The 72,089-nt window shown below is 37.9% G+C and overlaps 1 protein-coding gene across 1 annotated transcript; it reads left to right on the top strand.

Moving 5' to 3' along the window:
• Positions 1-18,721: 18,721 nt before the first annotated feature.
• On the top strand, positions 18,722-44,734 carry hs3st2 (heparan sulfate (glucosamine) 3-O-sulfotransferase 2). Its single transcript, XM_041976140.1, has 2 exons — positions 18,722-19,643; positions 44,064-44,734. The coding sequence occupies exons 1-2, from the start codon at positions 19,132-19,134 to the stop codon at positions 44,680-44,682; spliced, it is 1,131 nt and encodes a 376-aa protein (XP_041832074.1). The 5' UTR covers positions 18,722-19,131; the 3' UTR covers positions 44,683-44,734.
• The last annotated feature ends 27,355 nt before the right edge of the window (positions 44,735-72,089 follow it).

Below are 72,089 nucleotides of genomic sequence, written 5' to 3'. Positions count from 1 at the left end.
CCTGAGAAGATGATCGGCTGCAACCTCTCTCCAAGAACTATCCAGCTCCAGGACCTGGAGACATGCAGCCAGGATCGCAACCAATCCCTTTTTTTTCCTGGACACAGACTTTTTCAGTCCCTCCTGTCTGGCAAAAGGTAGGACCAGGACCACCAGAACAGTTTTTTTCCCCTACAGCTCTCAGCCTGCTGAACAGTTCGCCCAAAGTTTCCCGCCACTCCCCAGACCAACTCATAACTGACTTATTTATCTTGTTTTCCATCTTCTTTTATTGCGTACATATTTAAAACATTTGTATGTTTATACATTTTGTTTGTTTGTTTGTCTATTTGCACTTTTTGCTCTATTTTTGCACCTGACACCACAACAAGTTCCTCCCAGTGTAAATGCCCTTTACTGTACCTGGCAACAAAGCCTTTTCTGATTCTGATTCTGCTGTAGCTAAAAATGTAATCAATAAATCCCAATTCAAAATGAAGGGACCATATGGTGAGTTTTGATTGAGAGCAACAAACAATCGTGTGTGTAGTAACTTTCCAGACAGCAGATTTTTTCACCATATTCAAACCTACAGCACATTTAAACACTAATGTGTAACCCTAAAGTAAGACTATTATTATTGTTTTTTTTGTTTGTTTTTCAAACATGTGACAGGTTATAACTATTGATCTATTATTTCATTTCATCAAATACTTGCTGCAGACCTTCACATAAGCTTCTCGTGACAACAAAGTTCACATGCACCAGTTTACCGGCTTCAATGCAAGGATTTGAATCCATAGTTCTGATGCAAATCTACTGCAAGTTATCATGACTGCAGTCACTTTCATTCGGTCCACTGCAGAGAAAGCTTGCAAACACATGGCTGTCCTCAGTCTGTCATTTATAATATGTCTAATGGCTCAGAGCATAGTTAATAGATCTAGTCTAGTGTAATTTTTCATTAAGATCCAAGTCTTTTGGTCAGTAGAGACATGTTATCTCCTGTGTTCAAGCTGCAGCATCAGCAAGCATCAGGCACACTATGAAAACCCTGAATGCAAACCAACTTTTGATTCTAGCCTGCCTTTCCCTGGATAGACATAGGCTAATGGAAAAGAAAAAATGACTTGTTATTGTAATCTGATTGCCCTGTTTTTATTGTCATGGCTAAGCAATTAAGAGTTTACCCTGAAAACAGCCTCACATGCTGTTCTGCAAAGGAATTATAGGCAGAAATATATTTTGCTGAGGGTCAAATGGCAAGGTGATAGCATCTTTAATCTTAGTTTGTCTGAAAATGAACAATTTTCACAGTGCCATGAGCATGTTCTAACATCTAATCACATATTCAACATGTTTAATCTTTTATGGGCTGTATCTTAAGGCTGTATGGCTCTAAATTTGCTTAACTGTATGATAAATTCTCCAGATCAATATGTGAGCAGCAGTCTAAAACACATGATGTGTGGAGAGTTTTCTGTGGGTGTTGCTTTTCATCGACATCTGTATGAAGGAATGTATGGGTCTAGGATGTTGTTGCATCGGTTATTTTGAGCTCAACATGCTGTGATCGGTAAATCGATTAGGTGTGAATGAACCCCTGCAGAGGTCATTGAACACAACACAAAGACAACACGGACAGCTGGGCTTTTACTTTTAAGCCATCAATGTCACCCTTAGTTCTTACAGTAGACCTTTGCAGCACAAAAATTAGACTATAAGTGGATTTAAGGAGGTAAAATGCCATGGTTTACTATGTTTGTGTTGTGTTTTTCATGATTAGTCTGTTAAGGCAGCAAATCTATAACTAAATGTATGAAAAATCCCACAGTTCATGTTCAAAACTTTTTTGTTTTATCTTGTTTTTTGTTAATTTATCTGAGTTTTCTTCATTTGCATTAAACTGTTGAGCACACATTTCTTGCTTGTGTATTTGTGAATGTTTATGAAGGTAAGAAATGAACACAGGCACCCTAAATGTAATGACATAAGAAGAATAACAGTAATATGCAGTGATACTGGTGTTGATTTGGGATGTCAAATCCCCCCCAAAGAACACGTTATGTGTGTATTTTAGTGAATCCGAGAAAACTTTTTCACTCAAAAACAGTTCTAAAATGAACTAGCCTGGCCCATCTTCGGCTGTGAGTCGGTGGTTTGTTCGAATAAGGTTTTTTTTTTTTTTTTTTTAACCTTAAAGGCTATTAGCAGCTACTTCACACAACAGATGAAAAAGCTGAATTGTGCATGTGTGTGTGTGTGTGTGTGTTTAATTATTGTGTCAGAAGTATTTTAACCCTCATTAAAATGTACTTTTTTTTAATATATATAATTTTGGACATGCAAGTGATGTAAAAGAATCCTACTGTCCAACATAAAACAACAGTTTAATTTCTTTGTGCAAATAAGATTTTTTAAAAAAAACTGTAAATATTTCAATTAACACATCAAATGTTTGATGCACAGCTGGTAAAATCATATTTAGCTGAATAATTGGAGAAAATCTGTTGAAATATCACAAAATATAAAACTGCGCAACTGGTTGAGTGGTTTTAAGAGGAGCATTTTTCACCTTACTGTTTGCATGTTGAAGTGTTTCATATTTCAGCTGAAAGGGTTAATCCCCTGAGATGTGATCAAACATTTAAGTTTTCTTCTGGAAAACAAACCACTCCTTTGATTCAAAGCCCTGGCAAAAAAAAATATTTTTCATTCATGAATTTGCAGACATGACTTTGTGTACCTCATCAAAAATATTTGATGGTTATTGCTTTACACAGCTCAATAAAGTTATGCTATAAATAGCATCACAAAATTCGTTTGTGTGTTCCTGGGATTGTGTCTAAACTTCTGCAAAAACACTTTACTGCAGATGGCTCCTTCCCACAGAGACCAGTAGATTCACAAGTCTTATTAAAATGATGCTCTGTGTTTGGCAGTGGACAGTTTTCCACCCACAGGAAAGATGAATAAAATCCATTGGTCTCTGCTCCACTCACTGAGAGCCCCACTCACTAACAACATTTACTCTCAAAAGAGAAGTGATCAGCCAGGCACAAATGTTCACAGATGAAAGTTTCTCAGTAGTGGTGAAATATTCATTAACACTGCACTTACAGTACAGACTGCCAGCTTCCTGATAACATTAAACTGAAGGCAAAGCAAGTTTGCTCTTGGAGAAATTCAGACTTTTGCCACCAGGGGGTGCTCTCATCACGTGCTGAAATGACCATGTGGCAAAGGTTGAATCATTCTGAGTTGGTTTTAAGCCACAGTGTGCTATTTATACATTTTTGGTGTAAAGTTTGGGTCAGTAAAATGAACTCAATGACTGAAAGTCACATGAAGACTTGAGCCATCCATCCCTTTTCTGCAGCTTATCCGGAGTCAGGTCGCGGGGTCAGCTGCTTAAGCAAGGAAACCCAGGCTTCCCTCTCCCTGGCCACATTCCCGGCCAAGACTCGAGCTGTTCCATAAAATCAGCAAAAATTTGAAAAGTATCTAAGTGGTATAATTAATGTGGCGTGATTAAAAAATGCTATAAACAAGCTTCTAGAAATATATAAGATATATTTGCATTTGAAAAAAAATAATAACTCATATAGTTCTTAAAAGTGGTTGTTGTTTGGTCACTTAGTGAGAGCAACAATGACAGAGAAACAAAGACTATTACAACCATTTATACTAGACTATAATCAAAGAAAGAATCTAACCTTCTGTATTTACATTCCAGCCCCCTATTTTCACACATTTCAATTTCACACATTTCTCACACATTAAATTGTATGATTGCTTCAGTGATTAAAATCCAACTGTACAAACAGCAAAAACATTTTTTTTTAAAGACGCTTTTGTATGGGGTCCACGTCCTCTATTGACCTTTCTTGATTGAGTGTAATAGCATACAGAGCAAATGCAAAAAGGTCAGTGGTAGAGACAGCTTTAATATTATAATTGCCACTTTTTCCAGGAAGGCAGAATAGTTTCAAGGAGCTACATACACTTCATAAACCTATTACATATTCAGGACATGGTGTTTGCAGGCTTGTCATAGCAATCTTAGACAGACTACCTGGTTAATCACACAGACATGATACTGTGATGTGAACAGAATGAACCACTGCAGCACAAATGTGGTGAAATCTTTCTTTTTTTTGACTTTGCATTCTGAAAACTGCCGTTGTGTATTTGCCAAGGCCGCCCTTTGTCCTGCATCATCATCAAGGATAGCGTGTTTTCAATTTAGCTGGATAAGCAACAGGGGAAATGGTGCTAAAACACAAAATTATGATGCTTACCTCGACATTTTTAGGTCAGCACAGTTCTGTCGCATTTTAAACTACTGCATGTGTCGTCTTCAGGAAAATGTAACCCAGCTTTTCTGCACTGTGTAAGCTAATCAGCAGAGAAAAATATGTGCTCTCTGACTTTTAAGCACCTTCAAGTACTCTCTGACTGCCCTTTCCTTGAGCCATAATGATGAGCAAGCCGTTTGCCCAGTTTAATCACTGTTGTTCAGGCAGGTTGCTGGTATATGTGGGGTACCTTGTTAAAGGGCAAATTTGAAAATATAGAGTGAAGCACACAGTGGATGTTTTGTTGGCTTTGTTTATTGACTGGATCAAAGAATTTGTCGCTCTAGAATACAAGTTTCTGTTCAAGAACAGACTTTCATGAAGATTTTCATGTTCATCTGCTAATGGAAAAAAAAAAAAAACTGTCAAAGGGCAATATAATAATTATATTGTATTTTCTATATTTCAAGCCAGGTTTCTCTAAACAAACAATCATGAAAAGGTTTGCAGGTGAAAAAGGCAGGTTTGTTAATAAAACAGATCAAACTCCTTCTTTTGTATTAGTACACTTCCTGCAAAGAAAGACACTTCAATCTATGAATATAATTTGTTCATTTAACTTCTAATTTTTCCACAGTTAGTTTGGACTGAGTTTGTATTTTTAACAATAAAACTACTGTATTTCCTTCTTTGTTGACAACGCTGTCATAGTCTACCCCTGAAAGTTGCCACGAAGTGAGAACAATGGCAACAGTTTGCGTGTTAATTACTTCCACATGAGCTTAAAAGGTTTAGCTCAATGGCTTATTTGTGCCAGGTTATGTAAATACTATGCATTCTAATTAATAGAACTGGGTAAACAGGAAGAGATAACTGGGAAAAATCACACAGAGCATGTGTGTGCTTTGTTTAATAAAGGAATTGTGTAATGCAATTTTTAATACAGCAATCAGAAGGCAAATTACCTGACATTAGATTTTATAACACAAATGACACATCTGTGGAGATAATATGGAAATGAAAAGCATTTCATTGTGCCATATATGTTATTCTAAGGACTTTGATGCAGTGCACCTTGGACAAATGGCACCATGACAGTATCAGATAGGATTTAGTCTTGGGATGATTTCTTAATGATTAATGGACTAGTCAAAAGACAATGCAGTGGCTTCATATCATCACTCCCACCATTACTCTGCTGAGACGAAGACGTCTTCACATCAAAGCTGAAATTTGTCTCTTATCCATTATTTTTGACTATTATTTAGTCTTTTGTTCCTTGTTTTGTCAGAACACAAAAACTAGCACATTTCAGTGTATTTCCAATTCATATAATTTTATTTCAAGTGGGCTTTTTTTATGATAGCGGTGAAGCATTGAGGCTGTGGACAACCGACACAGTAATTTTTTTTTTTCAAAAATTTTTTTTTTATATTTCAAGAAAGTTTATAACATACCCAGACTGTGAGAGAAATGTCTCAACTACTGCCTTGCAAAAAAATCATACACCCAAATTGTGTAATCAGAACATGGACTTAGGATGTGTTTGCATGTTTGTAGGAGGAAAAAAAAAAAAAAAAAAAAAACATGTTCAGGATTCAGTAAAGAAAAATAACTCGGATATTTTTTATTTATTTATTTTTTATCATAATTTAATCCCGAAGCTGTGAGTACATCTTTCTTATTAATCTGAGAAAGTGATAAATATGTACATACAGAGGATGATTTATGTATACAAATCAGTCAGAACTAGGTCATTATGTGACAAATGTGGCTCTATACTGTATAGACACACGAACCTGCACCCAGCCCACCCACATGCACGCACACACATACTTTCAAAGTTATAGCATTTAATGGATCCCAGTAAGTAACACGTTGACATTGTCTATCAGAAATCCTCTCAAAGATGGCCTGATTTACCAAACCTCTCAAAAGGGAAAAAAACTCATTGAAGAGACGAATTGCTAAGAGGGCTCCCTAGCAGGCCTATAAATCATTCTTTAATCAGTGCACACTGAGAGTAAGGTTGCACACTCAGGCCCCACATTAGCACCACTGACTTTCAGCTGTCTATGGTTCTGCTCCTGCACTCTGCCACTAAACTCTTTCTGTGCCCCTTTGCCCTCCATCTTCTCCTGTCTTCTACACCCAGAAACACAAAGCAGTGTTATTTACCTGATATGTTTTGTGGGGAAATGAAACACCTGCAACCTTTCACAGCAAACAACTAAGAATTACAAGTTAGATAGGACAGTAACTAATCTAATTTTGAAGTTATTTTGTTTTTTTGTTTTGTTTTGTTTTGTTTTTTTTTGGTGCAAACCTGCAGTCAAGGAGGAACTGTGCACATTTTGTCTTTCAAATCTTTGATGTAAGTCTGCCAGTTGCAGTCAGAAAAATGGCTGTAGATGCAAATTCTTAATACACAAACATCAAAAGCACCTTTCACTTTCCTGCATATGAAACAAAAACTGTTTGGCCTTCATGGAGTCATGGACAGCCTAGTTCACATTTGTAGGATTAAACAGCTCTAAACAGAAGAGGTCACAGAAAGAGGTGCAAGGATTTGAGATAAAAGTTAATGAAACCTCTAAAAAGAGAACGAGGCAGGAGGATCTTCATGAGCATTTTTATTAGCTACAACCTGAATTTTAAGGTAAACAAAAAGGAAGTGCTTAAGTGGAAAAGCTTATGTTCGACAATATGGCGAGACAGCACCAAAAATGGCTAAACAGTTTAATTTGATTAACACCAGCCTACCTTTTACTTCCTCATTAGATGCCTTATAAGTATGTGATAAGCCTGCTTTTGCTTCCTCAGGCCAGAGGAATGTTATTGCTCTTATGCCCTCTTTGACAGACTTGTCTTGTTTTATGTGTGCTCACTGATGAGCCAACAGGTTAAATCATTATCTCAAATTGTAAAATCATGAATGTCTTCACCATGTTTCTGTTGCTTTCAAGACGAATGTGCCTAAATATTTTACCCTATGCAAGAAATTGGAGTTGTAGGTAGATTGGTTGTTGTTGAATCAGTTTACAAAAAAACATTTGGTCCTTCGCTGAGATTCAGATTCTACAAGAATAAAGAAAACATTACAAAAATATGTCTGCTGGTTGTTTTGAGAAAATATGACATACTAGCACCCTCATTATGTCGGCTTTATCGACATCATTGGATTTAAGTTCTTTCAACTCATTTCAAAAGCAGCCTTACACTGATAGTGTCGCAAAAATTCAATTCAAGCTTCAGTGGAATCACATCCCAGCCTGCACTCTCTGGATGTGTCAGCTCCATCATCTAGATCCTCCTAGTTACCATCTTCCTCAAACAAGATGTGCTCAGTCTGACTGAGATAAGGACTGTTTTCAGGCTCTGCATTAGGACATCAGGTGTGCTCAGTCGGATGATCATGTGTACAACTTTAGTCACACGTATTTCACTTGTGTCTGTTTTGGAGAGGAAAGTGCTGCATGCAGACGTGGTGGGTATTAATGCCAGAGTGGGAGGTCAAACATGTTCCACTTGGCAACACTATCATACCGGATTAATCACATTAAGTTATCATGAAGTTTTAGTGTTGCTGTTAGAAAACTCTATGCTGACAGAAAAAGTTATTATAAGCTTCTTTGTGGTTTTCAGAGTGTGTTCTAGTATAGGTATAGAAAACAAACAAAACCCTGTTCACAATACTATAGTACAGGGCTGTTTTCCACTGGGGAAACTTTTTTTTTTTTTTTTTTTTACTCCTGTACCTGTGATGATTTTAGTAAACCAACAAAGTGTGTTTGAAGTGTGACTAAAGAAAAAGAAACTCTAATTTGAGGCATTTTCATCAAGTAATTACAGATCTTTCTAGTTTATGCTGTAAACTTGTCGTGAAACAAAAATGTTTTTTAACATCGTAGGGTAAAAAAATGATCTTTTTTTTGTGAGTTTTGTTTCAGGTCATGTGAATGTATGAAATACACTTCTACAACAATATAATGGAATTTATTGTATACACATTCATGCTAGTAATTTTCCTCGCTGATGTCCTCAAATCAGTTAAGAGTTGTAAATGAAAGTTAAGTGTTTGTACTTTCCTGTCATTAATACAACAAACTCTTTTTTTTTAAACCTAAGCGTAAGGTTGTTTCCTAACAATTATGTTTTCACCTTAAGTTTAAGTGTAAGTTTATTTTCAACATGAATATAAAAATAAAATAATAATAATAAAAAAAGCAAGCATACAAAAGTAAGACATACAAAACATAGAATACATACAAATAAATATTCTAAAGGGAGTGAGAAAAAGTATAACTTATAAACTCCCACCCCTTCTCCTTAAAGAATAAATAACAATAATAAGCTTCCTGGTTTCAACCTGTCTAGAAGCTAAGATCTGATGTTAGTAGTTAAGAATTTATATGTGTAAATATTATGCATGTGTATGTTAAGTAACATACACATACATACACACCCCTACATACACGTAGTCATATAACCACATATCTCACATAGCTTCAGTATTTATATTGGGGTAATCCATTAAAAAGATGTTAAAAGAGTATCATATAATAGTAACACAAGAGGGTTATTCATCTATGTGCTAGCTCTGTAGTTTCCCATGGTAAATAATGGATAATCTGATTTTAGTAATTGATAAGTTTATTAAAGAATTTGCCATACATTTGAAATTCATTGCTTCTGTTTAGCAGTTTCTACATTGCTCTCAGTCTCCTATTCACTGAAAACCAGTGTGTGAGAGCAAAACCAGCACACAAGTGCAAATAAATCTGACAGCTTACATCTGAGACCTTTTTTTTTCCACATCCAAATTTGACAATCATTATAAACATCCCTTTTTGTCTTTTAGCTCTTTTTATTCTAAAACGCCACCCATGCGACAGAAGTAGATGAATGACTGAGTCTTTTTTTTTTCTGTTCTTCTGTATATTATGACTTCACTATCTCTTCCAACAGACACAAGCTGTGTGTGAAGATTTTTCTGAAGAGCTCAGAGTGGTATGTGGATACAGATTCAGCTCTTTGTGACAAGACAAACTAAGCAGAAAATTGAACATCTTGTTCAGTATTTGCAACTACCAATCTCCTAAAGTGAAAGATATATCGATCCACTGGTTTCTTCATCATATGTGGCTGTTCTCAAGCTCTAGGAAATGTGTGCTGTTTAAGTAGGAAATTGGTGAAGACAATGTGATGTCAGTGAGAGTAAAAGTAAGCAGTAAAAACAATGCATTCCAATCAAATCATCCCACTGTATGTTAAAGAACACACAGATGGTCTCTACTACCTGTTTTTAGGATCCCTGCCAATCACTTTTCCTTTCAAATCCTCCCACAAATCCCGATAAGAACTTTAATTGAGACTAGACTCCTGGAGGATAAAGGCGGTGAGTCTGCATGGATGACAGCAAATGAGATCTGAATATGAAGTGCCGACCAAGAAGGATTTAGATATAAATTATGAATACAGCAGAAATTCCGAGTGCTCTAAAAATTCTCCCTCTCACTTCAATAATGGATATGGCTGAGCGCTCTGCCAATCCATATGGATTCCCAATTTACACACTGGTGTTTGCAGGAGTCATGCCAAATAATCTTTGTTCTTTTGTGCATGAGATGAGCACAGTTCTGACTTGAATTAAAGGTCTAAAATTAAACTGGGACTTCATTTGATTTTGAAGCTCAGGCCTTTACATAAAAGTTGATACCTAAAAAATCATAGTGTTCACTTCAAGCTTCCCATCTACTTCATTTTCTTAGAAGGTGAGACATCTTGAAAAGCATAGCTCCTGGAATTTCATATAGAAAATATACCTGCTGAGTGCTAATTATTCCCATTGCATCACATTAAAATTGTTCTGTTTGTATGTTTTTAGTTGTCTTTCTACTGCTGTTCTTTCCCTGCTTCTTCTTGTACTGCTGAGATGTCTGATGACCTGCAAGCCTCTCTGGGATACTTTACAATTACTGTTGAAGGCAGAGTGTGCTGCTGGAAAGTCAGTAACAGAAATCTTTAAAAATTAATGCATGGATACAGGTGGATAGGAACTCTGCTCATCTCATTCCCCTCAGTCAGATAGTACTCTCAGCGTTTTGGATGCTGGGTTGGTAGCTATGCAGGAAAGTTCACAGTTATTCAGCTCCACCTTTCTACACCATATGCTGCTTCCTTATAATTTTGTCACTAGGGCAAAAACATCCTTATCTTAGACTATCTGTTAAATTGAGATAAGCATCAAGATATAAACATAATGTTTTTGTTTTTTTTTTGTTTTTTTGTGTTTGTTTTTTTTGTCTGTTTAAGACAACAGAAAGACAATGAAAGAGCTGAGGGGCCCCCAGTCTGCATTTGTTCCAAAGGTGCATGAAGGAAACAAATACCAGAGAAAAAAACAATAACACACACAGAATAATCTGATAATCTGATAAATAGAAAGATAAGATTGAGAACAAAAACTATGATTAAAGAAGAACACGGCGAGGAACTGCTTATTTTTTCTTCTCTAGATGGAAGGGTGTCTAAATTGGATCTGATCAACAACCAATTTGAGAGATGTCCCGTTGCCACTCTTCAATTACCAGCAGTTCCTTTGCATGGCAGAAAAAGTTGAATTTGTGCATAAGATGAGTTGTTTTTTTTAATTGTCCCAAAGAGTAGTAATTTGTTTTTTCTTTCATTTCAGGAAATTGAAGGTTTGATAAAAGACTTCCAGAAAACACTAAGGGTGTTAAGATGCTTATTGTTCTATCAGCTGAAGCCTAAACATGACAGAAGGAAAACAGTTTAGAAATAAAACATGAATCTGCATCTGTGGCTGTGGCAAGAGAAATAAAATACAACTCACCCAAAGGATATTTGCACTTAAATGCCAAAGAGTATTGGGTCTGTGGTTTTCCACTTGTATATAAAGTGGCAACAGAGATCAGGAGCTGTTCCACTTTTAATGAGGAAGAATACTGAAAACATCTAAGCAAAAGGTTGTCTCCTCCAGTCTGACCGTATAATCATGAAGGCTCGACTAGTTCGGTGCGGCATGGATGGTCGTCCTTTTGTTCCATCTCCACAAAGAAATAAGTTTCATTCACAGATTTAGCTGTTTTACTGGTTACTTGGTTAGCTTTCTAACCATGAATGTTATCATCCTTTTGGACAATAAAAACTACAGAAGCATTTTCTAATTCTTCCCACATCTATGCCTTAAATTAATGCTGTCTCAAAAGTAATAAGACCACTCTCTTGACATATGACTCAGTTTTTACTCTGACATACAAGAAGAACCATTTAACAGTGAGATAAACAGGTCTGTGCTTTTTCTCATTACATCCAATAATGCAGATAAGTTGACTTCAGTCACCCTGAGCCATTGATAGAAGTTAGACACAGCACCATTCAATATGACTGCTTTCTACAACGACAGCACAAACCTTTTAAATGATCACAATAAAAATAAAAGGAAGAGCGGCAAATTATCACATTTAAAATGCAAGTATTTTATATATATATATATATATATATATATATATATATATATATATATATATATATATAGTCCTTTTTAGGTGTTTTTGGCCATACGGCAGCCTAAATACTGTTAAATAAAACAATCCTTGCAGACACAGAAGCTCCCTTCCAACAATGTGCATTTGCTGGTTCATCTTAACCCAAGTTTGCAGATGAAATAAAAGATATTTTTTAAGCCAAAATCTGATATTTCAAAAACGTGTAATTCCTTCTTATTTTCTCTGCTTGATGTGTTCATTTGCAAGATAACTTGATTGAGAAGAGTGAAGAATTTATTCACGTAATATTCTATCCGTGCAGTCACATCGGCCTTTGGGAAAATGAAACAATCAAGAGTTTTGCTTGAAGCAAAATATCACCAAATTAAATATTCTCATCTCTGCCGCACATATGATGCCTGAAGACATGCCAATTAGGATTCATGGCTGTTAATTCACTCCTCGGGTCATAAATGAGACAGTGAGAATGAGACGAGGGGCACTAGCAACAAGTGACATCTAAAGTACCAACCTTATCTATGCTAAACCAAATTTCATGTTTTTAACTTTTAGGTTTTTACTTTACAGATGTAAAGTCCATGTCAATTCAGAATTTAGATTTGGAAAATAATTTTCCTTAAGCAACCACCTATTACACATCTGTTTGCACAAAGAGGCTTATTTTGCTCACTGTCATGATCTTTTTGGGTTTTTTTTTTTTTTTTTCTTTTATCTTTTTTTGTCTCTTCCCAGTTTCCCAGTTCAAGTCTACTCTGTTATAGTCTGGCCCACTGAGAGACAGTTCTCATTTTGTCTGCATTCAGAATAAGTGAGAGTCAAAATAACAGCAAGTATAGCTTCTCTTTCTTTCTGTGCTTTTCACAAGGTGCTGGTCATCCACCATAAAGAACCTGCAATACAATCAAAGAATATAAATCTGAGAGCCACTGAGGGAACATCGAAATCCACTTCATAGCCATCAATAAACGTGTCACATTCAGGCAACAGAAACAGGGATGTAGAACTTTATGCACAGTGATCAATCACTCACAGAAGCAACTCTTTGTCTGTGTCACTGAGGTCCAAATACAACTCAAAATCCATCAGCCATGTGGTTTGTGTAAATCAATGAGCAGTTATGTTCTGAAGCATTGAGAGCCAATAGGTGGCTTAATTTTTAAAAACACTGATGTCTTCTTCTGCAGAGTGCTGAAACTTCAAGATGAAGTAGATTTAAAGCAGCTTCTTTTGTGTATTTAAACCACTGACAGTCAAACATTTACAAAGATAGCAACAAGATTTAAGCAACCCTTCAGGCACCAGAGTTTTTTACTCTGGTGCATATGTGTAAATATATATAAAAATATATATAAAAAAAAATATATATATACCATGGTCTGGGTGCAAACTCGATTCTGATTGGCTGGAAGGTGTCCATTAAAAAGGGATAATGGACACCTATAAAAGAAGTTCCGGTCAAATAGACTTATTGTTGTAAATTATTGCGCTGACTAAACTGTAGCTGGTAACCATGGCAACATATATATACATACATATATATATATATATATATATATATATATATATATATATATATATATATGTAGATATATATGTAAGGGATAATTGAAAAATGATTTTGATATATTAGCTTTTTCTGAAGTTCAGCATTATTTAAAACAAAAATACAGAAGGTGCAACTTGGCAGTCAGAATGGATGCCATTCCAGTGTCATCTCTCAGGATATTTAGCAGCATCAGATGGGATACACATATATATATATATATATATATATATATATATATATATATATATATATATATATATATATAGTTGATGGCGGCGATTGTCTACAATGATTATTCACTTGTTTGCAGTCTAGAGGTGGCAGGTGGAAACAGGTTGGCCTTGTCTCAGTTTAGAAATTTTGGCACCTAGAAGTTTATTAATCTATTTTTGAACTCACAAAATCCAGAAATAACTTATTTAAGTGACAAAAGCTCCAGTCATTGCTGTTTCTTCGTGTTTTGAATAAATGTGCAGTAATTTTCACGTTTGTTGTTGTTTTTTTTTATTTGTTTTTTTTTTAAAGTGTGACAACAGAAATCTGGAGTAGAGGAATCAGAGCAACAATGCTCCTTTTGTCTTATTTTCTCTTCAAAGTTTAACTATTTTGGATTTGACGATTCCTCCCAGAGGTGCAGTCTTTTATTTACCTGCTGGCTGCTGGATCTATGGATGTTGACTTTTCCACAAGGGGAATCTGAAATATTTGCTGCATTCAGGAAACTGCTGAGCACTGTCAAAGCAAACTGTGTGGTAATTAGGAGATTTTGTCAAATATTGAGATTCTCAGCAGACAGCAAAGACGATGGCATTTCTAAACAATGTCCCCTGTTTGTGAAGATACAAAAGAAGGCAAAGCATCAGAGTAGTTTGGATAAAAACAACACAGGCAAAATGTCATGAGCAATTATCTGATGAGGAGACCGGTAACCTGCTGTTCAACGGCCTTTAGCCGCTGTTTGAATGTTTTTTTTTTTTTGTTTGTTTGTTTGTTTTTTTGTGCTCAGTGACACACAAAAAGAGGGAAGAGAGACTAAAATGTGAAAAAATAAAAAACAAACATTGTGGTTGAAGAGGAAGTTAGGAAACAATAAAACATTATAAAGACAAAGTTGAACTTAGATTATTTTTTTAACTGGCATTCTGCTTTCATGTTCAAATATCACAGCACCCGATTAAGAAAGAATTGACATCTTTCTAATTTGTACACAAAATGCCGAGCTTCTGCAGCATCATGCATTTTATTACAATCTTCTTGTTAGTTCAGTGTTTAGTGTTGCATATATTAACTCAAACACTAGGCAGTGTGATAAAAGTGACACAGTTTAATTATATAACTGCATACATAATGTTTGCACAAGTCAGCAGTTTTCATGCCTGTATCCCCCTTGTACTAAGACCACAAAGTCCCTCGCAATGTCACTCAGTTTACCTATCATTCTGATACTAAATTCAGAGCACAAAATTATGGCAATAAAAGAGATTAATTAGTGTAGTTAAATGCTCCTTTAGTATTTATTTATCAGATGAATGGCAAATTAGAAATGAGATCATTTTTAATTAAGATAGGAAGTACAGAGAGTCACATATGTACTGAAAGAAGAAGCAGATTGTCTCACTCTACTGACTTAAAGCAAATTATACTTACATCACTTTTGGGATTTGATGATTACCTAATCATGTGAAACTACAACAAATTCCCAGCATCCTCTGTGTGTGCCCTTCTTTTCTTCACTTCTGACAGAACCATGACATGTCATGACTGGTGAAGTTAAGGATTCCCAATAAAGTGATTAACAAGGACTATTTCTTCAAAATAAAGAGTAAATCCCATTATGATCAACATTGCGGGGTGATGGTAAAGACAGGGTTTAATACAACAACAGGCTCGACTGTGCTGCTTTGCAGAACATTGTCAAGGTTACTTATTCTCCGTGGTTTATAACAACTTAAAAGGCAAAAATTATTTGGAAACCTTGGGACAGATTTCTCTGCTGGAAACATGCGTTTTTCCCAGAGCACAGCTGGAAGTTTAACAGCAGCAGTATGAAAGGTTATCTTTTCTAAGGTCAGACTTTGACTACTTGTCTTATGTAATATCTGTTAAACATAAATAAACTTGGATTTTAATAAAATTGAAAAATGATTTGGATATATTAGCTTTTTCTGAAGTTCAGCATTATTTAAAACAAAAATACAGAAGGTGCAGCTTGGCAGTCAGAATGGATGCTATTCCAGTGTCATGTCTCAGGATATTTTGCAGCATCAGGTGGGATATATAGCAGAAAATTTGTGTTAATGTCCATTATTGTGCAAAAGTTCTTCAGGCTTTTAGTTTTTCTTTGGTTACTTTTTCCCCCACTTTTGGTCCAACCTTTGTACCTAACTATCTTTCATTAAATGTGTTTTGTTTGTTCAGCCTCTTCAACACTGAAACATAAATCATTCAATCTTAAAAGATTTACTTAACTCAAGATGACCGAATATTCTGTCTACACATTACAGACAACTTAGCCAAGAACCAATTTTAGGCAATTTATTACCAACAACATGACTATTCTCGGGTTCTGCTCCTCAGTCAATCCATTCACTGTTTGACCAAGCAGAAATCCTCTCCTGGAAGGGAGACTTTTGAGAAGCCATTCTTAAGGGAAAGAGGGAGAAAAGGTTGAAACTTGCCAAACGACACAGGAACTGGACTGAAAATCAGTGGCAACAGCTCTTACAGAGTGTATCCTCTCCAGAGCCTGGACCTTAACATAATTGAAGCAGTGTGGGATCAATAAGAAACAAAAGGTAGCAACATCCAAAGAATAGCTTTGAAATGTCCTTCAAGAAGCGTGGAGAGCTATTCCTGAAGACTACTTTAAGAAATTACAGGAACACTTGTCTAAGAGGGCTCACGCTGTTGATGAATAACGGTGGTTATTCTAAATATTGACTTTTAAACTTGTGAAAATTGAATCCTCTCTGTTTTTGCCTTAGATAATATATTCCATAGATGGTTGCACATTTGTGTTTTTTTTCTTTTTTATTAATAATTGGCTGCGTTGTTCCCATTTTCTGGCAACATATTGAGAAATGAGGGATGGCTCAATAATGAAGTTTAGTAGTTTTGCACCACTGTCTTGCAATTCTCTTTCAATTTCCAGCCACTTTTTATGAAAAATGAAAACAAAGCAATAAATTTATCTGAAACGCAGTCAATGACATATTAGCTATGATGGATGCCAGTGAGATATTTTTCTATGTTGTCCATCAGTGTCCAAACTCAGACTGATGAAACAGACATTTAACCCCTACCAAACGTTATTTTAAGGACAATCAAATTATGGCTGGATGGATTAAATGCTGGCTGTAAACCACCATGCTCTACAGGTTGCAGACAAAGATATGTGTGCAAGGATCCCATACACACAAGTCCCTCCAGTGGAGTTGGGTGCAACCTCCAGATTTTCTTACACATCACCAGGAAACACCAGCATTTGCAGGCTGTATTGGTTGTTGTCTAATATTTTTTTTTTTTTTTTTTTTTTTTTTTTTGTCTTTTTCTTTCTTTATTTTAAACTTAAAGAAGAAAAACAATACTTCTTTAAGTTGTCCACTCCTGCCAGCTAAAGGAGTGTGCAAGAATGTTCCATTTCTAAACATCATCACAGGGACTTGACAGATGATTTGGATAGAAATGAATAACTTATGATTTAAAAAGAAAAATAAAACAACTTTATTTTCAGGGAGAGCATCATCTTCCAAAGGAGGATGTTCGAGGAGCTGACTCTGTCTAATCAGTTCTAAAACTCAGACATTGCCTTTATATGTGAAAACTTACAAAGTACCTTTTAATAATCGAATGATGAAAGGAGTTACTCGTTTAAATGCAAACATCTGATGTTCCTCTTAATATTTAGCACACGCAGTACCGCCGTCAATCATTCAATCAGTTTTATGTTTTTTTTTTATTGATGTAGAAAAATTGCTTCTGTTTTAAGGTCACTATTAGAAGTAATTACACACCTAAACTCCCCCTCACCTCTAAACCTATGTACCTCTATCAGTATAATCCTTTATAAGAAAAAGCACTTTTTTTTATTTTCTTTGTGCTTTGCTCGTTTGTCTAAATTCTTTGCTTTGAAGCAAACAGAGTTTACTGAATTTACAGAGTTTACATAGAAATCTGCTCTAAATTCCTCACTTTTAATTGCTTCGCTTCATTCTTGTACCTTCAGATTAAATTCATACAAAACACAAATGCTTCAGAAGGATACTAAACTAGATTTAAAAAAGAAAAAAAAAAAAGAAAAAAGCATTTGAGACAGAGAAGAAAGCTGACTACATCATCCAGTACAGCATAGAAATATATTACACTGATGTTTTTACATTTAAAAGTGTGGAAATATAAATGCTGGCAGCTGCTGTTTAAAATAAAATATTACTGCTGCCTCCCCAATTAAAATTTTAAACATGATGCTTTGTAGTCCAATCTGTACCTATACTTACACAGTAACACATAGGATCACATGTTAACGTGACTATCTGAGACTGCTAATGTCCATGTGTGTGAAGAAAATACTCAGCATGCGGAGAACACCACCGAGCCTTGATGAATCATTCTGTTTCAAGTGGAAGGCAAACACGCAACAAGCTACACATCAGAAAATTGATGACAAGACTGTTCATAGATGCTCTTAGAAATGAGGTGTTTTGGTTTCTTCTTGGCTGTCTGAACTAATTATGGGGACCATGGTTACTCGACACATTTAATGTAAGAAAACAGATGGAAAAAAGACTCATATAGCAGCAGGAAATTCATCCTACAATGGAAATAATAAAAAACTGAAAAATAACATCTCAATGGCACTATGAAATAGATTAGAATAACACAATTTAGCATATTGTCCAACTTACTTGTTTCAGTAACTCTCTGAGTGACCATGACAGCAACAAGTGTTATAGGGTTCATCTAGCCTGACTGCTTATGACCCACCTTTATATAATCTGTTTTCTGTGGGGTTATTTTTTCTCACTTTTTACCTTCAGAGTCCTGCGCTTCTTAAAAATCATGTCTCTAAGTTAATGAGCTCTCTGGGTCGCATTGGTCAAGAAACACACCATAAAAGGTCCAACATGTTTTGCAAAAGTTACCTTTGATATATGACGAGTATTGTCATCAAAGCTGAAATGATCACACTGCAGGGGAGGCAAGCGATTGTGTTTTAAAATCACCAAATGAAATGGTCGAGATGTCCCTTTAAATAATAATCGCACATAGAATTATGATCATGATCCTGACGTCAGACGGTTGATTAAATATTTATACCTGCTCGTCTAAGTGCATATATCTTTATAACTTCATTATGAGGGGAAGAGGTGGGCTGAGCGCTGAAATCCCACCCTGAGGAGAGCAGAACGATAGCGCTGGTGAGTTGTAAGGACACCGTGGACGCGCTGGACTTCTCTCTGTTTTTTCCTGCATTACCAACTGAACAAAGAAGAGGAAGATGAGGATGAGCGTAAAACACCTCTTGTATGCGTCTCAAGACAGAATCAAGTAACCCAGATGAGTTGCCTCAAACTATTTAGAAATAGCTCATATTCATAGGGCGCCTGTTCCAAAATTTCTCCCCTGTAATCATTTCCACCTCTAAGTTTTCTCGCAGTTCAGCAGCTGACCTGTCTCACTTTGGAATCTGTACAATTCTTACCAGGCACCGAGCGCAGACCAACAGGGGAGGAAGACTCCGATGGAAAACCATGCAGCACTTTGAACCCATGGAGACATGGCACATAGGCTCCTCTCCTCTGCGAACAGAGTCAGCGCCAGATTCGCCTTCATATTCACCTTGTCATTGTCTTGCATGTACTTAGTTTATAATATCATTTTCTATCGCGGCACAATCATGACAAGCCATGGTTACGAGGGAAAACGATGTCCGCCGAGCAAGAACGCAGGAGGGAAGAAACTTCTTGGAAAATTGGGCCATTGCGCTTCGCTGGAAGTCAAGTCCGCTGTGGATGCGTCTGCTGCCCAGCGAGATCCAGGTGATTTCCGAGACCAAAGTAAACCTCCGGCCTCGTCTGGTGGTCACTGGTCTGATATGAATTTGAGGAACATGAGCGTGGCACAAAAATATGGGAACAAGAAGCTGCCTAATGCGTTAATAGTCGGTGTAAAGAAAGGGGGAACCAGGGCGGTGCTGGAGTTCATCCGGATACATCCAGATGTGCGCGCACTCGGGACAGAGCCACACTTTTTCGACAGAAACTATGACAGAGGGCTGGACTGGTACAGGTGAGGAAAAAGAAACAAACACTGAAATGTGAATTTGTTCTGTGAATATATCAGAATTATTTTATCTGTCTGCTCAGGCTGCATCTGACTGGTTTGGCTTCAGGCTTTTTAAAGTCCAAATGTTGATTGAAGTTGATCTGAGCAGCTGCAATGCATGTTTAAAGTACTTCTAAGACAAATAAATAGTTTCCCATTTTCTAAAACTCTTTCTGAAGGTGTAAGCGCATTGCATAATGTACAAACACATGCACACACAGACTTCATATTTGTTAAATTCCAACTCAAATACATGCCTAAAATTATCATGTCACTAGTGAGTTCACAGTTTTGATCTAATTTTCAGAATGTTTTCTCTCAGAGCTTTACATGTCAGCAGAGCTCCATGGTGCTATGCAGACAGCTCCATGGGGTTGATGCAGGCTGCTGCAGTTAGCATAAAAAAATCACAGCCAACAGAGATGACACAAGAAGCGCCCAGCCTACCAGGTGCCTAAAAACAAGCTATACGCAGACACAAATATGACTGCACTGATTTGTGCAGGAAAAAGGACCTCACAAGACACAACCAGCCCCTGGTCTCACGTGCATGCTTCTCATTGTTTGCTTTCTGTGCAGATGGATCTGCTGAATCTGCAGACAAGTTTAAAATTATTTGCTTGCTTCTAAAACTTCTTCACTGTTCAGATAGCCATGTAAGCATGAAGTACAAGGGAAAATTATCAATGATAAACTGAGTGTACAGCCACTAACATGTTCACTCAAGTCTGCTAATGTTCTCCTAACAGCCTTAATGTTGGAGCCTTACACACAATACTCATAATGGCACTGGTGTATAGTAAGTGGTGCTGCCTAAAAAGGAGAAATACGTTCTTACGTTGCTTTGTGTGAATAAACAGCAGAGGCTGCAGCAAATTGATATGTATACAAGTAATTGTCCATCACGGCTCAGCTGATGGTTTGCTAAGATTTCATCAGACATAAAAGGTTTTATTTACCTTGGATTTTAGCAACTTGGGTTAGCAGTTCTTTCCACATCAGTAAGAGTAATGCCATGATTTTCATGCTGATATTTTGGACATGCAAAATATGTGTTTGCTTTTGATGTGCATTCTAGTAATCAACCAGAATGCACGGACTATTTGGGAAATGTTTGAACCCAGTGATGAACAATTCTTGGAATAAACATGCTTTATTTGAACACTTCACATACGATTTTTTGATACATTTCATAATTATAACCTCCTTTTCAGAAAGCATATTTGAAATACACTCACTTATAAGCTCAGTTTTTTTTTTTTTTTTTTTTTTTGCCTTCTGTTTGAGGTCATGTTAAGTAACTAAACCTTAAAGTGACAGTTTTGCATAGAGCTAATAACAATATACAGTCCAAAAGCAGTGTGTCTCTTTTTTTTTTTACTTTAATTTTTCTTAGCCATCGAAATGAATAGTGTCCAAATGAATGTGAAAATTCAAATAAATACAGGTAGTTGCTATAGCCATAGTATTGATACATAAAAAAGATTACATCACATATACTGGTTAAATGAAAAGTTTTCAGAAAAGCCTATTCTAATTTCTGTAAAAAGAATTCTTCTTTTTCATCATAAAACTAATGAACCACAGTTTATAAACCGTGACTGGTGAAAATACATTTACTTGCTCAGTGACAGTTTGTTTTGTTTGGGTGTTCTTCATGCACTTTGTCATTGTATACATTTTTCAGTCATTATGCTTGGTTATTAAAAATATACTGATTTCTTTTTGTTTGTTTGTTGATTTTTATATTAACATGCAACAACATTTTGGTTTTTGTTTTTTTGTGAATCCCCAATGTATCCTCTTTTTGGGTATTTAGTATTTATTTTAGCTTAATTGCAATATTTATTAATTTTTTCTCAAATCCCTCAGTGCATGTTTGGTATGTGATGAAAGGTTTGGTTGAAACACATGGACACAAGGGATGATTGTAAACACAGTGTAAGTGGGTCAGTTTTACACAGTGTTCTTCCAGGCCTACTTAATGAAAGGCTGTCAACACAACAGCACTGAAAAAATCCATAAAACACACAAATGGAACATTTAATAATAACCAATTACCACAAACTTGGGCACAAATACTGATATTCAAATCAAAAGTGATGCCCATCTTGACTGGTGTTTCAACACAAATATGTGAATAATTTGTGTTTATTCTAACAAGCCAGGCTACATTTGACATGGTCATTTATGTGCATTGGCTAAGAGAATGCAAATATAAACACTGAGTGAAGAGTTAGTTGATCATTTATGGGTAAAAACAAAATTGTAAGAAGATTAAAAGTTGAAAAGTGGACTAATGATGGGATGAAAGTGTACAAAGGAATCACTACGAAGCAGCATTTTAGTTTAGCAGTAAAGAAAACATTCTCTAATAAACTGCAAGGGGATTTACATTACAAAAGGCAAGTATTGGTTTGGTAGTATTTGGGTCTTAGCCCATCTTTTTTTTTTTTTTTGTAAGCTATAGGTATCTCACATTGCTATAAATGCCTTTTTTAACTGAAACTTGGCTAGCAACTTTTCCAAATAGCTCCTCTAAAATGCTGGAGTGCTGTGGTCACCAACCAATGTAGAACTGGTAGTAGGAATGTGTCCAAAGTATGCGGAAGGAAACATTAGGGTTGCCTCTGTACCAGACCAGATTAACAGCCATTCTATACTTTACAGGATTTCCATAACCTAAAATTACTGATTTAATACAGCTTATTTGACAAATAAGCTTTGATTTAACCATTTTTCTGTCACGCACTGAAGCCCCACGTTCACAAGATACTACATCATAAAAATGTTAAAACCAGAAATTTGTGGAATAATTTAACAGTTAATATTTTCAATCTGTCATCATTTCTTCCTTAAAGTATTGTTATAGACAGAGCTCAGTTTTAGTGTGCTAAGAGCCTCTGCTGAGTGATAATATCAATACTACAGGCATGGGTGTGTCTCTACAACCCTCCTGCTCATGTGGGCATGCTCAGTGCTGCCTGTAACATTTATCAAGCTCATAACACTGCTCCATGGAGTATATAGGTTGAAATATACAGCAGAGTTTTTATAGTATATACTGAATTCAAGACAAAACTTAAAGAAAGATAAGCTAGTTGTTCTCCCTTTTCAGCACCATGGACAGTGCCATTAATTTATCAGTACACAGCAGTCAGGCTACTAATACTGTATTTCACAGCCACGGTCACGGACATAGACTGTCACAAATCTCAGTGGGATGAAAGAACTTTGAGTCAGGCACAATAAAACATATTCAACAAAACAAACTCTTTTGCCCTTGCGATCATTTTGCTAAAAGATGGACATATAAAGAAATGTACAATTTCTTGTCATGATAGCATGTTCCCTTAAATCAACTACTGTCATGTGAAAATTACATATTGATTTTTTTTTATATAACTATGATGATAGAATGAAGTGATAGAATGATGACAAAAGCTTTGATAATCCATTAATAATTTAACAAATGTTAGCTAAGATTCCATAAACTATGAAATAGATATTCATGTTAGTGAGAGCACACTTAGAAAAACTTTTGACTTTATGACATTTTCAGTAAAAGTATAAAAGTGAAACAATAATTCTGATAATATACTTTAAGTTCAAAAAGGAAAATGGCCATTGATTAAGTTTGGGTTAATTGACTATAATACATGAGCAGATAAAATGATTGTTGTCAAGCTGAAAAGCAAGAAAAAATGTTTTCTTTTAGTAGTCAACCACATCTCCGTCTCACACAACAAATGCAAGTATTCTCTGTTATCACATTACATATGTAAACAATATAATTAATTAACATAAAGTCATAATTGTATTTTTAGCATACTCAGCAACTGTTAGCATATTGTTAGCATGTATTTGTGCTAAACTCAACACCTGAAGACAATAAAAGATTACTTTGTGATAAATTAAAAAAAAATATACTTGCTTATAATTTTTTTAAACAATTCTTAGTAGTTTCTATCTGTTGAACATTTAGAAACACACAATATGTGACATCAAATTAACTCAAGTTTTAGTGCGCTGACCAGTTGTTCCACAGTCTGTCGTGTTACATTAAGCGTGTGACAGACCATTTAGGCTCAGAAGAAAAATGGTGCAGTGTTCATTACTGTGCCTCCTGAAGAGAACGCACGCATGGCCTCATTTATTTTGTATGCGGGTATTCACATAACCATGCAACACCTGATGAAACAGACTTTCTTTTGCCACCAATTTCCTTCCCCCTTTCTCTACACTTTTTCCATTCTCTGCAGAATAATAAAGATCAAACAAAAACACATTGCTATACACCATCAAGACTTAAAAGAGCATTTCAGTTCAATTGATTGCACAGCAGTCAAAAGCACTTACAGTTGATCTCTGAAAAGTGTTGTAATTGTACGGAGGCTGCAGCTACAAATATTCTCCAAGTCCACATTAATTGGCTTGTGGGGCCAGGGAGCTCTGCAACAGCAGCATGGGAAAGGGTGATGAGGACTAAAAGTCATTTAACACAGAAAACTTCACATTATAGAATGAGGAATGGTGAGTCACAACTTTGCATTATTAATAAGCTGTCTTCGTTCCAGTGCGGCTCTAAGACATGTAGTGGTTAACATTAATTACAAAACAACTTTTTTTCTTCTTTTTTCCAAATGATACCAGTCTGAAAAGGAGAGATTGTGCTGTTATTGAATAGTTCAGGAAATGCTTGTACTGTTTAGGCAATTAAACAGTCTGCACTGCCAATTTAATCTTGAAACTTGGAGGGTAATTCAGGATGTGGCTTAACCCTTTAAAGCCCAACCCAAGAAAAAATGATGAGGAAAAATACATATATTTTTTAATCTAAAGTCTTTATTTGGCCCTTTAACATATTTATATATATATATATATATGTATATATATTTTTTTTTTTTTTTGTATATTTACCATTTATAACCATGTGATGTGTCAAAATCGTTGCAGTATAGTCTTCTGATTCCTGGTATCCACCAGATGGCAGAGGACAAGTATCAGATTGTGTACAACAGGGTTTTGAACACTGTTTACCATAAAGTGATGCAAAGGGTCTAAGAAACTCTATGTATGAAATATGATGCATGCGGCATTATAAAGGTTAATGAGCATCCAGATTCTGAACCCACTGCCTGTATGCCAATAAGTAAGTCTCCAAAAACAAGCAATTGTTAACAGTGTGTTTTTGCAAAAATATATTTTTATGCCACTGAGAAAACTTTTTTTCATGATTGCAATGTGAGGGAAACAAAAAAATGTTTTGAACATAAAAGATGGCATTGCCATTAACTCAAGACTCTTCAGGATTTACAATAAACTCCACACAAGAAAGGCGTAAATGACCTTTTCACTATTCAACCATGAGTAACCTGAACAACACACATAACTCATGAGGTGAAGGCTTGTCTTCTGTGATCTGCATTCTTCATTCAACTTAAACACTTTTATCCCACGTGACTGTATAAAATGTTGTCAGTGAAACTCATGGAGGCATATTTTATTTTATTTGTGTCCACTTAACAAAATGATACAGGTTCAAGGAAATTAACTAGAGTGTGCTGGCTCACAAATTTGTCTACAATTGGCATATAACTGTTAACACCTATGTGACTTATTTTATGTAAATCAATGTCATTGTAGGCATTGTCATTGTGTGAGCATGCAGTCGATAGCTGTCCTCAGCTCACTTTTAAATATCACCAGCTTATTAACTTTGTCCTGTTGGTGAAGCTAGTGTGTCTGTTCTGACCAGGGATCAAATCCGATCTGAGCATCCACACCGCTGTCTCTCCTTTTTGTCTCCATTTGTGCTTCCCTGCCATCAAAAAGTAGAAACTTCTAAAGTTGTGCCCTTCATCTTCTCTTCATTTATAAATATCCTTCACTGTCACATTGCCGCAGGCTATACCTTAAACCCAAAAAGAACTGCTAAGGACTCCAGTACTGATGGAAATCTCAACATTCATGTCAGTCCAGATTTTCCTTCTACGTTGAAAAAGCAAAATTTAAAAATGAGAACGAATAATCCCTCCATCATTATTGTTGACTTCGACAGTATTACACTGATATACTTTTAATAAGAATCAAAGATTTTTATTCTATTTTCCATATGTATGATGTTTTTCGCTTAAAAGCCTCATTGTATATCTATTAGTTGTAATGTCAGTTTCCCTTCAATGAGCATGAATTAATTAAATTTGTTTTTATTTACAAAAACATACAAATAATGTGCACTAATTCACATTTGGGAATGTTAAGTTAACATTTTAGCAGCTTTCTTGTCTGTCTAAGTGACTTTATTTTAATTTTTGTGTGTCCTTTGCCTTGCCACATGTTAATGTGACAGCTCGGAGCTCAGTTCAATTGAGCATCTTATTGCTCAAGGAGAGCAAGTGTCAGTCATTTCCCTCTGCAGGCCAAACCATGAATAATTGTTATTTCAAGGAAAACAAGAGCCTCTAGTTGAAATGACAGCAGTTAAATAGGATTTTGCTTAAAGCTGAATATTTAATGCAACTTTTTGTCATAGTGCAGGACTGCATTGTCTGTCTGCATAAATGTTTTGTCTCCTCTGGCTATGGAGATGCCTGAAGTCAAAATACCCCCTCTTGCAACATGCCAGGCTCCCTGAGTCTTCTATTTTCAGCCAATTTGTCTCCAATTAAATTAGAGAAATAGATGCTTGACTCTCAGGATGCTGAATTGTTATTCACCGCTGTTCCATGCTAAGCTGATATGGCCATAGGATTGCTGTAATCACCTGGACTACTGGACTGTTAACTCTTAATAGACTGCAGAGGTGGCAGGCTTCTGTTGCTGGTGATTAATGATCAGATGTCATCACAGCTGTAATCTAAGTGAGTGATAGTTTAATAATGGAGCAGCCTTACCAGTGAAGATCTATGCTGTCATATTAGGAAAGTGGAAGATGCCATTTTTAGGAAGTGCAGTGGCACAGACATTATGAGAACCAGGCCGCACAAGAATATTTTCTCTGCTCTGTCTACTTGTGTAATACAAACTGTTAATGGGCTGTGTGACAGGTTGCAGGTCTGTGCAAGATGTTAGGTTTTCAGGACATTTCAGGAAGATGTGAAGATTTTTCTCAAGGAATGAAAAGCATAAAAGTCGACCGACAGAAATAATTAAGTGAAATGTAAAACCCTGAATCGGAAAATATTTGTGTGGTTACAATTACTGTCCCCTTCATTTTATTACAGAAATTTTGTTTATATTCTGTTTAATCAACTTCATTAATTTTCATGTGCAGTATTTTGGGGGATCACTGCCTGGATCCAGAATTTGTTTTATAGGATTAGTTACTATGGGTAGATAGGGATAGCTTTGGCATTGGAGTTTCTAACTAAAAAATAATAGCAAAAAATAAAATATAAATAAAAATTTACAATGGCTTGGTAGCCGTCTGAGTGTTTCTAGTTTTAGTTTATTCATTGTTTCAGCTGTTTTGAAATTCTACATATATTCTCTAGTTTGTCTGGTCATGCTAAAATCTTTAAATTTCTATGTTCATAAACATGCACACATCACATAGGTGTAATCAGTGTGCTTTTGGACAAAAGCATTGATAAAACCTCATCACAAAATGTATCTTTTAGATTTGACCTAAAAAACAGTCTAGTTGATCCTTTTTTCTCTGCTCCAAATGACATAGTGTTCATTTCTCCTAATTGGTCCAACCATATTCCATGTTCCACTGCCTGATGGCCCAAATGCCTCCAAGCCCAGAGAAGTCAGTCTCCTCTGGATGAAGTTAACATAAGGTTTTTCACAGTAAAGCTTTAAATAGAATTTCTGACTGCGACTTCAGATTTTAGTGCTTGAAAAGGTTTGTCTCAGTAATCTTTTCCCTAAATGGTCCAAATGTCATTATGTACTATAGAAATATAAAAATGTAAATCTTATGGACAGATCAGATTCTCTTAAGGAACATTGTTCTTCAACATGTTAACCCCTTTACACCCGACCTAAGAGATAATGACATGTATATATGTATATATATATAGCTGCACCTGGGGTCCTGCCTGGTGTGGTAGATCTGGGCCTTGATTGCCCTGGTACTCAAGTCTTGCTCCTGTGCTGCCTTGATCAGCGCCTCTGTGATGTCCTTCAGTGCAGACCCCTCTATCCATCAGTAAGAGTTTTCATATCTGCCACTTCAGCTATTTGTTGGTGGTTTAATACTCCTCCAAGTTCCACTGTAATACAGTAAACTCAAGCTCTAGTAATATCTGGAAAAAGGCATTTAATTGCATTTCAATTGAAAACAGTACAAAAAGAAATAGAAAATATCTTCTTCATTCCCACCTAATTTTGTATTTATTTCCATCTATTGACATTACAAAGTTTTACAGCTTATGACACAAGAATTACAGGGTCAAATTTATTCACTGACACCTCATTTGGGAATAAGGTCTAGTTTCATAAAATAATCTCTTTTAAACACAGTTTCACGTCATACTCCAAAAGTCTCCAATAACACCAGAAAAAGTCTCTAGATTTGTCACTAGTCACTTCTTTTTCCTTTCTATACTGTTTCTGCACTTTTTCTGATTAAGGGGTTGTACTAGCTACAAACTGCATTCCTCATGGAAAGTCTTGTTTTTACAGCTGAGCTTTTTGTGTGGTACCAAGGATTGTGGCCATCATTACTCTGCTTGCTGCGAACACATTGGCAATGAGGGCTCATGAGACCTTTTCTTAGAATTTACTGTGCGACTGTTTTGGTGCTAAATTACATCAGACACCAGACAAACACAGAACTGAATGGATATTTTGATTCAACCTCTCTGTATTCAGCCTGTGAGAGTGTGTATTGTTTCATGGCCTAGGTTCATTATCAGCCCTTTAAATGACAAACATTTTTTGTCCAGTGGGAGGTTAACTAAAGCTCTCTGCCCTTCCCATGGAAAAACTGTTCAGGTGGTTCTTAATGCTTTCTATGTTTTACCCTGAACAGATCAGTGTTTGCCTGGCATTCTCCTCCTAATTAGAAAGGTTTATTAGTGTATTGCCACAATACTTTGATGGATTTAAGTTACAGGTGCAACGGCATGCATAAAACAGTGGTAGATCCAGTCAAAAATCACTGAATCAAATATGCTTTAATGCATATAAGGAATAATGTTGGCTACAAAGACTCATTATCAAAAGATAATTTAAATTGTTCAATCAGAATCATAGATGTACACATTAACTTTACAACCTTAGTATGATGCAAACCGCATTATGTGTGGGTATAACCCTTAAAAGTTAAAGAAAAAAAGAAAAGTTAAATATTTTTTCATATCACAATAATGCTGCAGCGAAGCAAACATATATTCCACTCACCCTTTGTTTTATTTATAAGGAAACAAAACATACATTCAGATTTTAGTCTATAAAACCTGGTAGATATTTGAAAAATTAGATAAACAAATGAATAAAAATGTACAGCTCCAGGGTGGACTTGCTATAAGATGCAACAAAGCCGAATCTGCTCAAAGAGAAGTGGTCGTCCTTCCATTCCCCAAAATAGAATTAAGAATGAGACTAAAAATGTTGTTTATCTTTGTGTGTACATTGTAGTCGTGATTGAAGCACAAAATGATGCCTTGGAGACATCTATAAAAATCACACCTGAGGTCCTGTGATATTTTAATTGTGTCAGAACTTTGAAAAGGATCATTTCCATGATAAATTCAGACTTAGATTAAGGTGAAAATGGCATTGTTGTACAGAATACGCTTTTTATACTGCTAAAATGCACTAATGTCTTTCTTTATCATGTCTATTTACACGCGACAGGTTAACGTCCATTTTATGTATTTATTTGGGAAACAACAGATCAAGTTTTTCACTGAAACATTCCCTAGCTCTTGTTTGTGCTTTCTGTGTGCACCATGAAGATCTTGCAATTTGTGCTGAAAAAATGTAAAGAACTTGTCTTGAACTGACAACATCCACCAGCCTTAAGTTCAAACCAAAGTGTCAGGACAGTAATAAATGCTGAGTTCATTGATTGTGTGCAAGGAGATGATTCAAAGCTGACCTTTACTTCATCTGATGGTGTGCATTCCTGATCAACCTACGCTGCTCTTTAGAAGTTGAAGTCCAACAAGCCAAACCTATCTGGAGCAGACTTCGCACCCTAATTTCTCAGTTTCTAGACAAAATGCAGCACCTCGTATGTTCACAACCATGACATGACATTATTATTGCATTGCCTGTCTATCATCGAAATGCTGATTAACAGCAGCAGTACTGCAGACAAGTTTTTAATCAACAAAAAATATAAGTCCTAAAGATGAAATACCATGTTTTGTTCATTTTTTTTTATTTATCTTTTTCAGTAGATCTCTTCTAGATTTGTGTATAGTTAGTCCCACTGGCTTAAAACTGTTAGGGAATTTACAGATAGTAGTTGTTTTGTTTTTGTTTTTTTTTTGCAAAGGTCAGAAAATGCAACATAGATTTTAAGACAAATACATTTGCTTTAGCTGTTCAGGCACCTAAAATGTCACATTAATTTTCCATTTCCATTGTTAATTTTCAGGTAAATATCTGTGTTCTGAGGTTATATGATTAACATCCGTGTTGCTAATCTGCATCAACAACTTTGTGGTTTATTCTGTAATGATACAGCAGCATCCAGATGGACCTAAGAGCACCCAGTCCTCCTGATGCAACAGTGCCAAAAGATGATAATTATTCTGGCACCCAGCAGGTTTTTACAATTTACAAGCAAAATCACTTTGATTTATATACTTAATGGAAAAGACGCTTGTTTTTGTGGTTTTGCTTGTTCTGTTATGATGTGTGCGTGAGATCAGAATAAAACATTTCATTACAATAGATGCTGTATTTTAAAAGCCCAAAAAGTTGTGTCAAATTTAGTAACAGAATCTAAATCAACCACTTTATTTCAGTTTTTCATCAAGGATTACTTAAAGTCCAACATACATGGCAGTTCCTGTCTTCATAGATCAAAAAAAGACATACAAAGAAAAAACAAAGTTTATCCAATAATGGCCATAGATTATTTACAGTGACTGGTTAGGATGTTCCCTGAGGTAAAACTGACTGAAACTTTCTATTAGATGTTTTTGCTTCCAAAAAAAAATAAATAAATAAATTAGCTATTACAGCTTCAAATGCAACAAGCATTCTCAACAAATTAGCTTTCAATCAGATCAGGTTCCCCATGAGAAGGTTTCATTTACAGTATCAAGCAGCTCTTCCACACCTGAGTTGATTTTCCCAGAGTGATTAAAATGTCACAGCTCAGCATCTAATGCATTCTGACTCAAAGTTTGACCAAGAATTGTCAAGAAGATTGTAAATTACCACGAAGAATTTGCTGTTGAATTTGAGTGAAAATGGGGTAATCAATCATGGTACCTTCACTCACATGTCAGTTAAGCAAGGTTTGTCTCTGGTCGCGCGCGTGTGTGTGTGTGTGTGTGTTTGTGTGAGTGAACAGCATAAGATATTTACATTAGGATGCATTTTGAGGTTTGCTTCCAAGTTAAAGAAAAAAAAAATGGTGGTAACCCTCAGGGCAGTGCTACTGGAATAACTAACATGTTAAATTTTTTAATGCTAATAAATTATTATCTATTAAGAGGTTAACAACTTAAAGTGAAAACACACCGGAACTCAGAGCCTCAATTTTATCTTTTCATTTCATATGCTGTGTCGAGTGGTAGTTTCTCAGGGGCATGGTGAGATTTCTAATGGTTGGTTCAGACACCTGCTGCAGGTATTACATGCTGTCCCACTGGCTTGACTCTGACTATCTCAATAACGAACAGGCACATGAATGCGGTTGCTGCTTCTGCCATGTGTTAGAGAGATTTATTTTAATAATATTCTCGTTCAGCTGTTTTTCTTTTTGTGTATGTGTGTGTGTGTGTGTGTTTTTTTTTTTTTTTTTTTTTTTTTTATCATTTAAAGGGGGGTCATATTAATGGTTCATAGTACACAGAAAGCCTTCTCACATCTGGACACTAATTTTGTGATAACAAGACAGGCACCTCTTAGTCTCCCTCATTCTCCAAAACAGAGAACATGGAGCTTATTGGTCCACTCTGCTCCCACTGACATTAAAAGCATTTCAATTTGAAAAAAAATAATAATAATAAATAAATAAATCAAATACAGACTGATGTTCTTTGATAATTGGGTTGCACCTTGTTTTTCTTGCCTGCAGATGCAGAGCGTCTTTTTCTAACTAATGACAGGTGAAACATTAGAACCTAGATGTTCCTTTACCTTAGCTATTGCTTTAAAAAGCCAGCAGTAGACTCAAAGCACAACTGCCTTCTGTTCATGTTTCCATTTCTACCTAATCTTTTATGAACAGACAAAAAGAAATACCTGATTTAAACTCGTAGGTGGTAACAACTTGCTCTCTGCTTAGTTCTTTACTTTGAAAAAGCTTTAAAAATGATTTATCAATCAATGGATGAAAAATATTCTAAAAGATGTACTCCTGTTTGGATCAACATTTTCCTCAATCCATAACATAAGAACATAAGAATGCAATAAGATCTGGTAATCCACAATATCCTATGGCGGTACACTTGTTATGAGTGTCACTTATTACGAACAGCTGGGGCTTGTTCTACATGCAAATCCCTGGCCCTGACGTCCATTCAGAGTGGCTGGAGCAAATGCACCCCAGGTCTCCTCTCCGGTGATTAGCTCCAGGCTCGGCCAATCAAACTGCAGCTTGGTGGAAAGCTGAAATAAAGGGTTGCTACAGTGTTTAGTTGAGAAGGAGAAGCAGACAGCACAGGCTGCTTCCCCACACCTTAGATGAGAGAGGCTGATTAGAGCAGGTGGCCTCTTCTCTTAGTTTGGCAGAAGTATGGTGGCATGGCTTTTCTGGGTGTTTGTTTACTGTGCTATATGGTGGTCCTTTTGGTGCAAGGCTATTTTGTATTTACAGCTGGGCTGCACCTGGCTGTTCGTGTCCCTTCAGGGGACTTAGTTATAGTCTTGTTTAGTTTGGACTCACCTTCATTATACACACAGTTTCGGTTTAAGCTTTGCTGCACTTTAGTTTGTGTTCTGCCATTTTGTTATCTTTCGTATTATAGGTTTGTGTTGGGCTAGGTTAAGCTTTTGTGACGGAGGTCACTTAGTTTATGGGAACTGCTGTTCTTTTTGTTTTAGTTTGGACACTCCGTTTTACTCGGTGGTTTTTGTATTTGGTTTTGGGTTAAACCTTCTGTATTTCTTTTCAGCAGTTTCACTAACCCCAACACTTGTTTACCTTTGTTCCAGGTTTTATTCAGTGTTTGTGTTTATGTCAATAAAATGTGTTGTGTTTAACTTTTACATCTGTGTAACTTTTGTGTTTAACTTTTACATCTCTCCCGACGTACTTTTGTGTTTTTTATATCGCCTAGAAAGATCCCTGGGTTATTGTTACGTTGTGGCTGTGTCTGTTATTTTGAAGGGCTTCCTTTCAGCTGCTTCCTGTTGAAACCGTCAGGCAGGTCTCATGCTGAGTGGGGAGTTCACTCTCCGTGTTTTGGAGGTTGGCACCCGGATGCTGAGTTGGCTCCGTTGGAGGCCCCTGTAACATAATGGGGGCTCGTCCAGGAGGCTAATCATGGTAATTGTGAATCATTAAAGATATCAGGAACAGAGCATATAGAAAATTCAATTAGAGGCAGAGACAGACTTAAAAGATTTCTACAATGAGAATAATTCTGGATTTATATACTAAAAGCTACACAGTACCCAGGCTTGAATGGGGAACTAGATTTCTCTCTTTTTTTTAAAAGTTCTCCTTTTATATAAAGGTCTTGTTTTTTATAATGGCCTTGTGTTTTAATGACTACCCTGTGGTTTTTTTAAGCATTAAGGAACAATACCTATCTACATGTATGTATGATTAGATATATTAGGCTATATGTATATTTGTTTTAAATATGGTTATATTATGCAGTGTTAGTCTATTTGTATAGAAGGCTTAACTCTGTTTGTCATTGGCAGGTCAATCATACCATTTGACCCTCGACCTGCCCACACAGATCAGCTGCAGCTGATTTTCTATATATATGAATCAAACTGTTTGATAAACATTTTGTCATTTGCCCTGATGAAGGCCCTGTTGGCCAAAACGCATAGGCATATATATGTTTTTTTTAATTAGATTAGGCTTTTTATTCCCTATCTTCTTGAGTGCCTCAGTTATCTCTTTAGAGTATAATGGTTCTAACTATTTGAATATTATTAAAAGTGACTTGTTCCACTAAGAAACACAAAATACAGAATACCAGACAGAAAATAATACAGAGTCATCAGGCTCTGAATCCAGCTTCTGTAGAAGGCTTCCAACAGCTTCCAGTCCAGGTTGTTCTTCCTGAGAACTCACAGGGAGGGCACAGTCTCTGCAGGGGCTTCTTGATAACTGCCAAGGTCATTGCAGGGCAGGAGATGTCCGCAGGGATGATGGTCCAAGGTACTTGAAGTATAGCATTCTCACACTTAAGAACAGTTTTGTTCTGTAATATTTAGTAGACTTGTTGGACTAAAGCCTTGCGTTGGACTGGCAACCTGTCCAGTGTGTACTCTCGTTCATATGATAGCATCTGGGATATTTTCCAGCCCCTCTGCAACCCTGCATTAGAATAAACAGGAATAAAAATAGATGGATGTTCAACAAATAACATGGCTACATATCCTGGAAAGAGTAAACCAGTAAACCAGTACTAGCATGAAAGCTTTCTAGTCTTTCTATCCAAGCTTTGTCTCCTCTATAATTTAATTGATGCTTAACAGTTTTCTCGAGCTTTTGGACTAGAGAGTTAACTCCTTTTAGAGCCTTTCTAGCTGCTAAGAAGCTGCTTGCTTACTGACTTCACGTCATCCCCCTGCACACATTAATGGGACAAAACTATCTCATTTAGAAATGTCTATGAGTTTTGAGATGTTACTGGGTATTAAGTATTTTTTCTGGTGATATGGATGCTACCTATGTTTGTGTTCTTCCTCTAAAGAACTTGCAGGGACTGAGCTTCACACCTCCCTGTAACATTGAAACAGACCACCTTCAGATGCATTCCAGATGCATTTTCAGTCTTAATGTGTTTTGCACGCATTAACACCTTTCAAAAATGTGTTTTACCAGATCACATAGCCAACACAAGTGGGATTTTATGTGGGAACAACTAATGTGCTTTCTAAAAGTTACTTAGTTTAAAATCTAATTTAAACAATAAGGTTTAAACTAATGAAAACTGAGCATTAACAAGTTTAGTCAACAACATGTTTGTTGATGGGAAGGCATACTATGATGTTTCATTAACACACTCCTGGCTTTTTAGGTGTGGTATTGTAAGAAAGCCAAGCAGAAGGCGCTGCCACACTATTCTATGCTGAATCCTGCAAGCCCACGAAGACAAACAGGACCGGACAACCTAAAGACAAGTCCACACCGGTTCTGCTGACACTCAGTGGTAAGCCACCACCAACCACTCCACCTAGGGCTAATGCTAAGCCCAAGCCCTACTGCCCACACTGTAACAACACAGACCATTATCTCAACTCCTGCAATGAGTTCAAGAAACTCAGCACAAACCAGATAATAGCCTGGATACAGAGTGGGAAAAGATGTTGGAGATGCGGACGTGATCATGCAGCAGCCACCTGCAACTTGAAGCGCACATGTAAGGTCTGCAAGGAGACACACCTCACTGTTCTTCACGACTCAGTCCAGGCCACATCCGGAGCTGTTCTCATGGTCAACATCCCCTCAACACAGGTCTATTTCGATCGCCCAAACAGATCCCAGAGAATTATGTTGAAAGTGGTCCGTGTCCTAATACACAACGGTGACCAGTCAATGGAAGCGTACGCTGTTCTCGACGATGGTTCCCTCCCCCCAGTGGTACAACACCTGGAGATTAAAGGTAGCTCAGAGAATTTAGCCCTACGCACAGTGCACCAAAGCGTGAAGCACCTCGCCGGCTCATCTGTTTCCTTTGACATCTCAACCACAGAGAAGCCATCAGAGAGGTACCGCATTAGTAACGCTTTCACTGCTAAGGAGCTCAGCCTCTCCGAAGTTACATACCCCGTCCAAGCTCTGCAGCAGCGTTATCAGCACCTTAAAGGGCTCCCTCTACACCCGCTGAGTCATGTGCAGCCGTTGCTTCTGATCGGATCAGATGCACCTCACTTATTAACCCCTATTCAGCCAATACGTCAAGGACCAAACGGTGGACCAATCGCTGTATGCACATTGCTCGGATGGACCCTGCAGGGCCCAATGAGTCCTTTTCAAGGCCCTCAGCGTGAACAACAGTGTTTGCACCTCGCCACTGTGGAGGATCGCCATGAGCTCGTTCGTCATGTAGAGCGCTTATGGCAACTAGACAGCCTGCCCCAGAGCGAGAAAGTGTACACCAGGTCCAAGCAAGACCAACAAGCCTACGACCTGTTGCAGTCCGCTACTACAAGAGTCAAGGTACAGGGGGTACAACGCTACGCTACACCATTACTACGTCGCACTCCCGTAGTTAAGCTTCATGCCCAAAAGGAGGCAGTGCTGCCTAACCTGCGTAACACAGAGCGCAGACTCATTAGAGACCCCAAGAGAGCCGAGTCCTACTGTAACGAGATCCGCAAGCTTGAGAAGGCAGGCTATGTGGCTCGAATCACTGCAGAACAAGCTGACATGTCTGAAGAATCGTGGTTTATTCCACACCATATGGTACACCATAACGGTAAAGACAGGATAGTCTTTAACTGTTCATTTCAGCACCAAGGACAGTCCCTAAATGATCAGTTGCTGCCAGGGCCTACACTCGGGCCATCCCTCCTAGGTGTCCTGCTAAGATTTCGCCAGCACACTGTAGCAGTGAGTGGGGACATTAAAGGAATGTTTCACCAAGTGCGCCTCTTGCCATCTGACCAACCACTGCTACGTTTCTTGTGGAGAGATATGCACAAAGAGGAAGAACCATCCATCTTTCAGTGGCAGGTCCTGCCCTTCGGAACTACATGCAGTCCGTGCTGTGCTGTCTACGCGCTTCAGCGCCAAATCAAAGAGAGCATTAGCAAAGGTCACCCAGTGTCCGAGACTATAGAACAGTCCTTCTACGTGGACAACTGTCTCCACAGCACCTCTACTCCAGACGAGGCAAAAACCTTAGTGGACAGCCTTTGCCGAATGCTTGCAGAAGGAGGATTTGAGTTAAGGCAGTGGGCATGCAATCTCCCAGCTGTTATTGAGCATCTTCCTCCTGAAGCCAGGTCAACAGCCAGCGAGCTCTGGTTGTCAAAGAGCAGTTCTGACCTTCAAGAGCTGACACTCGGCATGCAGTGGAACTGTCTCACAGATACTTTGGGATTCAAACACCGCTCCACTGAACCTATGCCCCCCACGCTTCGCACTCTGTACAGGAAGTTAGCCAGCCAATACGACCCGCTGGGCTTCATGATCCCATTTACAACCCGTGCTAAGGTCCTCATTCAAGATCTTTGGAAACAGGACATTGGCTGGGATGATCCAATCGAACCTGAACATCTGCGTGAGGAATGGCTGTCGTGGGAAGAGGAACTGTCTAATCTCCCAAACCTGTACTTTCCACGACCCTACTCCCCTGCCTGCGCCGATACGCCATCTTCCACTAGGGAACTACACATCTTCAGTGATGCATCGGAGAGGGCGTACGGGGCAGTGGCCTACATTCGCACCATTGATGAGACAGGAAAGATCTACGTTGCCTTTGTTTGGGCCAGGTCCCGGGTGGCACCACGCAAGAAGCTGTCAGTACCCCGCTTAGAATTAAGCGCAGCCCTCACTGGCGCTCAGATGGCCAAAGCGATCCAAACAGAGTTAACCATACTCTTCAGTAAGGTCTTCCTGTGGTCAGACTCCACAACTGTACTGCACTGGCTACTATCTGAATCTTGCCGTTACAAGGTTTTTTGTCGGAACTAGAGTAGCAGAGATTCAGAGCCTGCCGAATGTGACCGACTGGAGGTACGTGGACACTAATCAAAACCCAGCTGACGACCTTACTCGGGGTCTGAACCTAGCAGCCCTGACACAACCACATCGATGGAGCTCTGGTCCGACCTTTCTATATCAGCAACCTGATGAATGGCCAGTACCTGTGGTCCCATTAGGAGAGCCTGATACCTGTGAGCTGAAGAAATCAGCATTCATTGGAGTTACTACAGTCAATGCCAACGCTCAGCTCCCAGACGCCTCTCAATTCCAGTCCTGGCAAGACCTCGTCACCGCCACTATCAGGGGCCTTAATGGGGCGGCCGACGCAAGTACCGACAGTCCCTATGATGCAGCAGATGTTATAGCTGCAGAGAAGTCAGTTCTAGCCCAGTCACAGCTAGAATCGTTTCCAGCCGAGACCAAAGCACTCAAAGCAGGCAAGCGCATTCCTGCTGACAGTCGCTTAGCATCCCTTGCCCCAGAGTTTGATGAGGTCACAGGTCTGGTAAGAGTTGGTGGCAGACTACGACGAGCAGAAAATCTTGAGCCTGAGGCCATTTACCCCATTGTTCTGGACCCGGGTCATCCAGCTACACGTCTACTCATTCAGAAATTTGACCAACAGCTTCTCCACCCAGGTCCTGAACGTGTTCTGGCCGAGATGCGACGCCAGTACTGGGTGCTTCGCGGACGAGAGGCTATCAAGAAGCTCCAGCACAACTGCCGAGACTGCCAACTTTGGCGGGCCAAGCCCAATATTCCCAAGATGGCCGACCTACCGCCCAGCCGATTACGCCTTTACAAGCCTCCATTCTATTCTACTGGCGTAGACTGTTTCGGCCCATTCCTGGTCAAGGTTGGACGCAGACAGGAGAAAAGATGGGGGATATTGTACAAGTGTATGACCACCAGGTGCGTGCATTTAGATCTTCTGGAAAGCCTAGATTCGGATGCCTTCTTATTATCTGTCCGACGCTTCATCTCAAGACGAGGCAAACCATACGAGCTGCTTTGTGACAACGGCACTAATTTTGTCGGAGCCGATCGGGAGTTGCAAGAAGCCTTTTCCGACATGGGCCCGCAGTTACAGGAGCAGTTGGCTAGCCAAAGGATCCACTTCCGATTCAATCCACCTAGCGCCCCTCACTTCGGAGGAACGTGGGAGCGAGAGGTGAAATCCGTGAAGACAGCCCTAAAAGTAATTCTGAAAGAGCGGTCTGTGCCAGAACCTGTCCTTCACACCCTCCTTGTGGAAACTGAAGGGATACTGAATGCTAAGCCACTTGGTTATGTTTCTTCGGACATCGCCGACCCTGACCCCATAACACCGAATCTCCTTCTTATGGGACGTAGGGACTCTTCACTACCCCAGGTGTATTACGACTCGCATAACCTGCTGGGAAGGAGGAGATGGAGACATAGTCAGATCTTAGCCGACAACTTTTGGACCACCTTTATCCGACAGTACCTGCCCAGTCTCCAGGAGTGCCAAAAGTGGCGGACTGATGGCAAGGAACTCGACACAGAGCAAGTCGTGCTCATTGTGGACCCTCAGCTGCCACGGGCCCTCTGGCCTGTGGGCACTGTTATGGAGACCTTTAAAGGACCAGACGGACGTGTTCGCACTGCGGCCATAAAGGTCAAAGGTAAGACCTACATCCGTCCTGTTGCCCGGCTGATCCCGCTCCCCAAGTGCACTGAAGAGGATCAGGACTCTTCTGCTGGCCTTTCTAACTGATTACAAATGTCACATCTGACATTCGGGGGCGGCTGTGTAAGAAAGCCAAGCAGAAGGCGCCCGCCAGCGACCGGCTTTCTGTTGCTCCATACCGCCAGCTCCTTTTTCCTTTCTCCCCCACGTGAACACGCGGTGCGTGCATGACAGCTCGGTGCTTCAGCGGAGCGGAGCATTAAAGCCGAATGAACATGTTTTCCGTGCGTAAAGGACGATAAAGTGAGTGATATGTTCCCGAGTGTGCTCTACTTATATTATGCTGTTGTATTTGCTAATTATAATGTGTTTATTGCTACGTTTTTGCACGTGTTTCGGTCGCCGCATAGTAGACCTCATATACTTGCCGAGCCAATTTATATTTGTGCTCTTTATTGTTTTGTGCTCTTGATACGCTTTATGTAGCCGAACAGCAGTATTGTTGCATATACCATATGTCTGTGTGTTTACATATGACTGCTAAATACTTACCTGTTTATTGTAATTGTTTACAACAACTATGTACACATATTCATTATTGTTTACTCTGTCATTACAGCCACGGAAACATCACACGAACACACACGACCACATGAACCCACACAACACATATTCAGCTATAAACCCCAGCATGTTCAATAAAGAATCTTAAAGGCCTCCTTCTCCAGTCCTAATTCTCTAACCGGAATTAAGCCATACTGTACCGCCTCAAACCAGTGAAATACAGTAGCGGGCACTACAAATAAAGTGCCACCGCTTCAGGTATTCTTTTCTTTTATACATTTTTGCACATAGCAAGACTCAGTGGAAGTTAATATAATGATGTACAAATCAGTAACTCAAGACAATTTTACAGATGCTGTGACTTTATCTAATAGGTAGACATGATTTGATAGTCTGTGTGCAATCAAAAGCTCTAACGAAGAATTCCAGGGTAAATTATCCTCTTAATTCAACATTTTCTTCCAAAATGTCCCAGCATCCTGTCACGGTTTCTGGGTTTTGGTGGGTGTTTTGATTGTTTAGGATTTTGGTTTTTGTCATGATTAGTTTGGTCATGTTCTTGGTTTGTAGTTCTTATGTTCATGCTTTAGTTTTCAGTTTTGTCATGCTTGGTTTTCCCTCTTGTGTTCCTGTGGTTTTCTGTTCCTGCCTCGTTAGTTCACCTGGTCTGATTAGTCATCCACTTCACCTGTGTCTTGTTACTCCCTCTGTGTATAAGTACTCCCGGTTTTCAGTCATTCATTGTCAGATCCTCATTTTGTCATGTTTGGTTTTTGTTCTCTGGAGTTTATCCCCGTCGTCTGTGGTTCCCTGTCGTGAGTTCCTGGGTAATAAACCTTTTTACCTGCACCAGTTCTGCCTCCTGCCTGCATTTGGGTCCTCACCTTCACCTCCATTCGTGACAGTAGGATCTGACCACAACTGGACCCAGCAGGTTTGATGGCTTGGTATCAGTTTTACGGTTCTGAGGTTGCTGACTGGTTCCCAACGGTGGAGGAGCCAGACCTGTGGTTTCCTGATCCTCCTCCCACAAGGTCCAGGAGGAGGAGGACGTCCAGGCACCAGGGGCGGCAGCCCATCGAGTACATGACGTCAAATGAACTGGTGGGAATGCTCCTTGGACTGGACACGGAGCCTGAGCCGCTGGAATATCCAGAGTGGTCGCCGTTCTGGGGAACCAGATTGGCGATTAGCCCAAAACCACTGGGGCAGGCCAGGTCTCGGAGGTCGACGCCGGCTCATCGCTTCACGTCTCGAGTGACGCCATCAGCTCCACGGTCACGGGTGTCGTCACGGGCTCCCAGGCCCACGCCTCCAGTTTCGCCTCCAGTTCCAGTGCCCCAGGTCTCCACGCCTGCTCCTAGGTCTGCTCCAGCGCCCCAGCTCTCCACACCTGGTCCGAGGTCCTGCCCTGCTCTGCAGCGTCCGACGCCAGCTCCGAGGTCCTGCCCTGCTCTGCAGCGTCCGACGCCAGCTCCGAGGTCCTGCCCTGCTCTGCAGCGTCCCATGCCGGTGCCCAGGTCCTGCCCGTCTCTTCTGGTTCCTGTCCCTGAGGGGGTCTCTGGTTGTGACGCTCCTCTTCTGGTTCCTGTCCCTGAGGGGGTCTCTGGTTGTGACGCCTCTCTTCTGGTCCCAGTTCCTGAGGAGGTCAACGATTGTGACGCTCCTCTTCTGGTCCCTGTCCCTGAGGGGGTCTCCAGTGGTGCCGCCTCTCTTCTGATTCCTGTTTCCGAGGGGGTCTCGGGTCGAGACGCCCCTTACCCGCAACTGGTGCCCGACACAGAGCTCCTGTCTGCCCGTCCGCCGCCAGAGCTCCTGTCTGCCCGTCCGCCGCCAGAGATCCTGTCTGCCCGTCCGCCGCCAGAGATCCTGTCTGCCCGTCTTCCAGAGCGACGGTCCAAGCCTGCTCGGCCTCTGGTGATCCAGCCTGCTTGTCCTCCAGAGCGCTGGCCCAAGCCTGCCCGTCCGCCTGAGATTCGGCTGTCTTCACAGCCTCCGGGTCGTCCGCCGGAGGTTCTGCCCCGGTCTGTCCGGCCCCCTGGCCGGCCTCCTGACCTAATCCTGCCGTCTGTTCAGCCTCCAGGTGGCCCCCCCTGAACTTTGTCCTGGGGCCTGTCTTGTTTTGGTCGGTCCCTCCACCGGGCCCCCTCCGCCCACCCTGGGTGGCCTGCTTGGGGTTTTTCTCTTTTGTGGACTTTGTTGGGCCGTCTGGTATCCGGCCCTTGAGGGGGGGGTTCTGTCACGGTTTCTGGGTTTTGGTGGGTGTTTTGATTGTTTAGGATTTTGGTTTTTGTCATGATTAGTTTGGTCATGTTCTTGGTTTGTAGTTCTTATGTTCATGCTTTAGTTTTCAGTTTTGTCATGCTTGGTTTTCCCTCTTGTGTTCCTGTGGTTTTCTGTTCCTGCCTCGTTAGTTCACCTGGTCTGATTAGTCATCCACTTCACCTGTGTCTTGTTACTCCCTCTGTGCATAAGTACTCCCGGTTTTCAGTCATTCATTGTCAGATCCTCATTTTGTCATGTTTGGTTTTTGTTCTCTGGAGTTTATCCCCGTCGTCTGTGGTTCCCTGTCGTGAGTTCCTGGGTAATAAACCTTTTTACCTGCACCAGTTCTGCCTCCTGCCTGCATTTGGGTCCTCACCTTCACCTCCATTCGTGACAGCATCCTCCTGCTGTGCTGCATGTGTGTTCTACACACGAGTGTTGTAAACAGTTTTGTGGTCGACACCAGGTGGCTATACTATTCTGAGCAGCTCCATCTGTGACCTTTCACTGGAAGTGATGGTGTTGTCACTTAGTTTTGTAAATTGACAAGTTGCAGTTTTAAAGCAGCACACACAAGACCTTCTTCTCTGAGGATAGTAAAAATGCATGGACCTGACATGTCAGGTATCAAAGACACTTCCTACAGCACACACAAGGTCTCTTTTAGATTCTGCTAGCTGCATTTTTTTCTTGTGTGTGTGTATGTGTGTGTCTATGTGTGTTTGTAGCAAAGCTGTTTTGTTGAAAAGGTGCTGTTCTCATAAAAGATTAATGGTCTCCTGGTGGCCCTGAGGCACCCAAGTCAACAACTCGGGAATCATAAATAAAACTAAATGGATCAATATTTCCAAGACTTTAGCTGTAACCTATGGCTACCCCTACCTTGAGAAAGAAAGCTATAAGAAAGGTTAGGTTTTAATCGAAGCCTTCCTCCTTTAATAATATAGAAAGTGTGCTATTTATCATCAAAACCTTGTGGTATTATAGATGAAATCCAGAAACTGCTCCACATGCTGTGATTAAACACAGAAAATTAGGCACTATATCTTCCATAATCATGCACGTAAAATAAAATAATAATAATTAAAAAAAAAAAGTGCAATGGAGTTATTACCCCCAAACTGCTGAGTTACAGAGCTGATATTACAGCTGAGTAACTTTTTTTATCTAGAGAAAACAGAGAGCTGTGGATGTACGGCTGATATCTGAATTGTAAATTATGCATTTATTTGCTAAACTCCCAACCTCACATAGTTATTAATCAGCTTTTATTGAACCAAAGTGCCAAAGCAGAATGACATATTACACTTGGACGGAAGCCTCTCATGACAAATGCAGTAATTTGCCTGTGGTTTGCAAGCCCATTATCTTGGCAGCATGATGATGATAATTATAATATATATTTTGGTTGTACAACCTGTCCTGTCAACAATTTGTATCTAATAATATACTGACATTGTGTATTTTTGGGTGTTGTCTCATTGCACCAGTGCATTGTTAATGACAATGATTTGACACGCCTGTCATGCCAAAGCTAAGACCCATGGTTCTGACTTCTACACTGACTGTTAATGAAAGATTTGTCTCCCTTTTATTAGTCTGATGTTGGGAAAGGAAGACACATTCTGGAAATTGCCAATTTGCATAATGATTAAATTTGATGCTTCGAATATATTTAGATGGTAAAATTTAATTAAAATTTCTACATCATATTACTACCCTTACAGCTAAATATCTCTTTACAGCTACTGTTTTTTTTTTCTCTCTCTCTCTCTTTGTATAATACAAGTGATAAGTACTGATGTTTCTCTTGACACTTCCCTCTGAAATAGATGTTCAGAAAAGGATGTGAAAATGTTCCTGGACAGGGAAATAACACTTCTGATTGATTCATTCGTGTGTTTTCTTCTCTTCTGTTTTTCACAAGGGGATTAATGCCACGAACACTAGACAGCCAGATCACATTAGAGAAGACTCCCAGCTACTTTGTCACCAGAGAGGCACCACGACGCATTGCCAGCATGTCCCATGAGACCAAGCTGATTGTTGTGGTACGAAACCCTGTCACAAGAGCCATCTCCGACTACACACAGACTCTTTCCAAAAAGCCTGACATCCCTACGTTTGAAGAACTAGCCTTTAAGAATAGAAGCCAAGGTCTTGTAGACACATCTTGGAATGCCATTCGGATTGGGATGTATATTCTGCACCTGGAGAACTGGCTGCAGTACTTTCGCCTCTCACAGATGCACTTTGTGAGCGGTGAGCGGCTGATAACGGATCCAGCAGGGGAAATGGGCCGTGTACAAGATTTTTTGGGTCTCAAGCGAATAATCACGGACAAACACTTCTACTTCAATCGAACCAAAGGTTTCCCCTGTCTGAAGAAGCCAGAGAGCAGCAGCCAGCCACGGTGTCTTGGCAAATCAAAGGGCAGGACTCATGTACAGATCGACGAGGAGGTCATAGAGCAGCTGCAGGAGTTTTATAGGCCATTTAATATCAAATTCTATGAAACTGTGGGACATGACTTTAAATGGGATTGAATGTACCATAAGGAGAGAGTGGTGTTTTTAAAATGGCTACCTCTGGAAACACACACACACACACATATATATATATAAGGTTTTAGTTGAGCTACGTATAGATTTTGGATTGATGCAATAGAATATAACATTTCATTATTCAAAATTCAATTCTATAATAAGAAGTAAGAAGTATAATTCATTCAATAGTACAAAACATACAAATGCAATCTTTGCTACTGATGTGTAAAATGAATTCATCATCAGATGACCAATTTTATTTCATCAACACATTCATTAAGCAATCCCAAAGCCTTCCTGGCATTTTGTCACAGCAGATATTCAATGACGACTGTTTGAATATTCATTATCTAGATTGTTTACAGTTTCCTCTGAAAATGAAATGTAATCTTTACTATTAAAATGGGCACTTATTGTGAAGTCGCCTTAAAATGTCAAACAAATGATAGAATCAGCCAGTTGGGTATTCTGCATTTCTGCATTTGATTTTTTTTTTTCATCATTGCTGAGAAACTCTACAGACAACAGTATCAAATGTATTAAACAAATTTAGTGTAAATGAGAAAAAGAAAATATTTACTTTACTAAGAAAAGATGCTATAACAACGATAAAGTTTTGACGTTTTTTTGAACTTCAGCTCTTGCTGTGTTGGTATTTTTGTTGTGATCATCAGAATAAAAACAAAAGTCTTTAATTCTAGTATTTATTGGGCAAATTTTCTTTCTTTCTTTCTTCTTTCTTTATTTCTTTCTTTTTTACTTTATTTCTTCCTTCCTTCCTTCATTCCTTCCTTACCTCTGACCTTCATTCTCTACTGAAATGACTACAAGAAAGTTGTTTGTACTCATTGTGTTCATTAATATGCAAGAAATGCACATTAGGATGCAACACATACTTACTCTGTACTACTCTGCATTGTCTTTAAGACCCTGTGGGTATTAAATACACACAAAGGGAACCCTTTAACATGAGTTCAACACGGTGGGTAAAGATGGTAGAAACATGTTTTTCCTTTAAATCTGACCACAATGTTTTTATCAAGTTGTTTTAATAATCAAACTTAATCTGGAATTGTGTTACCTAAACCTAACCAAAGGTTATGATGCCTAAACTTAGTAAAAATAACGAGGGACTGTAAACAAGAAAGTGAAACCTTATGTGTATATTTTTGTATGCTGCGTGTATGCGTCTTTATGTTAAGCTTAAAAATTCCACCTGCTGTGAACCAGTGATGACCACAATTTGTCCTACAATGGGATTCAGTAACTCACCTCAAGCTGTACATATGAGCAAACTAGTCATCTCCTTCTACTGATGACATTCTATGGAAAATACAAGATGTCAGCTGAATACTGTTGTAAGATAAGATGTTTCTTACTAAAGTCTTCTATGCATGTCATTGATCTCATTAACTTTCACAATCTCTTTTTAGATTGATTTTATAGTGTCTCTGCTCTGAATAGCTCTTCATGCAAAACAGCTACATTAACCTCATGAATTTTCACCCCAAAGCTAATCAGAGTTGTCATTAATGATTTCCACAGATCTCTCCAAAATCCTTGACAGCAAATAGATGAAAAAATTATGAAGAAAAAAAAAAAGAAGTCAGTCTTTGCAAATGGTTATGATGATAAAATAGTGATAAAACTCAAACTCTATGTATGCCCATTTACGCTATGATAAAGCGGTTATGTGAAACATTGCAGTGAAATTACAAAATAGTACAATAAAAGAGGTGCAGTCTTGTTGAAGATTTAAGGCATCATATGTCAAGTCAGCATGCCAAACCAATTTACAATATTGCTATACCTCCATGTCAGTTGAAACTGGCGGCACTACCTGATGCTGCTCTGCATTAGTTTTGGGAATTAAATTTGTCTTTGTCATAAGACTGAATTTAAACATCTATAAAAATGACACACAACCTTATAAAGTCACCAGACTTAGAAACAGTCCATTCAGGTTTTAAAGGGGGAATTAGAGTATCATTTAGCAGAAATTTTAAATAAACTAGTTTCTGCCTTCTTGAAGTATGAACGATTTCTATTCCTTTTTCTATTAATGTTTTACATTCATTGTTTAACATCCTGCTACTAGAATGTGAATTCACAAGCCTTATCCAGTCACAGTCAGACTAATGTGACAATGTGACTTTCCACATTAAGGAAATTAGAGATTCACTTGCATTTCTATTGTGCTCCCCCGGTACATGTCCGTTGGCTAACAGCAATCTTTAAACTGTCATTTGTGATATTCCCTATTAATATTTGATTAACCTCCCAGAACTGTCTGAGGCTATCTGCTACTTGGTGAGCCATCAGCAGATATGCCAGTTTAGCAATAAGCTCAACTTTATCTCAGCACAGTTAATTTGAACTTTTCCTCCAGAATATGTAGCCCTTGATGACATTGCATTGAGGAAAATCCCACCACTGCAGCAAACATAAAACCTAATATTAAATGTGTTAAAAATCATATAGGCATTGTGCAGAAAGTGTGAAATGTGCACATTGAGCAAGTCTTCTAAATGTTAAAATTGACTGACTTTCATCCATGCAAAAATCCCCCAATGGGTAAAAAATTTAGCAGTCCGAGGCAAATAGAGTGGACTTTTTTGACATTGGAATATTTAGATTATCCATTCCAAGAAATTCATGAAATGACCAATAATTTTAGATTATGCAGTTTCCCTCACCTGATATTTGAATAAGCAAAAAACACATTGCACACTATCCCTGCTTGTATTGGTTCTATCTATGTTTGGTTTGATAGCTAATCACCCTATGTTAGGGTTCTGCAGTTATTAACATGGTGTCCTAAAATACTAATATGTTCTTTGAAAACCTGGATTTTCCCACTTGGATAGCAAAAGAATCTGAACTTACTTTTTGCACAATGTGGGACAGAAAGCACACATGATTATAAACAAGAGCATCACTGTCAGGAATATTCCATATTCTGCTGGTTTGTCTTTTGACATTGTATAATGTTGAGTAAATGTATGAAATGTAAAAAAATGTCAGAGTATTTCATACTTGGAGGTCCCATTTTTGGCATTCTATGGAATGCAAGATTTTACACACTGACAGTAACATAACATAGCAACCTACACCTGTAATGTCCCAAGTGCATTTGTTGAAATCAAAACAAATGCTTCATTGATGTGTATATATTGTATTAACTCCTCATTATAAAGAACCAAAGGCTCACTGGCTAACTAATGGCTGTCTGACTGACCGTTCTAACCTTCAAAGTAAATACCAAAGATGTTGAAAATGTCATGAACTTTGAAAGAGTCTGAGGTAAAATAAACCTCTGCCACTCATCAGAAAAATATAAAAGTTCACACTAAATTCCATTACCTAAGAGTCAATTTATTTTCCATTTTATTAAATAAAAAGAAACAATGACCAAAGCACTTTTAAAGCTACTGCTATTGAAAACTATTGAAGTTCTACTGAAACTTGCTTTAGTGTGGAAGAGGATATCTAAAGAATAATGCTGTGAATATGAGGTGTCCTAGAAACCACAGTAAATAAAGGCTGCTACAAAACACAATTGCACATTAAGAGGAAAAATATATGATAACTTTTGAAAATCATTTTCTTGCAGTGATTGAAATTTTCAAGACGTAGCAGATATCTTCCTTGTTTCTTGCCTGGATGCACTTTTTCCAATATGATTTTGGGGAACAGATTTGAAGTATTTATATCGAGACATCTCCTTGTCCCTCTTAATGAGCCAAAGCGATGAAAGATAATGAGGATGTTGCCTTTCTCCAATGGACAATGAGAAGAACAGACTTTCAGATGATTTGAAACTTGGCAGCTAGAAACCCCTCCAGAAGAAATCTCATTAAATACTAAAATGGCATGCAAGCTAACCTCTATCTGCATCAATGCACCTTTTGAATATGTCATTGGTCCCCAGGGTTTTTCCCGGTACTGTCAATGTGCATCTTCAGGTACTTCAAGCTGTTTCTCTAAATTAAAATATGTAAAGAAAAAAAAAGAAAAAGAAGAAGAAGAAGAAAAAAGGAAATGATTTATTTCCACTGCAGATGCATTTGGTGTGTTTTCTGGATATATCAATGTGTCTGCAATTTCCTCATGCTTGATGTAATACAAATGGCAAGCTCTGTGCCATACTAATGAAAAGTGTCCCATTAAAAAAGCCATGCATACTTGGTTAAAACCATCCACAATGTATGTAGACACACACACACCACTAACCCATGTAAAAACCTTTCCCCTCACCTCATTTCCTCTGGTCTGTTGAACATGCCTTACCTTCAGAAAGGTCAAATGCAGAACGGGTCTCCAGGCACACAGCCTGCTAATTAAGCAGTTGTGGTGGAAGATACATACCAGGTTCTGGGATACAGCCAAGGTTGGTTGTTACCCTCTGGGATGACAAATGTATTGTTTTACATGTAAGCAAAGTGCAGATTAGCATTGCATTGTTGTCTTGCAAAACAAACAAAAAAAAAAAAATCTATATTCAGTGTTGGGATGTTTAAAAATCACAATCCAATCAAAAGCTATTTCATAGAATTAATTTAAACATGCATTTTTATACAATGTTTAAAAAAAATTACATATTGCATATGTAGGGAATTTAAAGAATTTAAGCCTTTTCATTTGGATAAAAGACTTATTCACAATTGAAAAAATAATTTCAGGCCATTTTGTCAGCTGCTTTTTTATCTTTATTTAACCTTTTCTCCAAGTAACTACATTTCTGTGCAATCATATTAGAGAAATGTAAAATTAAAATCACATTAATCTTGAGCTGTATATTCTGATAAAATGATGGCAAAACATACACACATCATCCTACTGACTGCAAGGAAATATGTTCTCTTGTAACTTTTTCTAGTTGTTTCTGTTTCATCCTACATGAAAGTCCCATGTTGTGTAGTAAGTGCACTTAAACATAGCTGGGAAAAAAAGTTAATTGCGGAGAAATATAATTTCTGAGAGACAGGGTTGCGCCGATGCTGCTGTTAATCTGCAGAACTGCTGTATTATTTTTTTTTTTTATCCAGTACCAGTTGCCAAGCAACTAGAGGAGAGTCCAAGATGTTGTTGGTCCAGTCCATGAGAGATTTGGGCATTCACCCCCTCTGTAAAAGGTAAACTTAGATTTTTATGTTTTGGCTTTTGATTATTATGATACAACATTTTAATTCACAAGCTTCAGTGATGATTGTTATATCAGTTTTGTATAAAGCTTTGAGTTAAATCAGTTTCTCAGTTGCCTATAGCTTAAATTCAACCCAAAAAGTAAGAATACAGTCTATTTTCTCAGCTAGTTCCTAGTCAGATCACAAATTAAAATGTTTCCTAAAATCTTCAACCAGTCCTTTTAACCAAACCGGAAAAGGTTATCTTGGTATTGAATTCTAATTTATGTCAGTAGATGGGTTTTGTAACTCTTGCAGCCTCCCACTGCTGCAATACTTATTCATGTAAATCAATTTGGAAGGCAAAACATAACACACAAACTGTTATGGAGGCTTCCGTTTTGCAAGTCAAACATTTGTTAGGTGTGGGCAGAGAACTGTGCTCTGCCCACTGCCTTCTCTTTAAATGTGAGATCATAGATAAAGTCAACTCACTGTGCAAGACTGCTCCCAAGGGACCCCCAAAGGAAAAGAAGGATATGTAAAGATAACAGACACCCTTGCCAAGACGCCTGATAAATGTGGCCAGTCTGAGTTTGTAACCCAGATAATTAAGCGCTTACTCGACTGAGCAATTGTGCCTGGCAGCATGTTCAGGAGTGCAGAGCACAATAAGGGGCTTTGCAAAATGAGCAACTCTCACCCAAACTTTCACCATTGATTCATTTCTTGCTAAATCCCATAAACTTTAGCGTTAAATAGCCAAAGCCCCCAGACAAGTTGCATCTCAGCAGGTGTTAAAAATGAATAGAACTGACCACATTCCCTTGACTTCTAAAGGGTAAAAGCTAAACTAGCTATGACAGTGCTAATTCTATAAGTCAATCAGGCACTTTTTAATAGTTTATTTCATACATTATATATAAGCAATATCGCTATAATAAATTACCTCTAGCTGTCTTATGTGTATTAGCCGCTTTATGTCTTAAGATACAAGTTTTCATTCTCAAACTGTAAAAAAATATAAATAACAGTCCAGTTCTAGTCCCACTGGCCACAAATAAAGATATGAAAATATGCTTATTTAGGTGTCATTATTGCTCTAAAGTTTATAAAGGCGCCTCTAACCAAATGGAATCATAATGCTATCCCGGTTGCCTGCAGAGTGTGAGTAAATGCTGTCAGAACCATCGATGCAGGATGCATTCTGTTGATATATTGCCTCATTGGGCTTTAATGTGCAAGACATTTTTAAAAGAAAAAAATCTATAGCATTCTACAATTGTGTAACTAATGACCATACTCTGAAGAACAGTGGACAATAATCAGAGCAAATGCAAAGCCGCTGAGATTGCCTTTGCCTGCCTGGGAGACATTCGCAGAGGAAAATTATCATAGATTGTAGCAAAGCTCTTTGCAATTACACCTGCTCAGTTCTAGTATAATGTGACTTATTAAAGCATTTCCATTGTGTCATTACTTTCAAGCTTTCAGTGGAAATGGACTCATTCAGTCAGTATCAGCTCATCTCACTCTCTTATCTTTTACCATCTCCCCTTTCAGCGACCCTCAACCCCCGCCTTACACATTAAATATTTTAAGATATTTGCAGCTCACACCAGCAGCACTCTGATTACTCTTCTTTATGGAGTTTCACAGTCTGAGTCTCCAGTATAGCTCTTTGTTTTTATTTGAAGAGAGGGAATATGCATGCAGGGTTCTATGTCCCACTGGTTTTGAGAATAAAAAGAAAAAGAGAAGTTCTCAACTCTGAAAAATCAGCATCTGTTGCTAATTTTAATCCAGCTCTGATTCTGATGATAATGGTAAATGTTTGTTTCCCTGCTGCTGCATAACTGAATCAAATCAATGGGTCACTGACAGGCTTGTGTAGAACTAAACAATATGTATACACACATAAATATAAATATAAATATATATATATATATATATATATATATATATATATATGTGTGTGTGTGTGTGTGTGTGTGTGTGTGTGTGTGTGTGTGATAGCAGACATTTAAACTTTGGTAACTGCAAAAGACTCTGCTTCAAGGAAATTATAACTAACCCAGGAAAAGAAAAGATGATCTGTAATTATGGTCATAAGCGTCACTTTGCCACCCTTTAGAATTATGTGCTCAGAGCTGAAAGTGGTATTTTAATGCATCTTCAATGATGTATTAAATTTTCTTTTTAAAGACTTCTAAAAAAATCACCCTTTAAATTTTAGATTGTTTCAGTTTGGAAGTACAGTGACTTCAGCCTGAATGGCTTCATACAAACACCTGAAATCAGAGAAAAAGGTAGACAGCGTAGCAAAGCTCTGTTCTCTCAGTCTGTGAAATGGGTATGGCTTAATCGTTTATGGTTGGCAGAGACATTTTATAGATATATGCAGGCAACAAAGAATCCATCTGAAATGCATGACAAGTTGCAGTACAAGGGTGCAAATTGTAAGAGGATTAGTAATGTTTGCTGACATAACTGGGACTTACAGTGAGCTCCACTGGAATAGTCAGCCTTTGTGTGCCACAACTTCAAAGATGTTTGAATACTGAATTATTAAAAGTACACTATCAACAATTCTCACTCTGAAGCATTTCAGTTAAAAACATTGCTCATACATGAAAAATAAGAACACCAAATGAAGTATGTTATTACCTGTTTTGACACTTATTTTAATATTAAAAGACAATGATAAAATATCTCAGAGATTAGCCCTTAATAATTCAGTTGAGAATGTTGCTTACTAGAATAGCAAGGATTATACAGAGACATATCTGAACCCCTCAGTAATAATAACACTGTCTGTCAAAGGAAAAAAAGCATTGAGCTACGTTCTTTCTAAACTGAAGATTTTTAGTTTGTTTGGTTTAGATTTTACCACTTCAGTTTTGTGGATTTTGAATAACCAGCATCTGTGGTTAACCAGTGGTTGTAAGTCAGGTGATGTCTTACAGAAAAGTGTCAAGACCAAGTATGTGCTGTTGCGGAAGCTTTGACACGACTTACAATCACTGCTTGACTTTAAAGTGAATGTCTTCATCTTTTAAACACGCCAACACTTTCTCAAGAAGCCAAAGCAGAAGGTTTCTCTCTGACTCAGAATAAATGGCTTGTGTGCTGAATCCAGCAGCAGGAATCAGAACAAAAGAATTCTCTGAAGGCGCTTCAGAATTCAAGCACTGCACAAGGCTTTTTCTTTTTGAGGTCACAAATCACATGATGATCACCGCTGTTAACTATATCTGTTCTAAAAATTTCATGATGTGTAACAAACCACTGCTTGTTAGTTTGGTGTGAAAATACAACGCAAGACACAAATCTGGATGTTAAAGGTTTCTGTTGTGTATTTTTGGAGTATGTTCTTATTATTTAATAAGTTTGCATTTATACAAATAATCAGGAAAAATAAAACAATGAGAGGAAAATAGGTATGACGAGGTCTGTTGTTACAAGTGAGCTTTAGTAGTACTGGTAGGTTGAGTAACATTATCTGTAGCCAGGGTAACTAGTATCCCCTGTTCAAAGTCATGGTGCTAAACTAAGTCTATTGGCTTTAAAACAGAGAAACTGGAGTTGCATCAGCTTTTGTGTCACATTCACAGCCTCAGTGATTTTTGGTCTAGACTACTGAACCTCATATACCTGCCTAAATGTGCTGCAGCTGCACGTCTACAGACAGCACCTGCAGCATGACAACTCTTGCAGATACCACATCACTTTAATACTGACTAAACTGCACTGGTTGCCCTATCGCTTGAAATCCTTTTAATATTTCATTGGTTACTTTAAAATGAAAGCATCCACCTTACAACACTTGACCCTGCATTTTGCATTAAGATCCCTCAGATCAGAGCTGTTGGAGGTTTCTCAGTCCAGGTTTAAAAATAAACTGGGCTCCATCATCCTGTTTGCACCCAAGTGCAGTTACTACAGAAATGATCTAGTTTATAAAGCAAAACTCTCATGCACTGTTGAACTTTATAGCATGTGCTACAATAACCTTAGTAGTGTTGTTTTAGTAAACGCAAGATTCAAGTAACTTTTCTACAGATCACATAAAGTGGTGATCAGTAGTTTTTAAATTCAGGAAAGATGCAGGAACTTACACCAAACACCAGGTAAACACCGATGTCTGAGAATGAAGCAGGTGGCAACACATTTAATCTGAACTTCATTTATTGTTCAGCAGATTGTAACAATCTAAGTTCTGAATTAGTGTTTCGACTCTTCACCTTTCTTGTAGTGAGGATGGTTCTTTTCACCTTGTTTCAGACGTCTTTAACACAGTTTACTAGTGAGAAACCTGAAAGTGTCAATGAAAGCAGCAGCCAAGTAACCAGCACCCAAAATGACAGACAAGGCCGCAGGGACACCACATGCACATTTTGTAGGTGGAAGTGGAAAAAGTACATTTCATTATATTGTGCAGCCCTAATTCACAGCTGAAGTTTGTTTCTGCACAGAACTGATTCAGATCTGCCATGTATTTCCATAAATAACTCTTCTTTATGTAACCTTTGTGGCTAATGTTTGCTCAGAAGGGTTGCTTTTTCCACAAAAAACAATCCAGAAGGAGTTTTAGCTTGAGCTTTTAAAGATGCATTTAACAAGATTCTGAATAAAGGATGAGGAAGAGATGCAAAATCCGGCTCACTGCTGTTGTTTTTCTACCTTCCAGACCTCATAAATTCTCTCGCCCAACTCTGTACATACTTGATCAGCTGCCCCTAGTGTGATTTTTCACTGAGTAGATATATAGTGTCATGTTTCACAGTGCAGAACGGTGATTTGAATTAGAAACCTGCTGTCTGAGAATGTAAAAAAAAGAAAGAAACAACAACAGCAAGCACTTTAAACAGTACTGTATGAAAGGAAAAAAACAACTTGGCTAAAAATTTTTCCTTCCACAACAGGCCACTTCTTTATGTTTAAGTATGCTGCAGTGACGAGCACCGTAGCACTCACATCTAGAGAAAATCTATCACATTGTGTTTCTCAATGTCTGTATTCAGACTTTGGAGAAAAGAATTCTTTGGATTTCATCAGAATACTCTGCACGTTGACAATTATAGCATGCACTGAAACGTTACACCGAGGATCCTGACCAAGCATCGATATGTGAGTTGGGAGTGAGAACATGTTGCTAGAACTGATGAAGCTGCAGAGATGCCTCTTAAATAGGCTGCCTAGTAAAAGCAGGATGGGCTCACTGGGACTGTGGCACAGTCTTTAAAGCACCTGTTTCAGAACTTCCTTTTTTTGTACATAAATCCGACACATCACCACAATAAAGTCCCAGACATTGAACTATGTATCATCTGAACCCTTTGATCCAACACCATAGTTTTGGTCAGTTATACAGGGCTCTCATCCACAGTCTCTAATATACAGTCGTGCAACATGCAGCAACAGTCATGCTATGAAGAAACATATGTCCATGGTCCTCTGACAGAACTTGGAGCAGTCATGCAGGAAAAAGACAACAAACAAAATAAATTAGAGGCAAACACAGAGACAACTCTGTATTGTGACAACTGTCTTTTCTCCCTGCCCTTGAGCTAAGAAGACATTAAAGCAAATAAAGGGGAATGATGTGGGTGAGCAGATATGATTCATGAGGCCAAACAAACAGTGTCTTCTATACTTGCTTGTTAAATGTTCTGAAAATGGATAGTGGCCTTTCAAAACTCCCAGAACTCTGTTGTGCATTGTTGCACTGCAGAGAGTTGAGCCTCTTTGCCAAAGACTCCCAAGACAAAACGATGTGTCAGAACTGTAGCCCCTCATGGTTCATCATGTAAAGGTCACACATATTGCTGCGCAGAGGACCTGATGAGCACCCAAAGAGAAAGACAATTTTAAGTCGACAGGAGCTGAATTTTAACTCAGAGCTGCAGTTTGGTAAAGATTATTCTAAAATAGCTTAGTTTTGGATTCCTAGAAAGTGATATTTCACACTATAAAACACGGTCTGATTCCACTTTTAAAGTCACTGCCGGACTAAATTCCCCATTTAGTGACCTTCAGCTGGCCTGCCACCCCAGTTATAGATGACACACCAGGCTTAAACGCGGCATGATGAGGTGTTATACACTGAAATGCTGACATTGTTGTTCTGAAGCCAGAATCTAACAAGCCAAAGAAAAAACATTGTTTCAGAGCCTTCTCACCAAAAGCATCATTTGTATCGCTCCATGCAGTTCTAAGGTTATGCTAAAAAAAAAAGATTAAGTAAAATAAAATGACTTGTTAACAAAGCATTTCCATGAAAGGTCTACACTTTGATAAAGGGTGCTAAATTAAATTCATTACTTTTTTTTCTTGCATGTTTTCTTGTATTCCCAACCTCACGTCAATACTAGCTCATAAGGCAGGAAAAATAAGTATGAATTCTTTTTGTCAATTTGTAAACACATACAACTCTTTCTCACTCGTATTTCTAAATAAACAGTTTATCCACACATATCAACATTCATCATTTAAAATTTGGGACAAGACGTGATTATAAAACTGAAAATAAAAACCAAATATAGATTTCTTTTTGAACCACTGGTGTCACATGCCTGGTGTGTTTAAAAATGGACATGGCACTGTTTGTGAGATGCTAAACTTGTTCTATTCAAAAGAGATTAGAGCATGATATTGCTCTGCAAAGGTTACGAAATGTCACTGAATCAGCAATGTTTGAAATCAGAAGCTTTCAGCAGCTCTGCCTTTAACTTCAAAGGGAATCATTGCAGCACTGTAGTTTTTGATCATTGGAGACAATTGATCTTATGTGTTCAAAGAGTTTTTTACGCTTCAGGCTTCCCTAAGAAACTTTTCAAACAACTTGTCATGAAATGTGTGATTGTAATACTAATGTTACGAAAATTCTAGTTACTCCCTGATTGTACAGTGTAGTACAAACTGCTGGGATTTGTCTGTGTTTTTTTAGCTTTCTTCTACAGTTATTATTAATCCAGTTCTTTTACAGAAACCTTCAGCTCCTGAAGGTTTAAGGAATAAATCTTAGGAATTTATGCTTGCTAAGTTGTGGCTACAGTTGGTCATTAAAGATGCCAGTTTTGTTTAAAAAGTTTATACATCTGGGACACTGAAATTTGTACTTTCAGAAGATAAACATTTTGCACTTTAAAAATTATAAGCATGCTGATGTTAGAGAACTGTGTATAACCTCAAATCATAGCGTGTAAAAAACTTTACCAAAGATATTTCATGTTTTTATATCTGCATGTTTTCTTTTCAATGCCATTTCATTTCTTGTCATTTCTTTTCAAACACCTTCAAGGCATCTCTCCAACATTCTCTGATGGGGACATATCAGGACTGCAGGCCAGTTCAGTACCCTCTTCTGTGCAGAATCTAGTTTTTCTTTCTTACTGAAGTACAGTTTTCACACAAACTTAACAATATGGAATCAGTATCACTAAATTTTAGGAATATCAACAACTTAATTCTATGATAAATAAGAAATACAGCTTCAGTCAATTTGATTTAGAAGTTTCTGTCGAGGTAGCAGAATTTCTACAGCTCTGTACCTCAAAACCCTTCTTCTTCTTCTTCTTCTTCTTCTTCTTCTTCTTCTTCTTATTATTATTATTATTATTATTATTATTATTATTATTATTATTATTATTATTATTATTATTATTTGCCCCCAGGGTGTGGGGTGGTGAAGCCCAGGTCATCATGCCTTCTGGGGGTTCCAGGGATCAGGGGTGCCTCTAGTGGAAGTTCTCTTCTTTCTGAACATACCTATCGTTCACTATTTCAAGCTCAGAGCTTGTGCTCAGTGGGCCACTGTCCCTGATCTCCTGGTGCCAGTACTCTATGGCTCTGACTGCAGGCATCCTGTTGCTTGGTTGTGTTCTCTGTGGTGGCTGCTGGTTGCCTGGTGCTTGGGGGCCTGTCTGTCTGCTTCTCATCTTTAGAGAAGGCACGGGTCCATTTGCACAATCACTTAACACAACTCATTCCTCATATCTTGCAGTCACATGTGCACACACACACACATACACACACACACACACCATGCATACAAACATATACTTATTGTTTTGGTTGTTTATATGTTGTTCATGATTTCCACAGCTTGTCTTCCTGCTGGTGCTCGTGCTGGTTGCACTCTCTTTTCTCTTCTATTTACTGTCTTCTTTCTTTTGTTCCTCCTGTTAGGTCCATAATTAATATGTAAATTCAGCAAAATAAAAAACAGATTTAAAAAGGAAGAATTATACGGAATTATCAAGAGAAGCATCACATCCATAAAGCTCCTCTTGGCAAAGCATGTTTGTTCAGCAGCCAGACCAACACATGCTATGATGCTGGACAGGAAGTACATTATGCATGAACATCCCAGGAAAAGATGTCATCTTGAAGGTAGCGTTTGTTGCTCTAAATTCTTGATGAATTAGTCTGCATTAATGTTGCCATCACAGAAGCATAATGAGCTCTAACACAACCTCATACCAGCCTGACTTTTGGACTTATTGCTGATAAAAGCCTGGATGGTCTTTGGTCTCGAGCACATGACATTCATCTCCCCTGTGATGTCCATCCCAGAGTCCTCCAACACTACCCTACACTACACTAGAGACTTTAATTGTAATTTAGTAAAATCAAAAGAGAAAAAAACACACATTCTACTGGGTAACGCATGCATATAAACAAGGTGTTGCATTACTCAAAGGACAATGTAAGCTTTCATTAAGTTTCAGACAATGCAAGAAAGATGCCACTGGGTTCTGGCTGGTCCAATCATAATTGGACAGTGCTAACTATAGATGCTAACACGCTCATTAAAACTGTTTTGAGAATATGTCACCTTTTTGTACGCAAGTTCCATTCTACACAGCTCTCCACAGCAATTACATCTTCTTCTGTTAGAAAGGGAGGAAGAGGAGGTTTAGCTGAATCCCACCAAACATTGTGACAGTGATTTAATTTGATGTTGGCTTGTGAATTATTTGATTATTCTGTCTGTGTTCTGTATAGAGACTCTTTCACTAGTGCATGTTTTCAAATGTAGTTTAAGTTTAGTGCTTTGTTATAAATTGCATCAATAACATGATAAAATATTCTTTTGATCCCAATAAATGTTAATCACTGACAATATACAGAAACTAGAATATATCTCCAGAGCTGCTCAAACAAATTGACCGTATTTTAAAGCAGTAATAAACATCAATAATGTCTGACAATATAGTAAGGGTGTAAATGGTTTAAATTTTATGCAGTAAAATATCTACTTTTCCTTGTAATGTGACCTACTTCATGCTTTTTTTAATATCCCTTAGGCTTCAACATCACGAGCAATGTGTAATCATTAACAAAGCATGTATGTATGTTTTTGTATGGAAGTGTAATTGTTAATGAAGATGGCTTCGGGGCATATGCAAAACTATAAGACACCTGGCAAAAATGAGCAAAACATGAAATAAATAAATAGACATTTTAAAGGCAAACACAATAAACATCACATTTAAGAAAAAAAAAACATTTTATAACATTTTAGTCAACATTTCATTAGTTTATTGAGATTTTTTCTTTTAAGAAAAATGCATAACATTTAATAGTGTCTGTATTTTAAATATTTTAAACAGGGAGAGTCAAAAAATGTGCTTCATTATTATGCATTCTGAGGTAATATTATCTAGTAGCTGCTGTAGTAACTCAGACTGGACTGAATGAGTGAATGAGTTTTAACATCTTCACAGACAGCTCTGTTAGGAAGCTCCACAGCCACTGACATCAGCTCTGACTGAACATTTCACCCCCAACATGTGTATGGTTTGGTATGAGTTGGATTTCTTCTGCAGGCTCAAGAAACCTGGCTGTTTTTTGTTATGCAAGAGCTTTTAGTGCTTTCATTTTCAGAAACAAAAAGGCTCTGGCAAACTCTGACAGTTGCATCATCACTACCAAACATGTTGTGAAAGGAGAACAGCCAGGAGTTGTAAATCCACTCCACAGTCTGTCCACCAAATGTCAATGTGGTTGCTGTGAATGAAAACGCCTTGAAACAACTGAGTTAACGTCAAACCGTGACAAAAGCAACTGCTTTACCATTTAAATCAACTATGATTACAATTTTTAATTGGTCTTGGTTTAAAGTAAATATCTGCTAGATGCAAATACATTGAAAGTAACGCTGAATATTTATATGTCACAGCACAAATTGGCTTGGAAAGAGAGAAGCTTCTGCTGTAGGAATTGGACAGCAGCTCTTTGAACACCAGCCACACACAGGCTGCTCATTTGCTCTGGCTTCACACTGATTGCACAAGTGGTATGTCTTACACAATCATTTATTTTTGTGTATGTGTTGTTTCATTTTTCCTCTTTAAAGAAAAAAACAAGTGTATCTTATCTCAGCTCAGTTGCATCCTTACAGCTGAGCTACACATGGAAAGGAATTCAGAGAGGAGGACAGAGTGTGCTGCAAGAGTTTGAATGAAGTGCACAAAACCACTTTGTCATGCACCATGTAGCTGCTGTCGGGTCAGAGAGCATGAAAAGTGGCCTTGATCCTGACTGAAAATTCCTAATACTTAGCCTTCAGTCACTTCATTAATCTCCATACTGGGAATGTTGGGCATGCATTTAACATGCTTGTAAGCTCTTGTGCAACCAGTAAAGTGTGTGTGTGTGTGTGTGTGTGTGTGTGTTTATTGTTTCTTTATTTTTTGTTTTGTTTTTTTTAAGAAATCCACATCAAACATCCGTCTAAGTAGATTGTTAGTGTCATGAACTCAGCAACAGAGGTCAGTGTTATCACACAGGAGTTTGATGTAATCTTGTTTTTCACCCACAGAAAAAAACAAGCTGGAATTAATAATAAATGATGTAGCCTATCACTTTAAACTAAATTCATCCTTATTTCAATCTCCGGAGGCAAATGGACATTATTGAGCTTAATTAACCCGGAAAACAAGCAGCACTGACGCATTTCTGGTTTCATATCATTGCACATTATTTAAGTGATATATTAAGTTGTGCAATTAACTTCCCATTTGTTTAGTCCTTTGCAAATTACTACACCACAAATGAGCCGTGACACTCTTATGATCATTAGCACATGTAAAATGGATTGAAATACTAGAAGCCTAAGCTTGTGAATAAGCACTACAACATAGTTTTATAGAGGATGAAAAATATGATAAATACATGTTAGTAAGTAACATATATTTCCAATATGGATTGTAGTTCTTACAACTGCATGTATGTAAGCGTCTTATAAATGATTTTTCTACATTTGAGTCACTGAATTGCTTTAAAGAATTGCCCCGCTTTGAAAAGCATTTACAGTCTATATCCGTTTGCAATTATAACATTTTAATGTTTCTTTAAAAAGTGGAGAAATTCTCTCTATTTTTGCGTCCAAATGATGAAGACAGTGCCACAATATGTGATGCATTTAACTCAAAATAAGCACATATTCCTTAAAAAAAAATCTAACTTCTCAGTTGATTTATTGGATACATTGAGTTTTATTTATACTCAATTCATGAAATGTTTGAATAATTTGTAGTGCATTGCATTATTTACACTTTTGGGAAATGGGTTGTGGTGAAAACACAACATATACCATAAATGTGTCAATTACAGATATTAGTAAAGATAAATCTGCATGACTGCAGACAGTACCAATGGTTTTATGCTAAAAACTTATATAGAATCACATAATGCTACAGGAACAAGACAAAAGGTGTTAATTCTCTACTGTTTGCAAATGCTTGACAGGTTAGCCATCGCTGTTACATCTCTTTTGGGGCACTGGATGGTGAGAAAAATCTTCCATCTATGTGTTCGTCTGTCTTGCTGTTGTGTTAAAAAAAAAAAAAAAAAGAAAGAAACAGTGACAGTCTTGTAAATAACACGTCCAAGTGAGAGGTTTTCTCTGGCAGGATGTGGAGTGAGGGCAGACAGGTAAATGCCCTGAGAAACATTCAAGGTTATGAGGTTTCTTAGATTGAAACTGAAAACAAAGAAACACAAAACTGGGACAAAGAGGAAGTGTTATATGAAAGTATTCAGTACATTTCTGTTACCTGATCACTAATGTCTCATCAAGAGTGTGCATTTCTACAGAGGAGTGATTCCAGGGTATAGTGTGGGACATTCTTTTGAAATCATATAGTCCAAGAAAAGCTGCATCGTGTCACATTTTAGTTATAATAAGTATAAAGAGGCTTGTTAAATGTTTAGACTATCCTTCAGAATGACATTACATGTTCCTTTAAAGCACTACAGGACTGATAAATTTTCAAATTATCATAGATTGTGATAGATTAATTAATCATTATTATCTTTAATGATTCTCATTTTTGCAAAACATAAGACCAAGGGGATGACCAGGGGAGACTAGGGCCACCCCTGAAATCTGACTGCCCCCCTCTGGTGCCACCCCAAAAATAGACAATCAAATTCTAACAAATATTCAGTGCAAACTGACCTTTACCATTGCTTGACATTCCCTTGCTTTTACATTATTTTTTTTTTTTTTTTTTGTTTGTTTTGTTTTGTTTTGTTTTTTTACTGATTTTTATTGTTTATTATTCTACTGTGTAGTGTTTTATGTTGTACTTGTTTTATTGTTCAGCAGCTGGGGTTGCAGTAAATATCCTATATAAAAAGACTTTACCTGAGTAAACCTCAGATGTCTGAGTGCAAGTGAATGCATCATGTAAAAGTCTTCTGTTTTTCTTCATCAACAGTACCATGCTCTTGATCATAATGCAACATTTATACAACATAATCTTGCCATCTGCCTAACTAGGTATATTGTATGTTCAAGCTGTAAAAACAGTATATTTTATCAAGAGGATGTAAAACTCAAAACCACCACATGTGATGGTTGTGCAAAGTTAAATAGCCAATAATACTAAAGAAACACTTTTGCAACTGAACTCAGACAAGTTTCTCTCATTATCAATGAAGTATTGATAAATACAATGAAGTATTTAAGCTGCAGTGATTAAAGCCATACAATGCAGGGTCATTCTAAGCAAACATCTGCTGATACAAAAAAAAGAAGAAAATATATATATATATATATATATATATATATATATATATATATATATATATATATATATATACATACATATGTTTATACGCACACACATACTCCCACCCAACGCCCCAACACCAATGGGTAGGCTGGGTGGCTCTTCATCTCAAGCTCAGGTCCTCTAACAGAGTCCTGGAAGCTTGAGGTTCTTAGGCAGTATCTTAGTTGTTCCTATACACGGCTTGATAGTTCAGTTGGCTATATGCCACAGGGGACATATTACAATGGTGCAAATATTAACACCTTCCAGTTGGGTCCTTAAACAAGACCCTCAACGCTACTGCCTAACCACCTCATCATGGGTGAACTTAAACAGAGAGATATACTGCTTCAGATGCCACCAGGTCAAATAAGGTCTGCATCAGGTAATGAGGAACCAGGGTGTATAAATATGTATATATATATATATATATATATATATATATATATATATATATATATATATATATATAAATTCTTTTGATAAACAAGCAGCAACGTAAACTGTCATCTATTGCTGCATTTACTCCATTAAAGATCTTGAGATCAGATGAGACTTTTTCTTTTATCATTTTCAGGTCTAGACCAAAGTTTACGTGCTTCTACCTTTTAAGCCTAAAGCAAAATGAATTTGATTTATCTGATTCAATTATTTTAGAGACACATCATTAGCCTCAAAGCAAAAGTCATATTTTAAGGTTTTTGGAAATAAATTTGCAGAGTGAATCAGCAGCTAGGAGAGTAGAATTTGGCAGATATAACAAAATGGCATGATCTCATGCTATGAAGCTAACGATATGACTAATTATTTTGCTAACAAGGCCAATAATTTACAATGAAAGTAAAATCAAACAAAAAGTTTTTTATTTCATGCCTCTTTCAGTTTCACAGAGGGAGAAATAAAGGTTTCAGAGATCATTAACAATATTGTGTTTTTAGGTAAAGCCTCAAATTTAAGGAGGTTGTTTAGGATTTAGAATGATTTTAGAGGGTTCCAGGTCTCAAGTGGTTGAATCAGAGAGCAAATTATTGCTCACACAAAACTAGTCAAACATCTTCAGCTGAGCTAGAACTGTCAGAGGATAGAAGCTGCTTCCCTTCAAAATAATAAAAATACAGCTAAACCTCTGCTCACACAATTGATAGTAAATCAATAACAACCAAGAGTCTGATTAAACCAAAGGGTTTATATTCAGTGGATCATCATACATCCAGACTTTATTGGTATTCAGCCCTGTGGCAGTGTATGGACAAATAAGATAAGACACTATAACTGTATCTGCAAAGAAAATGGCATATTTCTGCTTTTCTGCCACACAGAGAAAAAAAGGTCTCTCATCCAAAACTGGACATTCATACAGTAAATGACTGTTTCCTGTTTCCAGTAGATATGCCTTTTACTCATTGAAGTGTCAGTCATGGATAGCATGTTGATAAAACTGAAGGTATGTCGCATGCTCAGCTGTCATCTTGCAGCAGAGAGTGAGGATCAGTTCATCCATAGGTGCTGAGCAAAGAATACTCTCAGTGATCCAGAGCGTCTTTAAAGATGGCTGCAGATCAACTGAAAGCCACAGATGAGAGATAAAAGGAGGGAGAGTTAGATAGGGAGGATCGGAGGGGAGACAGAACAAGATAGACTGAGGTGAGAAGTTAATATCTCCCCTACGATATATCCTGCATATCATTCAAATGAAATAACAGCAAGTCCATCATTGCAAAGATGTGCAATTACTGCAAATTTTGAGCTACCTAATATTTTCAGCACATCATAAAGATTTTCAGCTTGAACCTGGGACTGTACTGGAAATCCAAGTAAAAGGATCAGGCTTAATAATTACTGTAGTAAACAAAAACATGTTCATGGGTAATCCTATTGCACATTTTGTTCAAATAAATTGCAATATAAACATGTTGGATTTACCTCTCTAAGCTCCAAGTCATATTTCATACTTCATGCATGTATATGGCTCCTGTGTGAACAGAAAATGGACAGTATATTTATATGAGAAGCCATAGTTAGCACACATGTCAGATCTTAGCAACAGACAAATACATATTTAAAGTAAACTACCAATATTAAGAAAACATCTAATTAAGTGATGATGGCATTTCCTATTCCTGTTACAATACATGCTCTTTCTTGTGTTTGTTGTTGTGATAATATATATATATATACATTCTTTCTTTGGGGAAACAATAAAACATTTTGATTTATGAAACTGTAAACTCTTCTGAAAAAGATGAAATATGGCTTTTCTGTCTTTGTCTGTGGATTGAGATAACCTATTGGAACCCTGAGCAAGCCATGTCTGAAACTAACTTGTCACTTTTCTACCCACCCAGATCCAGACAGAGATTGTAAGTCATTCCTACAGTCTCTTCAGTCTTCCTGGTTGGCAATCATTTGTGTTCCAGTCATCCATTTCTCTTTTATTAAAAGAGCACAGCAATGTCCAACCTGACAGCAGACCAATCTCTGAAGCTGTTATAACACCCTTCCCTGCTGCTTCATGCCCCTAAATTAAGATTAATTACACAAGAGGCCAATATGCTGAAATAGGAAATTATATGCCCCCAGGAACAGGGCTCTGTAGATGCTTTGTCTCAGTTAGAGGAACCACTTTTAGATTGCAATCACATATCCTTATGCTGAGCAAAGCAGGTAGGGGATTGACGGTCTTGCTTTCTGTGGGCTTGATAATACCTGGCATAGAGGGGGCTTGGGTATGATGACACTGATTAAAGCCACTGCTATTCGATGTCAGGGGGGTGTTTAAGTCATCTTAGTCTTAAAATAAGATTTTATTCACTGAGAGACAATGCACTACACAACTGTGTGCAATTTCACAGCTGGTGTTCCAAGACTCATCGTGCAATAATATAGAGATATGAATGATGTCGTGGGAGTCTATGCAAGTGGTTGAATATTATGGATATATTGTCACCTCTCAAAATGGTAAACTTAATTCAAATCTCTTGCTCACACATTCTGCACTTAAGGGACTACATTATTATTCAAATGTAGGTCTAGTCAATAGTAAACTTTGTTTAGCTTTGTCTTTGGTCTCTGCTAACTCCTGAAGGAAACATCTCTTTGTTTTGCTGCTGGACACATCACCTTCTAAGCTGTCTGTTCATATGTTAGTGTTCAGTGATAAGACGTGAGAGTGGTACATGATTAAATGTATTTGGTTATCTTCTTTTATTTATTTAAAGCAATCTGTTTTTGTGGAGTCTTGTAAACCAGAAGCATCTTGTTGGAAAAACAAAAATTCTTGTGGAAACAATGTTACTTTGTACTGCTATGTTTTCTGAAATCTTGCATTACACTGCATTTGATTAACATATTTTGTGTTCTTAAAGTTTCCTTTTTTATTGCTTTTAGTTGTTTTCTTCACACTGTTAAAAGAGAGGAATGATTGTCTTTCTACAACACTGCCTTTTGGTAACAAGCCTGCCCCACTGCTCTAACAGGATACTAAATCTTCATCCTTAAGTAGGAGAAAAATCTAATATCTGTTATTTTTGTAACCTCATAGCACACAATTTGTGTGCAACACATAAGTAACAATTCCTTGTTGCAGAGGTTTTTGTTCTTTTTTTTATTGCAACCATTCCAGTGCTGCCATCAAAGATCCTAGGTGCATAAGAGAAAACTCTTTGACCAACTTGAACCAATTAAGCAAACAAATTCTTCACAATGAACATTACCAGAGAAAAAAAAAACCTACTGAGAGCTGTAGGGGTGCAGCTGGGATGTTATGTAATGCAAGTGCCTCTTTGTTCGCCATGCAGCTCTGTGTGTTGTGAATTGCAATCTGTGATACGTTATGTGCTGGACTATTCGATCCTCTCACCAAGGATAGAAGAAGAGGGCAGCTGGTGGCTGCAACATGCTGCTAAGCTATTTCATACACGTAAGAATCAGACTAAAATTTAATAAATTCAGTTCGAGCAGGTACTGTGCACTTCTAAACAGAGCAAAATAAGTAAAGACTCTTCAAATTTTTTATCAAGGTGATATAACAAAAGGGAAACAAAATTCTTAAGATGGGTCCCAAAGTTCCTCTGCACTGTGTTTCTAGTGCACAATACAGGGTGTGCAGAATTATTAGGCAAGTTGTATTTTTGAGGATTAATTTTATTATAGAACAACAACTATGTTCGCAATGAACACAAAAGACTCATAAATATCAAAGCTGAATATTTTTGGAAGTTGGAGAGGGGTTTTTTTAGTTTTAGTATCTTAGGAGGATATCTGTGTGTGCAGGTGACTATTACTGTGCATAATTATTAGGCAACCTAACAAAAACCAAATATAAACCCATTTCACTTATTTATTTTCACCAGGGAAACCAATATAACAACTCAAAATTTACAATTATACATTTCTGGCATTCAAAAACAAAACAAAAACAAATCAGTGACAAATATAACCACCTTTCTTTGCGAGGACACTCAAAAGCCTGCCATCCATAGATTCTGTCAGTGTCTTGATCTGTTCACGATCAACATTGCGTGCAGCAGCAACCACAGCCTCCCAGACACTGTTCAGAGAGGTGTACGGTTTTCCCTCCCTGTAGATCTCACATTTGATGAGGGACCACAGGTTCTCTATGGGGTTAAGATCAGGTGAACAAGGAGGCCATGTCATTATTTTTTCTTCTTTTAGACCTTTTCTGGCCAGCCACGCAGTGGAGTACTTGGTTGCGTGTGATGGAGCACTGTCCTGCATGAAAATCATGTTTTTCTTGAACGATGCTGACTTCTTCCTGTACCACTGCTTGAAGAAGGTGTCTTCCAGAAACTGGCAGTAGGACTGGGAGTTGAGCTTGACTCCATCCTCAACCCGAAAAGGTTCCACAAGCTCATCTTTGATGATACCAGCCCATACCAGTATCCCACCTCCACCTTGCTGGCGTCTGAGTCAGAGTGGAGCTCTCTGCCCTGTGCTGATCCAGCCACGGGCCCATCCATCTGGTCCATCAAGACTCACTCTCATTTCATCAGTCCATAAAACCTTAGAAAAATCAGTCTTATGATATTTCTTGGCCCAGTCTTGACATTTTATCTTGTGTGTCTTGTTCAGTGGTGGTCGTTTTTCAGCCTTCCTTACCTTGGCCATGTCCCTGAGGATTGCACACCTTGTGCTTCTTGGCACTCCAGTGATGTTGCAGCTCTGAAATATGGCAAAACTGGTGGCCAATGGCATCTTGGCAGCTTCAACCTTGATTTTCCTCAGTTCATGGGCAGTTATTTTGAGCCTTGTTTTTTCAACACGCTTCTTGCGACCCTGTTGACTATTTTGAATGAAACGCTTGATTGTTCGATGATCACGCCTCAAAAGCTTGGCAATTTTAAGAGTGCTGCATCCCTCTGCAAGACATCTCACTATTTTTGACTTTTCAGAGTCCGTCAAATCTCTCTTCTGACCCATTTTGCCAAAGGAATGGAAGTTGCCTAATAATTATGCACACCTGATATAGGGTGTTGATGTCATTAGACCACACCCCTTCTCATTACAGAGATGCACATCACCTGATATGCTTAATTGGTAGTAGGCTTCCAAGCCTGTACCGGTTGGAGTAGAACAACATGCATAAAGAGGATGATGTGATCAAAATACTCATTTGCCTAATAATTCTGCACACACTGTAGAGTTATTTTTCAAAATCATTTGTGGTAAGCTTCATTTTCCATGTAGACCATAATACTGTAGTATTGTGTTCAATCTAGTACTATCAAACATACTGACTGAAACTTTTACAATTTCAATCGATTTTTTTTTCTTTTTTTTTTTTTGCCTCTTGAATAATGTAATCTTGGTTCACTTGATCTGTAGCCGTGGATATTTGTAGTTTCTGTGACAGACTGTGCTTGGTATTGATGTGTGTGAGGTGTTCAGTAAACCTTTTATGCTGTCTCAAAAAAGCTGAAAGATTTTCCATTTATTGTACCCATCCTTATCTGAATACTCTAGTGGCACACAGGGTTTTTTTTCTACTGCAGAAAAGCCTGGCTCTATTCTTTATTTTCTCCATTGTTGTTATATATAAGAGTTAGTGCTTGTAAATCTGTGCCCTTGTTGATTTTTCTTCTTTTTTTTTTTTTTTTCATTTATTGACTTGAACAAGGTTAGAACACTGAGCAATGGTCTTGAGTTATCTTTGAGGCTCCATTATCATCTTTTAAATATTTTTATACCATTTCCATTTAGTTATCTTGAAAATAAAAATGAAATGTAATTAAATACCAAGAGTGAATTAGCACGACATTTTATAGAAACCCTTGGAAAGTTGGGGTCAAAGGCAAGTGTAACCTTTGCTAAGTGGTTAAATTTCCCTCAGCAAGGCAGTTTATTTGTATAGCACATTTCATGTACAGGACAATTCAAAGTGCTTTACATAAAACAAAGACATTACAGATATATTCTATGTTCTATGTCAAACTCCCAGCCCAGAGTAGATATGTCCAGATTTTTCATCTTTATCTGCATCCAGTTTTAACTTAGAATCTGACTGTGATCCCTGTGTGCTAATTTTTTTGATTTATGTTTTGCTTTTAGCAGCAAACCTTTATGAGGAATTGTAGATAGTTCACTTAATGTGAGAAAAAATAGCTAATGTTGCCCCACCAAGTTTTTGTACAGTGCTTCATATCTTAATGAGTAAATCAGCAGTGTTACTCCTAAGGCCTTTTACTGTTTGCTGTTTACTGTTCATAATAATGTGATGCACGGATTAGTACAACCAGTATTTCCACTATATATACATATATATATATATATATATATATATGATGTGACTGTGGACAGAATGTCCCTTAGTATTTTCTAGATGAGAATCAGCTCTTGCCCAAGGATGACCTCGCACACTGTATGAAAATCTGAAGACCTTTTAAAAAAACAAAGACTGTGACTTGTTAGCAGTCAGATCAGCTGTAGGAGAGAACATGAAGGTCATGGTCTTAATACATTCTCTACATCCATTTTTCATACAGTGGAGTATTTAGAACAGAACAAATTGCCTTGAAGTCTTTAATAATCTAAGGCTATTTTGAAGACATTTGCCAACCTACATTTGAACAGGAGTGGCCAAAGTGGTTTAAGAATACATCGCAACAGTGAACAAGATTTGATTATTTGTACATTTTTAGCTTATTTTGTACAAATGTTTGTTATTCTTTGTGCAAGTTTAAGTTTTAGTCACAGGGCTGTTCGGTGGTGTGGTGGTTAGCACTGCTGCCCCATAGCAAGAAGGTCACTGGTTCGAACGAAGGGAGTTTGCATGTTCTCCCCGTGCATGCGTGAGTTTTCTCTGGGTACTCCAGCTTCCTTCTACAGTCCAAAGACATGCATGTTAATTAGTCACTCTAAATTCTTCCTAGGAGAGTAAGCATGATGGTTGTTTGTCTCTCTGTGTTGCCCCTGCGATGGCGACCTGTCCAGGGTGTACCCTGCCTTTCGTCTGCTAATTGGTGGGATAGGCTCCAGCTTTCCTGTGATCCTTAATTGGAATATGAGGTATAGAAAAAGAATGACTTAATAGTTTTAGTCAGTTTGTGAGATATGAGTATATCCATAGAATAGTATTTAATCTGAATGAAATAATCATGTGCAGACAAGTTTCAGTTTGTTTGCAAACTCCCAGTTTTACCTAAAAAAAAGTATTTAAGATTGATAGAAAACAATATTTTAGGTTAGACTTAGAAAAAAGATTTTGAAACGTAGCCAATTGATGGTCGTCATGGGAGTTGTGGAGTTGCAAATTTACATTTTCTGTTTTTCTAAAAGTGAGAAGCCAATATCTTTGACCTTCAGTGTCAATACCACAGGAGCTCATGGGGACTGCCAATATTGCAAAAATCACCGATACTGGTGTTGTATGGAGTTGCTCCATTCTGACTCATTTCTCTGGTAATAATGACAGATGTTTGAAAGAATTCAGAAGAATGGTGTCATGCCAGCAGCATAAATGATGTGCCAGAGGAGAGTAAAAGTGTTCTGGTTTTGTATAAGTCCTGATAACTCTGCCCAAACGCATCTTGTCCTTCACCAGAATGTCAGAGTTAACCTGTTTCAAAGACAAAAGAAGGCAATGATTAAATTCTTCCCTTCAGCCACAAAGAACTTCAACACTCAAGAGGATAGCATAAGACAAGGTCAGTGCATTCACATTCCAAAGCATGACTCCTTGTTGTTTTTTTGTTTTCTCCCTCCGAGCGCACTGTGAAGAAATATGAAGAGTGAATGGTGGATGGGAGGGAATGCCAGAGTAGGATTGCTCTGAGAACTATCAACATGGTGGACTGTAATCTATTACAATGACGTTCCCAAAGATCAAAAGCAATGAGCTGCTGACTGTTTAATAAACTGCAAGCTTACACTGCACTATGGTCTTAACTATGATTCATTACTGTCACTGAATCTTCTATGAAAATGAAAGAGGCGCCTGAGGAGGCTGCTGGATTCCAGCCACACTAAATTGCTGTAAATTGCTTCTGCATTACATGGAAAGACTTTTTGTGGAGTTCATTTCGGTCTGTTTTCTTTCCCTCTCCCTTTATTTTACTACCAATTAAAAATGCATGAAAGTGAGAGTTTTAAGATCCTCATGAGTCGCCATGGGGTTTTCAAGTTTACATACTCGAGGCACAGTTTGATATTTTATTCATTAATGGGTTTTCTCACATCATAATTATAGAGGTAGACTTAGAGAGCGTGCCTCAAAGTCAAGGCTGACATTTCTTACTTCATGAGGTGCTGGCTGCAGTGAATGCTCTCCAGCTCTCTCATCCCTTACAGCAACAGTTATATAAACTCTTCAGGACACTTTGGCTCTTTAAAGGTGATAAAAGTTGTCATATTAAGGTCAGGAATAGACAGAATGAGAAAAAATACAACGTCCAGATTTCCAATAAATGGACCTAAATGTCGAAAACGATATTCTGTTTCATGCCATCCGTTGAGAATCTAAAAATGTTTGTTTTTAAGCAGAGCCATGGATTGCTTGATATTGCAATATTCAACTTGGGATGTAAATCTTAGGAATCTGCAGACAAGCCAAACGTGTTGTGTGATTTGTTTATTTGCATTTTAAGTATTAGCAATTTTTTTAAAAAGGCAGTGCTATTACTCTCAAAAGGCTGTTTGGATGCTTTAAATGCAACTCAGATGCAACAAGAGCAGAGTGCTGCTTTAGGGTCCTGATATC

This window comes from Melanotaenia boesemani, chromosome 2, assembly GCF_017639745.1.
Source record: "Melanotaenia boesemani isolate fMelBoe1 chromosome 2, fMelBoe1.pri, whole genome shotgun sequence".
NCBI lineage: Eukaryota > Metazoa > Chordata > Actinopteri > Atheriniformes > Melanotaeniidae > Melanotaenia > Melanotaenia boesemani.
Note: the sequence above shows the minus strand (reverse complement) of the source record. Positions and strands in the feature narration are given on the sequence as shown.

What these genes read in the sequence shown, in the direction of transcription:
- hs3st2 (XM_041976140.1), top strand. Translation starts at nt 19,132, where the DNA reads ATGGCACATAGGCTCCTCTCCTCTGCGAACAGAGTCAGCGCCAGATTC. An exon ending in AGAGGGCTGGACTGGTACAG is followed by an intron (nt 19,644 to 44,063) that starts GTGAGGAAAAAG and finishes GTTTTTCACAAG; the next exon opens with GGGATTAATGCCACGAACAC.